The sequence below is a fragment of the Clavelina lepadiformis genome, chromosome 5, assembly GCF_947623445.1.
Source record: "Clavelina lepadiformis chromosome 5, kaClaLepa1.1, whole genome shotgun sequence".
Taxonomy (NCBI): domain Eukaryota; kingdom Metazoa; phylum Chordata; class Ascidiacea; order Aplousobranchia; family Clavelinidae; genus Clavelina; species Clavelina lepadiformis.
Window position 1 is genome coordinate 10,233,338 of NC_135244.1, and position 69,057 is coordinate 10,302,394.

Consider the following 69,057-nt stretch of genomic DNA (forward strand, 5'->3'; position numbering starts at 1 on the left):
GGCTCTTACGTTGTTAAAAAGTTATTCCCCGTGTAAATTATTTGATAGAAAATCGCGAAGGTGAAACTTGTACTGTATATTTATTCTAAGATTTTACAGTTTTATTGAGTCTCTGACGTCTCAGCTCCCAGTTCAAGCTGTATATTTATTTATCTAAGCTTCTTGGTGATTCAAGATAACATACACCATAATTTGTTAAATTTAAAAGCTTTTTGCCGAGTAAGATCAAAAGTGTTATTTATCAACGACACGTTGCAAAAAAGTCTTTATTCCCAACTGGATGGAAAAAAATAGTCAATAAGCTGTAAATGTATATTAAAAGCTTGGAACAAGAGTGACAATAAGCTGAAATAAGTTTAAAAAATGTCGGGAAGTTAAAAGAATTTTCATATCCTAAGTTAGATGTTTTTATCTTTTTGCAACTGCTTGCCGGATATCAACTCAAGCTGCTTTACCGGATTATGACCCGTTTTTGGACGAAGAACTTGCCAGAGAAACTTTCTTTCGTGCGAGCGACACACACGCCGCACCGGAGTTAAGAACTTGAAGAAATCATTTAAGGTACATTAGTAATTTCTCGATTTCGGTCTGCGCTTTTCTGCAAACCTCATCTGGCTGGAAGTGATGTGGCAGTTACGCAGTATTCTTCACATGGCTTACAATATATTTTTTTATTGTGTATAATGTCTGTTATTTGTCGCTATACAGTTATATCTCAATGTTTTATATTGCGACTGCATTTTTATTCAGCTTTCATTCATTTGGTCACGGTTTTTTTTGTCAAGCGCATGAGCTGCTTTCAGTTCAACTTTACCTTGACTCCTGAGTATAAGTTAAATTGAGTTAATTGAGCAATTACCGTAGGGACACAAACGCTCCAGTAGCACATGTGCACCTATGATGTATCTTTGCCGAGGATAAGCAACACCTGCAGCTAGTCATCTACGTGGGACGGCGTATTCAGTCCGAATGCGGTGTAAACACTACGCTACAATTATCGTACATCCGCACCTATACACATACATTTAAGTAAAATGCCATACGTCACTTGTGTTAACGTCACACTGTAATATTGTAATCGTTGCCACCATAATTAGAGACAAATTTGCGATACATTTTGGCGATAATTGCTAACTATATACTTAATATATATGTAATCTTTGGCAACTCTTCTTTGGTTTAATTAGCTTTTCGTGTCGAAGCGGTTGTCCCTCATTTCAAAGTAACAGGTAACATACGTCATAGTTCTTATGAAAAATACTTTGCTGCAACAATTTACACAAAAACGGTGGTAGTATTCGAAACACCTTACAACTCACGAATGCAGTATATGTGTTAGGGCGGCTGTATTTGAAGTATAACTATACGTAATTTGTTGTTTTATGTAGTCACAGGCCTACAGCATTTTGGACGTGTCGCGATGTGAAACTTGTAACCTGATGTATAATGAACCATGAAACAAAATCTTCAATGGCCACTGAGTTACTGTATATTTGGAAAAAATAATCCTGCTACACATAAGCTGGCATGGTAAAAATAAAATGTTTGCAATATTCTGATATATTTGGAAAATTTTGAAGGTTTTGGTCATGCTGTAGTTAGATGTGATGTAAGTTATATGTATAGGCTCTATAGAATAGTATAAAATAAATTTTAAAAATTGTCGCAATTGTGTGGTTAAGATTTTTATTAGCCGACATGGTTTAGACCAGGGATGTCCAACCTGCGGCCCGCGGGCTACATTGCGGCCCGCCTGAGATTTTTGTGCGGCCCGCTAGTCATTTTCACTCCGAATACTTTGATGACTGATATTGCTAAAGTAGTTAATTTCATCGATTTTTCTTGAAACTTAATATTTTCTGCGGCCCATTGAATTATTTCAAGTGACAATGCGGCCCAGTATAATAAGAGGTTGGACATCCCTGGTTTAGACTATATTTCGATGTAATAAGATTAACAGAGCTGTTTGCAACCAGGTGTCTTGATTCGTGTAGGCATGATCATGGGTTTATATCAAATTATATGGACAGTTTCAAAATCAGTGTTATATCATTTTGAAGTTTTTTTACATAAACACTGTTCTTGCTTGTTAAAATTTTAGATTTTTGCATATGTACAACGTAAGCAATAATTTCAACGAATTTTACGTGCAAGTATAGGCCTATAGGTCTATATGCATTAACGTTTAATACAATATATATAATTTGAAGGACATTGAGTTTTTCGAAGTTAAATTAAAGGTTTTGTCAGCTATACAAAGATTAACCCTATTCAAATCGGGCTGGCGATGTTACCATTTTAACTTTGTGTGGCCGACACTGCACATAAATTTTCAATCGTTGATTACTCGAAAACTATGCGTCGTAGACTGATCGGATTTTTACAGGTTAGTAGCAAAAACATCTGGCTTCCTGTAGACATCATAATAGTAAAACTAAAGAAAGAGCATTTATAATGTATATTATGTATTTCTATAAGTGATACATTTCTAGAAGTTTTTCTTGTTACGCCGCGCCCCCGCTGTGCGGAAAACCAAGTGACCGCGAGAAGAGAAGACAAGAGAATAGTTAGTCTAGTAACTAGACTCTAGTTAGTGGTGCGTAAATAAGTAAACGATAACGATGCGCTTCAATGCGGAGAGAGAGCAAAATTATGAAAATATGACGATGTTTCAAAAATTACAAAATCCAACTTTATAAAACAAAAATGGACAGATAGCTGAACATTTTTAGGAAAAGTCACCAAATTTAAAGTTTCTACAGCAAACAATGCAGCTATACGCCACGTTTTGCTGTGACTGTGTGCGGGAGAAGCCAAACCTAGTGTAAACTGTAAATAGGGTTAAGCTATAAACGATTTTCGTGTTGAAAGTGCTTATTATAAATTAATTATCTCCGAATTAAATTGCGTAATGCATTGCCAAAATGTGCTTTTAATTACCGTAATGTACGGTAATGAATACAAAGCGAGAAGTTAAAGCATTAGCATACGTGATAATTGAGGCTGCCTAAACTAAAGGAAGTGAAACACATTCAGAAGCAGAAGCATTGCTATATAAAAAATAACTGTTAATTCTCATTTTTCGGGCAAAATTATTTTCTGCCTGCGCCTATTGACTCATCAACTTTTAGACAAACAAATTTTTTAAGTAATCTAATTCCTGATTCTTCCTTAACTTTCACTACCCTATAACTATAAGCGAGTGCAAAGTGCAATTTACGTCAAAAAAACACCTACGTATATCCTTTCCTTCGCTTCCGCCCACCTGCATAAGGCACGTCTATCTTCCGCAAAGTAAACAACTACTTTTTGATCCATTGAGGGAGTTCGGTGACCGCAAGGTTCACTTAGGGTTAAGGAAAGTAAACGTCACTATAAAGTAAGGAACAATAATCATCGTAGAAGAGCAACAATAAAAGCAGGTTGCCAGTTGGCTTTTGTTGTTGAAGCCGATCAACAAACTCAGCGGAGAAATTGTTAAAAATCAGTCGGGAGAAAATCTCATATGGAGAAAAACAGTAGGCCATGTTGGTTGAGCTAACCGAAAGGCTTGTTTAGTTTTTCTGTGTAACTCACTCTAGACGACACCGATTTGCGCATGACTGAAATCAAAGAACTGTTGTCTGTTTTTAATAACGTGGCTTGTGGCAAAGTTGGACGTTATGAAAATAAATTTAATTGCAACAGGGTCAGAAAAAATTCAGAAGAACTTGTTGTAGTCAGATTTAGAGGTGTCTGCGTTTTAAGTGCTTTTAATAAAAAAGTTTTTGGCAGCGAGAATATAAATTTTTAAAAAATGACTTCACTGGATACTGTTCAAGTTACAAGCGAACCAACATTGATTGCCACAACGGGCACGTATAATAAAACGTAAGTAAAATATTTGTTCTCTATAAGATATAAATTTTTATTTTAACGACAACAAATTTGACCAAGAATATGCGTAGGTAATCTGTTTGCAGAACACCGGAAAGCCTAAATAGCTAGGAAATATGTTTACTGAAAATGTAGATTTATGATTTTAATCGATTGTATATAAATTATTAACATTATTGTTTTGTGCCTTTCCGATATATTTAGTTCATATTGTAAAAAATCTATCGCATTGATATCATTACCGTGTCCCATATATATACTGTACATAGGATTTACACAAAAACTTGTTTTTTTTTATAAACGAGTATGGCTAGAATAACTATATATATTACATATGTGTATTTCGTTTCTTGTTCATAACGCAGTGCTTTGTAGACTATAACATTGATCAACATTTTCCGTTATTAATATTTTTTTCTATAGTCAAACAATATTTACGCAAAGGTTGAGATCCACATCCACAGTATTATGAAATTTTAAGACTTTCATCAATACAAATTGGAGTGAAAAGCAACCCCGCCTCAACGATGTTTGCACCTTTCGTATTCTTGTTTACTGCTTTGGTATCTCGCCAATGACGTATACGTAGATTTAACTCGTGGGATGTTTGGCATCTTAATAGGGCAATAGGGCTGTTGCGTTTTGTGAGTAAGCGTTTAGGTTTGCGTAAAAATAGATAACATACAAAAATTTTGAACAAAGCAAGGTAAACTGTTATTGATGGTTTTCAAATGAGCAAACATCCAGTTCATCGACCGACGTTGGCGTCATAGTACGAATTCCGATTTCTTGCGCTACTTCTAACTTTCTTTGACGTAGGCTAAATACTCATACGCACGATATATACTGAAACTATGAAAATTAACTAAATAATACCCAAAGATAGCAGCATATACGGACATCCGGCAATTATTGTAAAACACATGATGCGGAAAATCTTATGATTTTATTGTTTTCAGGAGTGCTATGACATACGTGTTTCCATTCACCGATGCGTGGGTGATTGCATCCACGTGCATACTGGCAGTATTTTTTGTGTTCGGTCTTACGGCTAACGCCATCACGATGGCAGTAATACACACATCACCACGTCTGAAGTAAGTTTATGCGTGCAATGCGTAGCGACAAATTTGTTGTGTTACTTTTACGAATTTGCTATTTTTTTGGTTGAATAACATCAAGCATTGGATTTATTTTAGAACTTATTCTACACAAGCACGAGTTTATTAACGTCATGTTAATGTTGTTTAACTTCTCGTTACTACTGTTTGTTATATAAGTGAGTTGTGCTCACTAGGTTTAGTTGAGAATTTTTACATGTTTTATCATGCTGTGTTTCAGAAATCGGTATTACACCTTCCTGTTCAGCATGTGCATATCAGATATCGTGTCTGCTTTTGACAGCATACTTTTCTTGTATCGAAGAACTTGGGGTTTTCTTTATTTTGCTTGGCCAGAATTCTTCTGCAGAGTAAGAATCCTAATTCGTACAAGAATATAATGAAGAGTGCCGAAAAGGCGTGTTTATAATTATATGGGAAGGTCTTTTTGAGACAATTACCGTTCGTATTACAAGGTCAATTGGCTAACCGAATTAATTTTCCCAGAGAAGAAATGTGTTTCTGTATTGCTTTACAATCTGTAATTACACAGTACAAGAAATGTTAACTCGAATTTTTCTTTGATGCCATCGAAGGAAGTAGGCGTTAATTCGTATTTAAAGAAGACAAAGTACAGTGTACTTAATTTATAATTGATGTTTTCGCATGGGAAGTTTGGGATTAAACCAAGCCACATCAGTAGCTCTATAACTACCAGCCAAATTGGATAATTAAAAGTGGATGTCACAATGTCTGTTTGGTTAATGAATGGCGCATGGTATATAAACAATAAGTTATAACTATAAGCTATACATGCATATGCATATGCACTGTGCAGTATATACGATTTGCTCAATTTGATAATCTTTTTCTTTCATTAGTTGTACTGGGGACTCGATCTTTGGACAACCTTTGCCACTGCTCTTCACATTCTGTCTTTCGCAATTCTTCGTTTGATTGGAGTCAGATGGCCCACAAAATTTCAAAGAATTTCTTCTTTGCACATGAAGGTGTTTATGAAATTTGAAATTTAATTTAAATACTCACATTGTAAAAAATCAATACGAATTGAATCACCGGAAAATGTATCGAAACTGCTTGTTTATACTTGCAGTTTTGTAGTTTTACAGTTTTATTAAAAAATTTATTAACTTCTGTTTAATTCTCTGCAGCTTTGGATAGGAACAATTTGGACCATAACATTTTTGATCGGTTTTATTCCCCATTTTCTGTTTAACACAGTGAAAGTTATTGACCGTGAAAATGATCCGTCTGCTGCCCGTTGGGCGTCGTGCAGTCTTTCCAATTATTGGTTTGCAATTTGGCAGATATACGTACAAATTGCGTATGCCTTCATGATTTATTTGCCAGCTGCTGGTATCTTAAGTATCTCCATAACCATCGCGGTTCTACTACGAAAACACCGTATTCCCGGCGAAACCGTGCACATGAAGACAACAATCTCGTCGGTAACGGATGCAACGACCTCTAATGCTGCTTCTACAAGCTGGACACCAGTCAAGCCGGCTGCCAAGGTTGTTAAAGCAAATGCCAGGATGACTGCTGCCGAAAGACGGTGGAACAAAGACAAACAAGCCATTTACCAACTCTTTCTCATTGTAACATCCTTTCTTATTGGATACGTTCCACTGACTGGTATGTATGAAAAAACGTATTAAATTGGAATATAGTTAAATGTAGAATTACTTATTATAGCTATTTATAATTATTATTATTAACATCATGCATTTTATACTTTCATACAGCGTTCCATTTTTACACTGGATTTACTATTGACCAAAGCAACGCAGAAATTAACGCTTTTGACTGGCGTTTTGCGATTGTTCAGTACATAATGTTACGATTTTCCGAATGTCTTAATCCTATATTTTATAACTTGGCATCAAAGTAAGTATTTTTGCTCTGAAAATGTGTGTTTAAGTAAAATACTTGAAGACTGTTCTCAATTACAATTTCTACCCATAGTGAGGTAAAATAGTTAAAGATATGAAGTTTTCCTTACAAACACAATATCAATTTTTTGCAGAAAAATGAGAAGCGAGACGTTCAAAATGATTAAAAAAGCATTTCGTACATCTCACACTATGGAAACTCATCGCACTAGCAAAGGCACGTCAAGTGGTGTATAGATATTGATATAAAGAAATGCACATATGCTCATACAAAATGGTTATGAGATAGTCACAGTTCAAACAGGGGATCAATTTATGATGCACTTAAGCACGGCACAAAAACGTTTTGTTCTTCACTTTTTGGCAGTAGAGTATATGTTTTGTATTAAATAGAACACCGTTTTTGGATTAAAACATCGTAGTATTTTGCAGCTTACATCTATTTCAGTTTTAACGATTTCACGCACTAAATTATTTTCGTGTTATCGCTTATTTAAATTTTGAAATGTCGGAAACAGTCTTGCAGCGTTTTCCTATGCTAATTCTTTTATACTTTGTTATTAGTTGTCTACTTGCTGTGAAACCCATACACTTGTCCCTTAACAGTACAGTATTTCACAAAATTTTATGACTGCCGCATAGTTGGTTAGATATTATGACAAATAAGACCATTTTTAAATTTTAAGTTGTGTTCGTATTTTATTTGCACACCAACTTACTGTTATTTGTGCAGACTGTATTAGCGCATTTAGGCTCGAATAAGTAGTCTTTGTTGTATTTATTATTACATTCCATTCACTGTTTTATTATTACGAACCAATAAAACAGCCTACATGGTTGCTATCACAAAACAGTATGCTTTACACCTCCAAGCTACAGCAATGTTAGCTCAACGTTTCAGCTCATAAGCTCGTCAGCATATAACTTGTTAAAAATAAGTAAGTTTATGCATAAAACTGTTACATTTGGAATGGCGAAAGAATGCTATGTGCCCATTTCGATGTATTTCTTAATTATGAATCAATTTCTCAGCCTTAGCTAGCCCGCACAATTAAAAAACTTTTGACTTCGTAGGTTAGCTTCCACCTTGCACATTTGTCAGAATAACACTATACAGTATCTGACACTGTCATCATGAATATCAAAACAAACACAAATAAAAAAATGATGCATGGCAGTACCACTGCTTGTAACCAGATCTAAACGCGTATAAGCATTGGCCCTGCGACTCTTTGTGCTCTAAGTCAGTTGTGGGGAAATCGACTTCTTTTCCGGTGCTGGTTGTCCATTTTTCTGCAACGACATAAAACCAAGCAGTTTAATAAAACGCATTCACCACTTACAAACATTTTTAGCATAACCTAATTTCCATAACTTGTAAAGGGCAACTACACCTGAAGCAGAACTATCAGGAAATTATGGATAAAAATCATTTAGCTAAATACTGAACACTAGAACCGTTTATCTCAAAATGGAACTATAGTTGATAAAACTTGCTTCTTATATTTATTACGGATTTGAATGTTTTGCTAAATTTATATAAAATATTTAGTAACAATGGTTTAGAGTTTTATTTTGGCTGTAACTAAGCTACATACGAGTATACGTAATGTGCGCTGGGTCAACTGGATCTTTAATAACAACAGATGAAGCAAATTTGAATATCTTGTGACAAAAGCAAGAAAATTTTCTGGATTTATAGGCTGCAAATTTTTGCTTTTTATGTTTGTCGAGGAAAGGCATCGTACAACATACACATTTACGAATACGTCCAAGAACAACAAAAGAACAACCTTTCACAAGTCTGTATATACTGTACTTAATGACGTCAGACATGAACGAATCAATGTCTACACAGGGTCAACGGCATGAATAAAATCACTTTCTGAACTTTGATAGTTTTATGTGTCTTTTGAAAATGGTTCTCCATATAGGTCATTCAGAGTGCTGAATAAATACCATGTAATAGGCACTGCAAAATTGAATTATTTTTAAGTCAGTTTGTGTTTTACAGCAGAAGCGAGTGACACAATACTGTTTCTAATTACTGCAGTAAACTCAACTTACCCAAGGTTTTGTCGAAATGCGCATCAACGTAAAATGGTTCTTGGGAAAATGCTTCAAGGACTTTTGGCAGAGTATCCCGATCTGGAATCGGAGCTAGCTGCCCTCCCTGCAATGTTATAAACAATATCTTTCGAAGCATAACAAAAATGCAAACTAAATTTTATCACAAGTTCGCTTTTTTATCTTTTACTGAAATTTGAAAAGTCGACTATTTTATTTATACTATGTAACAACCATGAATGAAGTTTTAAGTGCTTGGCTACCTACGTGACGTTCTTGTCAAGCAGTGGTATAAACTAAACTTGTCTTCAAGCAGGCGTGACGTGATCGATCGTGATCACAAAAATGTGGAGCTGCGCCATCGATTTGACGTCACTTTTGACCAAACTGATTATTATTTATCAAATGAAGTCTACGTTTCAGACCATACGAAAAAAAAAGTGTAGAACGTTTTATTGGAAGTTCGATCAGTTTCGTTTTGCTAAAATTTTCTGTTAAAATAAAATAACGGGAGTAATATCGCGCATTTTATAGCCACTAACCAATGACATAACGAACAGGTTCCAGGTGATGTAATCACTAAACCCAGGATTATTTTATTTTAAAATGTCGCAAAGAGGTCGGGTAATCTTTTTTAATTAAACTATTTATACTTAAAAGTCATATAGCATACGACGCCGCTTGTTTGGTCGCAACTTACAATATTTCTAAACAATATCTCAATTAATTGGCTAAGAGCGAGTAGTTCGAATTCGAATTCGCATTTCTTAACTTACCTCCAACATGCATTTGCTCAGAGCTTCCGTGTAATTAGATTTGTCTCTATGTAAGACATAGCATAATGATCCATTCGTTAATCCATTTTGAGGACACCCTTTCTTCCAAGATTGATTTAACTTGGTTTTCGCCCAATTCACAGTCACACGCATTTGTTTTAAACGTTCTTGTAAGCTCACTTGCTGCTCATTATTTGCACCTACAGACTTCTTCAAACGATCTAGTTAAATGTTTACTTTATTTAATTAAAAGCTTTGAATATGGATAAACTTGTTTTTTTATACCGTTAAAGTTAGTGAAATAAAAGACAACCTATCTGTTTTTCGAGGTTGTGTTTCAAGCGAATAATTGTTGCTGACGACTCTTCACTTACATGTGCGCCCTCTGATACAATATCCTGAGTATTTTTATTAAGATTTCCAATCTGTTTAAAACAGTTTAAACCCATTGAAGTTATTTCAAGACACACTGAAAAAAAAAATAAATCAAGCAGTCTAGCATGATTTTAATCAGCATCCTGCAAGGCCATAAAAGCACCACTTGGTTTACTTACCATCACCAGCACAACGACATTTAGTATTAGAGATAAGCATGCAATTGAGCATGAAGCAGCAGTTATAATCTGCCAGATACGTGTTTTGTCCATTAATATAATTTGGTGCGATTTCTTAGTTTCACTCTTCGACCCTCCTGTAACAGAAACCATCTCTAATCAAGTTATGGAAATTGTTGTATTATTTTAACTGAAAACTCTTTAGTCATGAGCTTCTCTCTGTCTGTTGACGGACGATCCGTGTTATGGAATTTCAGTAAGCAATAGCAGCAGGAGTTCCTGGATCTATCAACTGGTGTATTTCAGTGTGATCTTAGATGTACACTTTTCGCCTACAACGGCATCATCAGTAGCTATAGGAGTAAATACACAAACAAGAAGTATAGATGACTACAAGCATAAAAATATACAGCTATACATACATTAAAATCCGTAATTTCTAAAACTGCTAAAAGACCAAATTTGAACAGAACAAATAGCTTTCTAATGTGACAAACGGCAACTAACTAGGCATAAATCAGTTGACAGATCCGCGAACTTCTTCTGCTGTTACACTTACACAAGCTAGTTTTATAATAAAGTACCACAAAAAGTACAATGCTCATAAAACTATACGAATAACTTTGACATACTGTATGACTGCAAAACATTTGAAGTGGTGGTCACACGGAACAATATAATGAAACCTCGAATGGTACTTTATAACAAAGGAAATCAATAAATTTTTTATCATCTGACAAAATTGGTTTATAAGTGTCCTTAATGACTTCATCAACGCACTATCACAGAAAACGAATAATAATTATATATATATATATCAATTAACAGTAAACAAGTGAATTATTGAAATGGTGATATCGATTTGGTTGGTGGTTCCGGACATACAACAAAAATGTGCTATGATGTTGCATACTATGGGCCATCGTGACAACAGGCAGCACACAATTAAACGCAATAGTACATATAAGCATAAATTGTTCATAATAGCGGTTCCTAAATCGGTGGGAAATAATTAATATATGCAATTTCGTTGTAAACAAAAAAAATACACACGAAAACATTTTGTGTAAATAAAGATATAATTTAGGCTACAGTTTACCATTTTATGCAAATTTTGCAGTGCAGTGATTGTCCAATCGCTAAATTCACACAAGGAGTGAAAGAAATGTAGCCAGCTTACACCTCAAATTACCTTAAGAGCATTATATATTACTGAGCTGCGTAGACTTGACATTTGTGGTACGTTTCAGAAATGTAGGGGAAAAACGAGTCACTGCAACAGCATCAAATTATCATCAGCAAAATTGACTATAAGCCCCATATATGGTAGACATATATTGTGTTTTAAGTCTTGAACAATTTTAAGGTGTCACAGTTTACAAATTCGTTCTAAATGTTTCAACATGATCCTAATTTGTTGCTAAAGTTCAAATTCTGTGCTGATGCATTTCTAATTATTACTGTGGTGTTTATGCGAATGTGTGTATCACTGGTAAGTTTAGTAAATTTCTTGAAAAGACTTCGTGGGTTACATCTGCAATTTGTTGGTCAGGACACTGGTATCATCATCTTTTATTATTGATACGACTATCTCTGCGGAAAAAACACGTAATTAGTTTACTTTCAAGCTCGCATTTGCGCTACGTTCATTGTGTTATATGTTATTATGTTTGACGTGTATGGTTACAACAAGTTGATTAAATTCAAGAGTTTAGTTGGTTACGTTTAACTATGTTTAGAAGTGTGGCTTACTTGAGCTCTTGCCAGAAAATATAGGGTTTGGTGGTTGGCTTTTAATGGGTAATCATATGAAAAAGGTTAAGAACCGCTGGCCTATAACCATAAAAGGAGCCTATAAAAATGTTTTTTCCTGATCTGATGGTTGTTGCATTATCTCAGGATCACGATTAAGACTGAGTCATTTTAAGGGGTCATGACCCAATTCAAAGAGATAGGCTTTTCAATGCAAAGTACATTAAATCAAGACGCTACTGTCGCAAAACCACATCATAAACCTCCCCTGAATTTTGGCTTGCAACGAGATCTAGGTTATGACTGTCTACAGTCTTAATTTGGACAGAATTCTTGTACTCAATTTTCTATAACAACTACCTAAACTTTACAGCAAGTTCTGAGCTTTAACTACTCCCAAATACCAAAAATTCAAAATTACAACTTAGCCTAAACCTGCAACTAGCTATCGCCAAAACAATAACAAACTAGTACACATTGACGTCACATGCGCATTGGACCGGAAAATTTCTTACTTTTTTTTATATGACGCTTTGAATGCAACATCGTCACAATTGCCGTTTTGCCGGCTCAAAAGTGTCTTTCTATTAGGAAGTTGATCGAAGAGGCTGGACCGCTGGAACATCGTAGGCCTACATTTTTTGGCTTTAGGTGATATTTTTTCCATAAAATTTGATGAGATTTTCAAAACGTTCTAAAAGATTGGTTTCTCTTATTTTAAATTTTGGAAACATTGTGATGAAAATAAACATTCCACACCACCGGTCTCGGAATGCAAGTACGAAGGTGTGTAGCTACATGATGATTCAAAAAACAAATCTCAGTCATAAAATATTTCTATAGGAAAAACTCTTATATTGAACAATTTACATTATTTATACCAACATTCATCAAAGCAAGAAAACAGAAAAAGATTAATTACATTAATGGAGTTTGATCACTTGTTGTTTGAAAATTTCCAGTTTGCTAATTTCCAGTTTAAATGTTTGCATTTACTATTTTCCTGCTTGTGTTTGTTAACTTCCATTTTCATTTGTACTGGAATTTTACAGTGCTCTACACAGAATTTTTCCTTGTATAAAAATATATAATTTAGTATCGTTTCCATTTTAAAATGTTCACATTGGTTAATTTCTGTTTTGTCATTTTTAGCGACGGCGTCAAGAGGGAAATGGGGGCTTCAATTCACCTCAAATTATCTATAGTCCCCTATTTCCCCATGTTTTACCCAGTAAATAAAACATGCCAAAAAATCACTCGGTATTGGACTTTGAAAGGTTTGTTTTTAGTTCTAAATAAATTACTTGGAGGTTTTTAAGCTTATAAGCGTTTGTTTCTGTTGTGGCGAAATAATTAAGAAATTATTCGGTGACAGTGAACAGTATTTATTAGCTTCTGTCAGCACTGTTTTCACGTGTGTAGATAATCCTTACGGTGAAAGTATGGGAAAGAATACCTGGGAGGCAGACGATCGAGTGAATAAGAATTATAATAGACGGTTTTTCTAAATTGCTTTGATCTTTTGTATTGCAATAAATTTTCCATCTTTAATCAGAAAATCCTTTGAAAAATTAATTCAAAATAATACGTGTGAAAACACAACTCGGCAGTGGAAGTGGTATGTTTTTTGTTGGGATCAAGTCATGCGGTGTAAAACTATAATCCATTGCGATGCAAAAGTTACGGATTAACCTAAACATATTTCTTTTTATAAATTAATTAACAACAAAAACAAATCAGAAATAAACTTATTGTGGATCCAAGAATGAAAACATAAAAGAAAGTTCTTGTAAAATATGTGCCTTCTAAGCTATGGCTCCACCAGTAGTAATTCAAAATTATCACTACGTTTTTCAGTAACGATTTAAAGATTCGTACTGGTGGATACTGGTTACTAAATTTATTGATATTTAGCGATAATTATGGTGATGAATTATTATTAATTATTGAAAATTTATCAAAACTTTTTCATAGATTATAACCAAAATTGTCAATGAAATTACTACTGGGAGAACAAATTCAAAAATGACAATAATAGTTTATCACGTGACATAGGATTATTATTTGGTTTAAAAGATCATTTTCCATTTTAAGACAAGGTAGGCCTATATGGTTCTACTGACTGGTAGTCTAACTACAGTAGCATGGACAAAACTAGGCAGTGTAGCTTAGAAGAAGACGATAAACTAAATAACCCTCACTCCAGATGTGACTTAGCAATATGTAATAAAAAGTTAAGAGAGCAACCAACCATCGTCATACTACAAACCCCAGTACAAATCATTCACATTCACCTATCGGTAATTAATTCACCACTGCCGACTTTTTCCAAGCCAAATTCATCTCGCACCATCAAAAACCTTTTACGTTTCAAGCAGAACTTTTCATGCTGAATCATGCTACGCATTTTGCGTCACAATGGGGAGGATAGATTATTTTCGTTGGACAGAATATTTCCTGACACCGCCACTGGGCACATTTCGATCTTTTTGTTTTGATGTTTGGAATTAACCTACTTGGATTAAAACAAGTGTCTGTATAAATTATTGCAATTTGTTTATTTTTGATTCAGATATTTCCAGCTAGCTAATTTTTTGTGTAGATTTTTTCATTTTTTTTATCATCCAATAACAATTTGTTTAAATCTGCACTGAAATTTTACGCTTCCTTCTATTGTTCATTTTAAAACCCTATACCATTTAAAAAGTTTTGGTCACTAGGTAAACTGATGGTGGTTGTTGTTAGAGTGCATGTGACGTAACCAAGTAACAACAAAGCTAAAAAATTGCTGTAGCCCCAGCCCTCAGATTTTGTTGGAACAGTACCGCGTACGGGTAAGCTTGAAAGTCTTATTGTTCTCGATCGAATGTGTTATGAGCTAAGCCGCTAAGAGGCTATTCTAGGTCGTTGAAAGCGTTATAACTGGGATTTCAAACGGTCGTCTTGTAATCCTAATCTTTCGTTTTCTGTATTTAAGCTGGAATTGTTTTTGTTACAGGTTATCAGTAGAGTTACCCGCAATTATAATGTAGGCTAACATTCAAAAATATTTACCAGTAGGCGGATAGGAAAGCAAAGAGTGTACCAAAATTATGCATTGTCGTGCTGTGTTATTGTTAAACCAAGAGTTGGTGCACTTAGCAGCTCAACCTTTATGGGGAGTTTCTGTGCATAAAGTTCCAAATCACCCACTTCTTTGTTTTGCCAACCTATCTGGTAAGGAATTTTTGTTTTATTGCTTTCTAGCCTAGCTATAAATTTAGATCTTTAGCCCAGGATGGAAGGTGTGCTGTTTTTGGGTGAGAAATCCCACACGCAATCAACCTAAAACGAAGCCATTAAAAGCAAACTTTCCAATCTGGTTTTTAGCTTAGTTTTTTTAATTTTTAGCCACATAAAAACAACCTTCAACACACGCTTTTAGTTTTTGAGCTAAAGAATTACTAAGCTAAATCATTTTGTAGTGAATGGTGTCAATAGCAGTACGTAGTAAAACTCAATAAATTTCAACCTTAAAGGGTTTCCAAAAATGAATCAACTTTTCCAGTTTAGACCTACTTTTGAGTTATCCAGAATTGGTAGAATTTCATGAAAATTTCGATTCTGGCACTGCCTCGTATCATTTTTCAAACCCTTTTACGTTATGTAACTTTGAATTTGACACCTTGTAATTCTTCTTAAAATGGCTTTAAACTTGTATTCACAGCCCAACAAAAAAAAATTTTTTTTGAGGTGCCAGCGATGTTTCAACGGATTTAGGGTAATTTGAGGTCCCTGATTCCGAATTTGGCATTGGTTTTGCTGAATTGGTTCTAGTTTTCGAGATATGGTTATTTTCTTTATTTCAGCATTTTTCACTATTTCTGGCATTAGTGACAGTGTTTTAGCTATCACGTCATCGTTTGTGTTTAGGTTGAAACCTCAGAATAGACTCAATTGTGATTCTCATTAAATAGACCTGCCTTATTTGTCGATGTACTGATAAAAATGCGTTAATTTCTCATGATTTCTTGAAATATTTAATGTACTGAAGGAAAGAATCGCTGACCTTGATCAAGTTTGCTTCTTTCGAGTTGCAGGTGAATAAAACGTTACTCTTCTTAAAACTAGTTAGTAAGGCGACCGGTTAAGCACTGCAAAAGCATTCCCTTACCTGCGTTTACATCAGTACCAGATTTGCAAGAAACAGATATTGAGGAATAGCATGAAATGAAACATTTACGAAGAAAGCTCTTTCACTCCCGAACAGTTCACACAAAAGGAGCTTAATGATCTTATCAGAGACTTTAACTTATCAAAAGAAGCATCTGAGGTTTTAGCTTCCAGACTGAAGGAGAAGAACTGTCTAAAGGCGGATGCAAAGATAACAGCTTACCGGACTGGAGAAGAGGAACTCTTTCCCTTCTTCAGTCAAGATGCAGACCTTGAATATTGAAATGATATAACTGGACTTCTCCTCAAAATGAAAGTTCTAGACTACAAACAAGAAGACTGGCGATTGTTTATAGACAGCTCTACCTGAAGTTTAAAATGCATTCTGTTGCATAATGGCAACTGCTATTCATCTCTGCCAATTGGTCATTCAACAAAACTGAAAGAAGAGTATGAAAATGTGAAATTAGTTTTACGGAAGATCTGCTATGCCGAGCACCAGTGGTCAATTTGTGTTGACTTAAAGATGGTGAACTTTTTGCTTGGACAGCAAAGTGGATACACTAAGTATCCCTGCTTTATGTGCTTGTGGGACAGCAGGGCAAAGACCCAGCACAGGGTAAAAAAGGCATGGTTCACAAGAGATAATGTGGAAGTAGGCAAAGCAAATGTGATTAAAGAACCTTTGTTTCAAAGAAAGAAGATCATTTTACCACCTCTCTATGTCAGGCTGGGGCTCATGAAACAATTTGTAAAGGCTTTATATAAAGATGGTGATTGTTTTAAATATTTTTGTAGATGTTTTCCAAAACTGACAACCGAAAATTTGAAAGCAGGCATTTTTGATGGGCCTCAAATTCGCAAATTAATCAATGACTCAAATTTGGAACAAGCATGAACAATGTGGAATTCCAAGCTTGGTCTTGTTTTGTGTCTGTGGTGAAGAACTTTTTTGGAAACCACAAGGCAGAAAACTATGCAGAGCTGATAGAAAATATGCTCGAGACCTACCAACAGGTAGGGGCAAATATGAGCATTTAAGTGCACTATCTCCACAGCCATTTGGAAAAATTTCCTGACAAATTGGGTGATTTTTCTGAAGAACAAGGGGAGAGATTTCATCAGGACATAAAGGTGATGGAAGAATGATACCAGGGAAGATGGGAGAAAAACTTGATGGCAGACTAATGTTGGTGTTTTCAGCACGATTGTACTGACGTCCGCCATAAAAGAAAGTCATACAAAAAGCGATTCACCATCAATTATATATAAAAACAGACTTATTATGCACTGATTGATTTAGTATTGTGATATTTATGCATTTGACTATATTACTGACTATTGTCCAAGTGTATTACAGTTGGCTGAGACCTGAAACCTAGTATTGCGTTATGTGTGACATGAGTGGAATTTCCGAAAGTGAAAAATCTAAATATCTCAAAAACTAGAACCAATTGAGAAAAATGATTGTCATTTTCGAAATCAGCGACCCCAAATTAGCCTAAAATCGTTGTCAAATCCTTGGCACAAAAAATCGTGTTGACCGGTGTTATCTATATCAGTATGTGGAATTTAACTATCGTGTACTGTATTACAATCAAAAAATAAATAAATATTCATAAAATTTAGTATTTATAAAGTAAAATTGTCAATTTATTCATCAGATATTTTTTGTAAAAAAACTTTAAAGGCAGTATATCAAAACGTATAATGTGTTTCCAATCTTTGTAGTGAATTACAGGGCTATTGTTTCTTCAACTGAAAACGGGTAAACTAGTCTTTGCTAATTAGATTTTAATTTAAAACAAGTTTATTTTTTGAAAAATTAGTGTATGGTATAAAAGCAATAGGCAGGAAACTTATGTGCTAAAGTGTAAGGTGATAAGCTAAGGAATACACACAGAACTCACTCTTGAAATTCAGTTGTCATAATTTCTAGTAAAAGACCAAAGGCAAAAGCTGGTGTCATGTAAATCCATTTTTACATCGCAGACTATCTTATGTCATAAGGGGTTTTCACAACTTTTCACAACAAACTTGCAAAACAATTTGCAATAAAGCTATAAAATAATAACTATATTTATAATTATTACTGATAGCTGCTGCAAAACATTTAACATTGACAGATTGGGTTTCGATATTATGTCAAATATCTAAAGCGAAGTGAGAAAAAAGCTAAATTTAGCTCCAAAAGAACTGATTTGGCAACATTGCATGATAAAATAAAATATTAATTACAAGTATTTGGTAGGTTTAAAACACAGCGTTTGGGAAAGTGGAATATTCCATGTCACATTGAAATTTACTGAACATTACAATGAAGAGGTTCCGGACGTCGTTTTCAATACCATTCCTTTTCATCCAAATGGTAATAACCTTTTGCACAATTTTGAATACTGCAAGTTGTCAGCCATTTGGCAAAAACTGTATTTATTCCTTTTAAGTTCATCCTATATCTGGAAAGTTGCAAGCAGACTTTCTGAATTCTCCTAGATTAAAACGAAATGGAAACATTACACTGGCAAACTTGTTTTTAAATATTCAGGTAAAACTTGTATTTATAATACACAAGAGATACGTTTGAAAAAAATATTGCAATTTAACAAGAAAGAGTAACTTTGTGATATTTGGTTTAATGAAAAAGTTTTAAATCTTTTACAGTATCTTCTTTCAAATCCAATACTGGAAAATACTGTTAACAATGAAGCAACTCAGCTTTTACAAAATGTTCCTCATGAGTATGAAAGAATAGTAAAGGAATGTGTATTGGAAAGTCAACATTTACATGGTATAGTAAACGTTAGTTGATGTTTAATTAATGCGATTTCAATTTTGACAATTCTAGTCGAAGAATTTACTTGGCACACCGCTTGACAGAAAATAACTGTGATGCGTATTTTTGATTTTCCATTTTGTGAAACAATTGTCAACTGTTTACGCAAACATATTTTTTGCCATTGTTTACATTACTTTATCTGTTCAATAGATGTTATTAATGGTACATTGCCGGAAGAATTGCTTGCATCTTACTCTGCCACACCAAATCGTGAATTAGAAATTATTTCTCAAAATCCTAAATCCATTGCAACAGAAACAGTAGCTGTGCCTTTAAAAGCAAAACAAGTTTCCTTTGATATCTATCACAAGGCTTGGATGCAATTTGCGACTACAAAACCAGTTTCTCGATGTATGCACAATGTTTCCATAAAATCAGTTATAAAAACCAATTAGTTTATGTATCTATTTCATATTGATATTTTTTTTCATTGTTTTGTTGAATGATAAATTAAGTTATTTTTATGGAACTCACATTCATGTCATCTTGTGTATGTGGCATAGACGTAGAATCGCCAACCAATGATGATCAACTCGCAATACAAATGTGGAATCCTGATTATGCAAATATACGTTCTCATTCTTCCGCCTCCACAATCAGGGTGGCACAAAATCGCATCCGATCCCCACGTGCTGCAAATGCCAATCCTAAAACCAACCCGCTCCGTCAGAAAAAGCTTGAAAGAATATCTGCTATGAAACGTCTATATATGAATCGAAGTGGTGAAGGTCATTTTAAGGCATTCACAAAAACTTTATTGATTTCTACCATGTAGCCAGATCAGTTGTTGGTGGCTTATTTATTCTCAATGAAATGTGTGATTTTCATGCTTGTGTCACAAATTTTGCTTTCAATTGCAGACCCTGGTACAACTGCACCTGCAACGTCCATGACAGATGTCATTCGACCCCTTACAAATGCTCGAAATGCCACAGCAGTTTCAGAGGCTTGGGAAAGGGAAGCTGATGAATTAGTTGCATGGACGGGTACTCTTAACGAAAATGCGATGTGATACGACCTTAATATTGTTTTATGATGTTTATACAATTTTGGTTTCATTTTACTTAAGTATTACTTTCTGAATCTACTTAAAATCAGTCAATCGCTTGAGGTTCCAGATATTTATTGTACCAATAATCATACTCTTTGTTTTATTATTTGGTAGACTGTTGGAATTCAGGGTGATGTTACGTAAGACAAACTGCCAATTAAGTTTGCCTTTTCAGATAGAAAAAGCATAGAGCTGTGATTGTGTATCTTGTACATACTTAAAATGTGAGGGAACATTAATTTGTTGCAGTTCACTTTTTTAAAGAGGGTAACTTTTGAATTCTGTGTCAGGGAGGATCCTGAAGGCAAACCAATCAGTTTTATATCTATCTTTGATGCTAAAAAACAGTTTGGAAATGGCCCTCACATTTTTGGAATGCACATTCTGTATCTAATAATAACAAGATGCAATAACTAAATATTGGTTATGCCTACAAAGCAGTGCTCTGCCGCCTTTTTCACATGTGACACACTTACCATCTTTTAAAGTTTGGTGGCACATGTCAACTAAAAATAAAATTTCACTTGTGATGTGGCAAAATACTATCGCAAAGCAACCACAGAAACTAGACATTAAATTTATTTCTCTAATAACTTGTTGTACTGCAACACGCAAATTAAAATTTGGATGTACTATTTGAATAGCTTTCTCGCTTTTCATACTTGTACGGTACAAATCGACAGTTGCGGAATTTTTTTTTTTAAAGTATGAAATAGAGTCGCAAGCTTTTACCTTGATATGGTTGCAGAGCACTGTTAAAACAAAATCTTTCCAATTCTGTATTTATTTATTTCCAATATTGTATTCAATGCTTGGTATTCCAGTTTTTTTTTAGATTGAAATCTTGACAATATGTACATTGAGGTTATTCAACATGTAAGACATTTTCAATTTATTTCATTGCATATATGTAAATCAAATAGTTGCACAAATTAATTTCACAGTGTTTTCTACAAAGCATACTAAATGATTACTGATCCGATTTACTACTGAACTCATACCACTACAAGAACTTCAGCCATGGACCTAACTTGCAGTATCAGTCATAGGCAGCATGATATAATATAAGTAAAAAAATCATAGAATACTACAAATATGTACGCAGTGTCATCTATTGATGTTAAATTTATGTAAAAAGTTCCATTCAGAACAATGTGGTATTCAGTTGCTGAAGTGCTAAAGATGACATCTTGTTCCGCTTAATTCTGTCACTTTCGAAGATGCATGCACCTGTTTTTCTACAATGTAGTCTCTGCTGTTTCCTTCCATCTCTTGCAAGTAATATCTGTAGTTGACCATTAAGCCAAATGATTGCTGAAATCCTTTAACGCTTGGATCAGCCAACCAATTTATCCTCCACACAACAGCTCCATTGCGAAGGTGAAAATTTGCAACAGGATCAAATGCATAACCACGGTATTTAACATGGTGCAAATAATGGGCACACAATCGCATTAACGGTGACCTTAAGACATTGCATGTCGCATCATCTTTCATCCAAATCTTATCTTGCAATACACTCTGCAGATGCTCCATGGATTCTTGGTCTCCATCAACATTAAAAAATTGCTTTAAACTGGTCATCTCTTCATGAGTTAAAAGTGCAGTTTCATCTTTGAGTGCTTGAGAAATCTGACCCATTAACCAATGATAAAATCGAGGTATGGGGGACAAACTTGAAAACTGACTTAAATTTGGAAGAGCTTTGCACAGTTCTTGAACAACAGCACGAATGATGTGAACCCCAAATTCTATCCCCTGCAAAATTTAGTTGTAAAGCGAATTGATATGCTGACTGATACTCATTGGTAGGATTCAACATTTTTAAACAGCAGCTTTACAAAGCTACTTTATAGTAGCAATGGCAAATAAGTATCAAATCATAGAGATACTACCACAATCAACTAGCTCATTCACTTTAGCAACGGTTTGCACAAAAAGACTGAATTCCACCACTGCTGATACCTAAACACACTTTTAATGGTTATGAAGTTCAATACACACACCTGTAATCCTGGTTGGGTTGACGTTATAGAATAAAATATAGCTGTGGTTTTGCTAGTTATCGCTTCACAGCTTTCAGGAGGTTTTCTAGAGTAATCCACGATATCCGTAATTTCCCTGGTGATGTCATCAGTAAGCGCAACATGAAGAAGTATAAGAGGTTCCCTAGGCATGCTACTATGATAAAATGAAAAACATCTGCGATTAACGCCTAAGCGATGTTTTAAATCAACCCAATTGCGCACTTGATGAACAGCTTCTTGTTTGGCAACCTAGAACAATGCAATAAGCAATGAATAAAAAAGTATGCAAATACTGACAATTACACAATTTGTAATTTTAAACACACCTTTTCTAAAATGTCTGCAGACGATTCCCATGTAACCCGTGTAAGGTTAAGCAGTCCAACAGAAAACCACAAAGACAAAGTTGATTTTAAGTGACCTGACAAATCTCTGTCAACAATATCTTAGATAAAGCTTACTCCAATCAACATTTTTAGATCAGATGACTCCAGAAACACTAAACATTCAGCAATAAGATAAACAGAATTTAAATTGGCATATGTAGTGATTGTACCTCAGTTTTCTTCCTTCTTCACTACTACAAGTTGGTTGGATGGCAAATTTAATTGTATCGCCACGCAAATCGGTCAAAAATTTTACACCACCATCTAACCTTCCAATCAGGACAAATAAATGATTGTAGAGTGGCTGGAGCTGAAATCTCAGTCTTTCTTCTGCTTGTAATAAAGTTGTATCTTTTCTCTACAAAGATAAACAAAACAGCCCCTAACAGTATGTGACTATTGATATATATATATAAAAACAACCTTTCAGTCTACAATCAGAAATCATATTTTTGTGTCGTAAACTTGCTGAGTCACATGATTGTGAAAGCTTTCAGTGCATTAAGAGATCAAATTTTTGGAAAACAAAGGAAACTTCAAAAAATGTTTAAAAATATTATGATAGTTCAGGTCTTTTTCTTATGAAAGTTGAAAAGTGGACAATACAAGGAAAGTTATGCAGATTATCAACACTATAACGTGGTTTATTATGACATATTACCAGAACGGTATCGATAAATTCAAAAAAATAACACTGGCAGTTTAACCGAAATTTTTGTTAATTAGTATTATGACATACATTCCATAATGACCTAAATCAAAAACAACACACAATGATTAAAAAAGCGAGTGAGTACTACAAAATTATAATTCTTGATAACTAACAATTTATGGAATTTGCACATATGGCAAATCACAACATAATTAGGAACAAATGCCATTAATGTCTTCCCCAAGGACACTACAATTGTATAGCGCCATTCGGAATTGAACCAGAGAAAAACGAGCCCCATTTATTGTGAAGCCAGCACTCAAGCCATTCAGCTACCAAGGCAATATTTATAGTCCAAGTATGGAGCAAACAACTGCATTTATATGCGGAATTTTTTTTCTTTTCTGGGGTCTTTAGTTCCGGCAAGAAAGTTACACCACTTTCATCCGTGCTCACACCTAAATATGGTACCATAAAAATTGATTCCACAATTAACATCACCATTGGATTGTTAGTATTTACTCGGAAGAATGACAAATGTTGCGACTAACAAACATGTTAGTTTTTATGCAAAATAAACATAACGTAGTAGCTTTGAACGTAGTGTTGCCCATAACTCAAAATTTAATTACATAATTAACCTGCTATGTGACCGTAACTAATTACATAATTTTTCGTGTTACTGCACGCATTGTGTTATGGTATTATTGTGATTAAGAATGCACAATACAGAATAATTAACTATTCTAGAATAGTCTATTCCGGACCCCGAATTTCAAATCGTATTCTAGCATAGCACAAAAGTTAAAATATTTAAGAACCAGTAGTGCTTTTGTTTTATTTTTGCAATAAGCTAATTATTATGGTTCAAACAAGATGACAATTGTCAAATTAACATGAGGCACGGTTTAATTCATAACGATTAGCGCATAGTATTGAAATGTGAAATAACAATCAACAACATTTCCTGCACGTGTCAATGAAAACCTTCAATCATAGAATGAAACTGGTTCCTAAGATTCGGAAAAAATACGAATATTGGATTTGAATCTTTTGAGATTCAGTTCTTTAGGATTCGTTATTCTAGAATGTGCATCCCTAACTGTGATATCATTGTTGTTTCTTGATAAAAGCATTTTTATATCTCAAGTAATTGATTAATATTGAGTTTCAGTTTTGCAAAATTTGCATTTCTTTTCGATGGTAGTCACTAGAACTTTCCCAGAAATAATCATCTTTTATAATAGCAAAAGGTGCTCAGTTAGTCACTGAAATCTTATATAAACCAATGTTTCCAAACCTATGCGAGTGAGCTTCGTCTAGGCAGATTACAATAAAAGAATAAGAAATAATTCTTTCAAAACCTACAAACAGATAAAATTTCCTAGATACGAACAATAACTAAGAAACGACTATGATGTATGGTATTATGACGTAAGAAGTGCAAAATTACATAATAAATCAAAGGTAAAAAACTAACAGTTAAAGGCAAACAAATATATAACACATTAAGTAGAGTATTTCCAGAAGTCTGATTTAAAATTAAATAAATGGGCATTCTCCCAATCTATTATGTGTTCTTTTTCCAAGGCATTTGTACTTCAAGAACTCTTTTCATATCGTATTGTCTTGGGTGTTTGTGGGTTAACAACGGATTTATTAGCGTACACCTTGCAGTCAATCAGACCAAGTTTCACAAAGTGCATCAATAAAAATGGGTTATAATTTTACAATGTGTCTATATACAGCGTTCACATATGAAGTAAAAACAAAAATATACCTAAAGGTAGCAAAAATATTCAAAATTCCTCACTCAGTTTTAACCCCAAAGGTCTTGTTTAACATTAACAAAGGATTTGTATGTATTCAGTTCACATATATGTATACAAGCTAATTAATTTGTAAATGGACTTTTAGGCAAGTAAAAACATAAGCTGCAACCTTACCTCAGCCTTAATGTTGAGCATAAATGATTCACATGACTGTGCCACTTTTTGATGCTGCACACCATATTCGTTAGACAAATGTAACAGAACCATCTTTCTCTTCTCTGCATCGAGATTTTGGTAATGATCACAAAAACCCTGGATTGTTGCAGTAGATACTAAGATACTTTGATGAGAATTTTTATCAAAAACCATTGCATTGTCAATGCATTTTTGAAGCAGTACTTTGGTTTTGTCTACGTTTACATATTTAGAATGGTGCATAGTTAAACCAAGAGTGCGCCTTGGATTACGGATCAACGACAGGTCTTTCATGAAAGGCGTCTCATCACTCCAATTTTTTCTTGGACGTAGATTATAGGATATACGACATAGAAAGCAGTTTTTAACTGAAAAAACCTTACTAATATGTTGCAGTAGCATCTAAAATAAATAAATGTTTAGTGGACTATGTCTGATAGCGGTCTAAGTCGGCTATGGCTAAACCACCCTTGTGATTTAAAGGAATGTGTTAACTATATTTTGGGGGCACACATTTCTAAATATAGATTCTAGACTAATGAAAAGTCTACACTATCAAATGACATTCGATTTGATCTGAGGCATGCCGCAAATGTACCGTCACACACTGACAGGTATAACTTTTTCTTCGCCAAGGAAATATTCGCAATGTGATCATTGATCTCGATTAACACTTTACAACAGCAGTTCTTAATCTTTTTTATACTGCGCCTCCTTCGAGCGATGGTTCTCCACTTCAAGCCCCCCCCTACACTTATAAATAAATACAAACAAACAGCAATGTTGCAATTGCATTTTATTTATTGATCACGTATCAGTAAGAAACTCAACATGCGCGCTTCTTAGCAACTAGGCCTAGCTCTTTTAATGCAAGGTTTAATCCCAGACAGCGGACACCGTAACTCTCCGACTTCCTGCGTGTTTCTGCACTTGGCTTAGTGAAAAATAAATATGTTGTAAAGCACGTTAGGGCCCCCCCCCCCCCCCTGCGAAGACGTGCTCCTCCAGATAACCCCTGCCTAACAGAGTGTTTTCAGAAATCAGTGAATGTGATGGATTTGTTTCCCCATAGATATTGCATTACAGGTAAACAGGCTTAAGCAAATTTTAACCAAACGCAATATGGACTCCGTGTTTATAACATGCCTGCTAACTAAAACATCAATATACTAAATGTAAAAAACTTTTAACCAAATAGGTAATTTTTTGCCCAAATTTCAGATTCAATAAAACATAGATAATAATACATATAGATGCACAGTATATGTATTATAAATTATAATAACTTTGAATAAAATTTTACAAGATATCTATTACCCTATTTTCTTTGTCTGCATGATGATATTTCACTTCGATCACGTGATATTGATAAACAAAAGACAGCTGGCACAAAAAAGAAAACAAATTTGGAGTCAAAGTTGAACAACCTGATTTCTGAGTAAGCTCGCATTTGCACGCCTTTTGCTATTATGGGTTTATGGACCTCAGCTCCCAATAAGAAGTTAGATTGTTGAAAATTCTGAAGTGGTTGATTAGCAGATATAAGTAGGCCTATTGTACAATGCTACATGATGGGAAAAAGGGGATAAAAATAAATAACTACAGGTAATCAGCGTACAGAGAAAAAAATAATGGCAACAATGAGTCTGTTGTGATTTGGTTTTTTAAACAAAGGAGGTGCATAGTGGTAGACCACATGGCAGCCAGACTGCAGAGTTTGGCACAGGCGCACTCAATACTGTTTTTCATGAGCTTCAGTGCCACACTAAAGGTGCGTTATTTTGCACTTAATGACTTGGACAGAACTTCTGTGCACTCAATTTTCTATTGATTTAAAGATTGAATAAGTTAAACTGTGTAATTGTGCACTTCCGTTGCATCTGAGTATTTTTGCATACCATACTTGTCATTTTTTGTTGTTTGGCGCACTCAAGATCTTGCTGAAGACGGCCATATTCTGCAGTCTGGAAAGGCAAGATATTATGTTTTAGTCTTTAGTAAATTTTCAAAAGGAAGGGAGTGTCATTCTCGAAAGCCTATTTGTTTAATGGGAGATTCAGCTGCTGTATTAGATTAGCAATGCTTCTTGAATTTTCGGATAATTTTGGAATGGGATATGGTCTTCTTTGCATGTTTTGATTGCTGATTTGTTGTATGCTTTTTTATTAATGTGTGTTCCGTAACTCTGGTACCAAAATGTCAAACAGTAAAGTAAACATTATTAAGTTCTATGTCGTATGTCTTTTTGAGGCTGTTTTATCATGTGCAAGGATAGCTATTAATCAAAAACATTTTCCGCAGTGTTTTGGCCTCCAAGTTTTCAGTTTTTTTTAGAGCAAATTTTCCAAGCTCGGTTAAGGAAGCAAACAATTAAACCCTTTGTCCATGTTATGGGTGCATTTGACTGAAAGTTTAATGCAACACCAGTGTGTGATTTCATTTTATATACCCAAGAATCAAACAGAGTATCTGCGATTTTAATCTCGACGTCAAGGAATGATAAGCTGCCATTTATTTCTTCCATGGTGAATGTAAGGTTAGGATGTAGTTGGTTGAGTCGATCAAAAAACTGATTAACATTTTCTGATTGGATAAAGTGATAAATGTGTCATCGATGTAGCAGAAATGTGTTTTAGTTTTGAATGTTAAATTTTATTCAGGTAAACGATTTTCAACATGGGCTAAAAAGAAAGTTATTCATTTGATATATACTAAAAATTAAATGAACCGTAAAAGGATGATAATTGATTAACCTAGGAGAAATCCCTCACGAAGCAGTCAGCATTGACATTGAAAATATGTTGCCTAGTTCTTATTTTACAGCAGTTTGAATCCTACGCACTGGACTTGTTCTATATGACGTCTAAATACGTGGTCGGCAAAGATACCACGCAAACTTTTACACATTGCGCAACACATACTATGCTAAACACGCAATGTGACCTCATGTCTAACAAAATGTGTGTGATTCAAAGCATTGTAAAATAAAAACTAGGCAACCTTTGTTCGATATTTTTTCTTTAAAGTGTAAAGGAATTCATATTATGGTGCCCACCTGTGCAAAATCTTTGCATGCCGATGCCCAGAGCGTTCACAATTTGAAAAATAATCAAAGTGGGTCGACAATTTCCATTGTTAAGTATAAGCAATAGATATAGGGTATATCAATAACTGGAATACATGAATGGTATGAGCAACATTTATTACTTTTCCTAGCAACTTCCTAAACAATGTGTTAAGATTATTCCAGCTAAACATAAAGACATCAAAATTATAGAATGCTTAACATAAAAAGTCGCTTGGTGCAAGCCGAACAAGTTGCCAACCCTGTTAAACATATTGAAGATTTACAAAGAATTGCTGGAAGGCAAGGAGAAGAAAAAGTGGTAGGATTGTTCACAACCATAGGAGGTGTACATGAATCAGACATCTTTCAAGCTCTACGTGTGCCTGATGAGTTTCAAACCAGACGATTTGAAATTGATCTTGTTGTTCTGTGTGGATATGGCTTATACTGTGTAGAAATAAAAAATTGGGGAGGTCAGCTCAAAGTTTGCAAAGATCCAACATACTGGGAGCAAAGAAAAGTCCTAGATTCATCAAAGTCTCGTTCCACACAGATTCAGTATTTCAATCCAGTGTCAGAAACAAAGAAAAAAGCCGAAGTATTACGCAATCATCTTATGCGAGCTGGCATATATCTCAGTGAAAATAATGTTTTTACACGTGTTGTTTTAACTAACCAATCATGTGATATTGACAACAGGATACAATCAGACTCGTGTGTTGTAACACCACACAAAATTGAAGATTTTTGTTCTTCCTTTAATCGCACTTTGAGTGATATGCTTACTGATCCTTTCATTCCTTATTTTGTTCGTGGCCAGTTGTCTTACTCGCAAATGAACCAAACAAGAGCTGCATTGAATCAAATTGGTACATGGGACATCCTTTTTTTAAACGGAGGAAAGCAACTTTTTGGTGACCTGAAAGGCTGCACTGAGCTGAGCTTTAATCGCAAAGATATAGAAGAAATGAATTTTTCTCATAATAGAAATGCAATTCGTGCATCATTATTGGCTGTGTTGGGCTATGTCCCAACTGTAACAGTGAGAATGTTTGCAAGAGGTGGTGCTGGGTGGTTTACACGTGCAACAACTGCATCAATAACAGTTCCTTATAACCTTGACATAAGTTTCCGAATCGCTGGGGAAACAACAGATGCCAAAATTCCAGCAAATGATATTGACAAGATAATGTTAAGCAATTGAAATCACTTGATTACTTTCTCAAAAATGGAACGAAAATGGTATTTAAAATAGTTGGATCCTATCTGTCCATTTACGCTAAAATTGGATGATTAACCAAGATTAACATATTAATTGGATTAGGATGTATATATATATATACAGAAAACAAACAAACACAATGATTAACCAAGAAAATAATGTCCTGTTGCAATTTGTTCAGTTGAATTTGATGATACCGTCTATTACACCATTAAGCTGATTTGCTTGGATAATAGCTTTTCACGACGCCAAGTGCATTAACAATAAACTTGAAATACTGTTTTTTGTCGTTTGTAACTGTACTTTCATTTCTGTGTGGTGCTCATCTTCAGTACTTGCCTCGCATTCTTTCATCAAGTCTATACCAAACTGCCACGTTTAAATATTAAATGTTGTTTATTATCAGTTGAAAGTTTTGCAAAGACGTAATGCGCATTTTTATTGATGAAGTTTTTTACCAAAAATTGTATATATCACTGTGTTGACACATTGTTTCGTCCTGGTTGATTTAAATACTGTACTGCAATGAAATGGTGTTTTGGTCCACATTTTTGTACACATTTTAAAGAAAAACATTCATTAAAACAAACAAAAACTGGCTGCATGACCATTATTTAATTTAACTATTTAAAAAGCCAAATGAAAAATAGTTGGCAAGAAAATGTTGTTTGTCTCTGCAGCATTCGTTAAACCTTTTACATTGCTTGGGGATGTCAACAACAGTGAGTTAATGTGACCATCTTGTGCAGTTCACTTTTTAAACAATCAATGTCAGTAAGGGGCAGGTAATTGCTTTATATCATCCATACACTGTTTATAAACATCTTCATATGCAGAATGAGATTTAACCATAATGCAACATGTTGGCCGCTTTGATCCACTGGCTGCACCCAGATCCTGCATGTAAATGTTGATATTTTCTGTTATTCCACGTACACAGAGAAAACACAGTATTTTTAACTAAATCAGTTTATCAGTTGTTTGCTGTCAATGACCCATTGATAAAATAGGGTTAAAAATGACATTTGATGTGTCAGGGCAATGCAACTATTTCAGACAATGAAACAAATGTTCAATTTGAACGCTTTTAAAACATACAAATGTTTATACCGAGCAGATCTCCAAGATTATATAACATATGTTAATGTATGTCATTCAAAGCCTTAAAATGTCAAGTTAAGAAATGAAATACATTCAAGTGCTTAATATTTTCAGATTTCTGTATATAAACCCCAATTTGTTTTTCTACTTTGTAACATTGTTCTAAACTGACCTCATTGCAATTTGGCAATTACCCACTTTAGCATGACTGGTTTCCCAAAACAGAAGCATGTCTTACCTGTTTTGCAGGAATATAACAATAAGGCACATCGGTATCTTCACACATAATAGGAATGTGACACATGACTTCAATTGGGCGTGTGTCTCCTGCAAACACTACAAATCCCTTCTCTCCTTTTTTTAGAAACTTTTGTACCTACGTCAAAACATGGTGTAAACTGTGAATAGTTGTGCTCATGTTCTAGCACAAATAAATATAATTTAATAAATACATTTCAGCTAAATATATCAGAGATTGAAATTAGTTGGGCAGGATATGAGCTTTGTTATACACAATACTACCAGCACAGGTACAACCTAAAGTTACTGTTAACACAACTTCGCCAAATCGCAATACTAGAACATTTTCAGGTAACTCAGATAATTTCATCAATTTAATAGGGCGTATGTTATAGTCTACTAGACCTTCGCTACTCAAATTGTGACGCCATTTGGTTATATACATTTTTGCACGAGGCCTTGACTCTATGTCTATAAGTTTAGCTGCATAGCAGTGTATGATAGTCTAGAACCGTGGTTCCCAACGCATGGGTCACGACCCAAAGTTGGGTCGCCAGATTATTTTTTTGGGTCGCTTGTTTTTCAAACATATTGTATCTTGGGCGAAAAATTACAATAAAAAAATTGAAAACTTGAAAAGATCACAAAATTTCAAAATATAAATCCAAGTAATGAAGCGTTTCATGTCGAGATATCAGAAAGCTGTTTTGCGTGACGTTTGAGTAATTTCACATCATTTGAATTTTGTCGTACAAAGAGCTCCCGCAGTGAAAGGGTTTTGAGCGCGTCGTGTGAACACTGAAGACCGCAGACTTATTTCACGAAGGTAGACTCATTTGGAAGATAGTTGATAGCCAAGTTGCATGCAATTTTGGCTTGCTAGCGTCAGTAGCTCGCTATAAACCTTTGCAGCATGTTCGTAGTATAAAAACTTTTGCCAGTTATTGTTTGCATTAGGTATCGCAGAGTGAACTATATTTTTGTTAATTTTTAAGTTTACGAATGGCAAAACGATCATACAATCATGGATTCGGATTATCAAGCTCTGCTGCTGCACACGGAAGTACGATGGTTGTCACGAGGTCGTGTCCTAAAGCGAGTATGTTGTTTGCGCGAGGAGATTGCTATCTTCCTGAAGCAACAGAACAATGTAGGATTAGCCGAGAAGTTTTTGCAAGAAGATTTCAACGCAAAAGTTGCTTACCTTGCCGATATATTTGACTCTCTGAATTCTCTAAATTTATCTATGCAAGGCAATTATTTTACGGTGATTGATCACGCCGCCAAAGTTTCTGCTTACCACAAAAAACTCATACTCTGGAAAAGTTATGTCACTAGAGATGAGTACGATATGTTTCCTGAGCTAACGCAATATATTTGTGGCAAGGAAGTTGATATCAAGCAAACTATAATTGGACACTTGGAACAACTTGCCCAAAAGTTTGTGCACTACTATGGTGAATCTCTAACACCTAATAGCCAAAATGATTGGATAATTGATCCATTTGCTGGAAAGGACCTGCTTCAACTTCCCATCGATGTAGCAGAACAGTTTATGGACATGACGACAGAAGCAGCAAATCGTATTTCTTTTGCGTCCTTCAAAGACAAATACCCAAAAAATCCTTCAAAGACAAATACCCAATACCACCCTTGCCCTAAAGCAAGGGTCGGCAACCTACGGCGATCCGGCCCGCCATGCGAAATCGTTTGGCCCGAGACATATTAATTAGTTATCACAAGAATACGGTCTGCCGTTTCTTATTGAATTTCAAACTGCAGTGTTAGCACTGTTTGAAAAAATTGTGGTATTGTTAAAAGCAAGCAGCATCAAGTGTCACATTAATGCTGTGTTGTTGAAGTGTGAATACATATATTTTGCTCTTTTTGTGATTGGTATGATTGAGATTGCAGCAATGTATCGTAATATACATAAGTGAGTGTGAATTATAGTATTAATGAAAATTCCGGCCCGCCAATGAGTTGTACACTCGACATTTGGCCCATGACTAGCAAAAGATTGCCAACCCCTGCCCTAAAGCATCAACAAGTAAAGCATAATGAAGCCTTCTTGGATCTGATTGTTATATCCTCAGATCTGACACGTCCCATCTCCACTACTGATTATGAAAAAAATCACTAATCTCCGACTCATGCTTATATATATGTCATTACTTTTGCAGCCATAAATCAGGAATAATAAAGAATGACACATATCGTGATGTATGCATACATCAGAATGAGCTCGGGTTCCAAATAGCGACTGTCAGAACAGCGACTATCAATAGAGCGACCACACGACAGCGATTCATTTAAAACAGCGACTGTCAATAGAGCGACTACACGACAGCGATTCATTTAAAACAGCGACCTCACTTCTTTTATTAAATCCAAGGCTTACGCGCACACGCACTTCCATCCCCCACACCTCTCTACACACGTATGCACGCAGAAACAGGCAAATACTGCGTAGTGAAAGATTGAAACCAAAAGGGACTTTAAAACAACATTTTATTTGGACTATCCATAGTCACATGAAGTCACATGATTTAAAAAGCAATAAAATAAAATAAAAATGCAATAAAAATCAAGACACGTTTATTTCTAAATTGCGAGCAAGGGCTCGAAGGAACTGCCGCAGATCATACTGGCCTCGATTTTGCTGTACAACAGTGATTCGTGTGTTCATTGTCACGTATCTTTTCATTCGCTGAGTCAGGTCTCTGCCTTGTAGTAGCTGGGTTCGGTTTGCCCGTTGAAGGGCTTCCTCCCGTCTTAAAGCTTCGATGAATCGAAAGATGGAAGGATGATGAGTTTCCGTTGATCCCTGAAACGCATTGTGCCAACTCTCTAGCTGGTTGTTGGTTCGTGGCAGTCCCGCATCTTGTCTGGCTTTCACACTCCACATATGACCGGGAAACAATGGCTGTCGTCTGTCTCCCCGTCTGTTTCTTCGGCCCACGTAGTTGTCTTCGAAGTAATTTACGAGAGGCATTACTTCTGCTGGGTAGTCTGCCACCAATTCATCAAAGGCATCGCTCACTTCATCCACTGGTAGAAAGGCAAGAGCAAGGAGCATTTTCAGTGCCATCCGAATATTGTCGTCTTGCACATATAACCGTTGCAGTCCGTTTTCCTGAATCTTTCTCCAGATGTGCGTTTGAGGAAATGCTTCAATGAGCGCAGCTTTGGAAGCTAGTTCAAAGTCGATCTGCACACTTCTTGGAGCGAGTCCAGGTTTCAGTGATTTGATTTCAGTCCACATTTGAGAGTATGTTACTTGTTGCTTATTTAGGAGTAGAACAAAAATGCAGGGAAGCACATTGTTTCGTATCATAGCATGCACAGTGTATACTTGATAAAAAAGGGATGGTGACACTTTGAATGTACCATCACACATCCAGTGTTCGGAATCGTGTAAGGTTTGAAGAAACTGATCTGCGGGTGATAAATTTCAATAAGCTTCAATAAGCTTTTGTATTGTCCCATCACAATAGGCAATTAAGCAATTGTTCAAGCCTATTTCAAAAAGCAATGATAAACAACAAAAAAATTTGGAAAAATGGAAAGCCTAGTTAAGTCGCTATCATAACAGTCGCTGTTTTAATGCGGTCGGCATTTAGACAATCGCTGTTTGGAATGTCGCTCACTTGATTACGTCGCTATTATGAAGTCGCCATTATGACAGTCGCTGTTTTGACAGTCGCTATCCTGCCTGGATGCCATCAGAATGTATGGTAGCATCCTTTTGTTGGATGCAACACAAAAATATTGACACTGAACTAGAAGTGTTGTGTTAATCAATACTTCAGTTTGGAAAGATGTGCTACTTAAGTAACAAGTATTACGTTGATCATTGATGTACTTGGCTTTTCATATTTGCTGTGAATAAAGGTGTATAATATATATACAACACAACTGAAAGTATGTAACAAGCAAACCTCTTTTACTCCTCTGCGTAAATTTTTCTGTTTTGAAGCTTTTTTTATGCATTTGTATAGCCGTTTGGTCAACTTTTTTGAAGCTAATGGTTTAGAAATTGGATTCAAATATAACAGTAACTCTTCATATGTTTTTCCATCTTCACGGACAGAATTGTCAAGAACAGAATCACTTTTTACTTTTCCCATAATCTTGTCATTAATATCACACTATTTCAACAAAACGAATCTATTAAAATAACAGTGAATAAAATTTTAGAGCACTTGTTTTTTAACAAGATGGATCGTGCTTTTTATGACAGCACTTCTCAACAAGGTAGTTTTCACAAAATAATGGTTTTTTATAGTTCAAAAACAATGACTACAACCCAAGTTAACTTAATCCAATGCTTTTAATAACTGCAGTTAATTGTGAGATTAAGATATCAAAAATGAGAGAAAATAAATAGTTTCAAACTTTCCTAATTTTTTCTGGTGAATTGTACATAAATAAATATAACGCATATTGGCATTATTCTCTCATAAATGAAAACTTAATATGGATTCATTTTACTGAAGTTTATTAATCTAAGCCTATCATTATACAGAAAAATGATCCTGGAATGGATTTCTCTATTGGTGCGGATCTATTATAAATGGATCTACTTACTAAACTCTGTAGTGGCCTGGGAGGCATTTTTAATACCATTATATCATTCGTGGGAAAGTGTTCGCCAGTTATTTATTGAAGTCTTGTTTATTGATAAAACTGCAATTGTCGTTTAATATTTGGAAACTTGCTCTAAATAACTTTATGTGAAAACGCCGTTTAGTACGTTACCAGGTGATTTCATAACATCCTAGTTTTAACTGAATGTAATCTCCTTTGCCAACGCTTTATTTTTATCGTTCGCACATTCTGAAATGTTCGTGTATTTTATGTCGGATATTTTCGCTCACACCGCTCCACGCTGTTATAAGCTCAAACTTCTGCGCGAGTAGCCGCTCAGACAGAGATACAGAATCGTACGAACGTATTACGTTAGTCGTGTTAATTGTAATTCTTTAGACTTGTTTTAAATGGTGAATGCTAAGTTTGTGATTGTGTGTAATATTCGGAACCTGTACAGTTCCTACAATAAAGAACCGTTTCTGATAAACTGTATCTGTAATATCGTAAGAGCTTTCGACTAACAAGACGTTAAAGAATTCTAACCGCACGCAACCACGGAGTCAGATCATTAATTCGGCAGGTAAACTAAGTCCAAATAACATAAGTTAAGACTGATAAACTGTGCAACAACCTTTGCAACTCCATTAGCTGTTTGCCAAAAATAATAATCTGTCAATAAAGAAGGTTAGCGTGACACTTCAATTACAGTGGTCACCCCAATAGAGGTGAGTATGAAAGCACAGGTTTAGAAGGTTTGATTAATACAGTCAAATCCGGTTAATTGCATTCTGGATAATTGCATAATTCGTTTTATCGCATAAAGAGCGCAAATCCCGAACCATAGTCTATCATTTGTAAAGATAATACTTCGTTTTATCGCATAGCGGTTTATTGCATAATCCGCTTAATTGAATAAAAATGAAGGTGATTTATTCGATTATTCAAAGGTTTTTAAAAGATAAAATTGAAAACAAAGCGCACTGGGAGCGCACACGCAATGCGTAAGCCTTGCGACTTGTACTGCGCTTTGTTACAAAACAATCAAACAGAAAATGCCAAATTTAAGCATTAACACGTCAATACGCAGACATTAACATTCGCACTGTTTTAGTTTCATTTAAGCGTTGCGTTAAGATGATACCGTAATATGTGAAGAAGTTTTACGAAACAAACAAGTTGAAAAAGACGACATCAATGAAGAAAGCTCTGCTGACGCAATCGCTGTGACAACACCAAAAAATAAAGAAGTTCTGCATGCACTTCATACAATTTGCCAACGACTACAGTTTGAAGTGGCGGACATGGCCACATTTGTTCATTTAGAAACACAAATGCAAGAAAGCATGCAAAATGTAATTAAACAAACAACAATCACGCAGTATTTTTTTAGATTAAACAATAAACGTTAGTGTTTTGCGTGTTGACGTTTTTACACGTGACCAGCTTCGCATGTCAAGTAAGACAATAAGTGGACTTTGCACTTTCGCATAAACGCATAATTCGTTTAATTGCAAAAAAAGGCTTGGCAAATTGACTATGCAATTAACCGGATTCGACTGTACCAGAGATTGGTCCTAGCACAATGACCTGCCCAGCAAAACATCCTCTTCATAGAATAGGTATATATGTTGGATTACCACCAAAAACATAAATCAGTGATTTTTTGCATTACGCTGCGTATGTGTACTTCACACATAAGTAGAAGAACTGATTTTTGGGAATTTAAGAAGAGTAACATTTAGCTAGATAAAAATATTTCCATAACAATATAGACTTATTCAATAAACTGGGAATGGATTAAAAGAGTAGTTTAGATCCTCTTCGGCAATTTGGTAAAGCTGGATAAAACAAACGGAAAACGAGGAAGAATCTAATCTGTTCTCAAACATCACAGCTTTTTTGTTTTGTCTTTGCGTAGGGACAAAACAAGCTTGACATAAGGTGGCATTATAAGTTGTAATTGGCAAAATTACTGACAAATGAAATGATAAATAAACTGCCTTAAGGAAATGACACAGAATTACATTTGGCACGCTCACTGGTTTTATCCTTTTGTGTACAGAAATAAAGTGCCAAGCGAAACCTAATTGCTCCAGCTGGAAAGTATGGTAGGCCTACACTGTAAAAAATCTTTTCTAATTATAAGTCAGTGAGACAATTGAGACTAACTATAAGCCATACTTTTCGTTGGAAGACTAACTATTAGTCTCAATTGTCTCACTGACTTATAATTAGAAAAGATTTTTTACAGTGTAGTCTTGGACGAAAACTTGTTTGTGTAACATGCAAATATTGGCATGATGGTGTGGACTGAAGCCTCAAGCCTTTGTTTATTTATTAGAAACTAGTGTTCAAACAAACAATTTTTGTTTATTTATTATAAATTGGCATCATGAGTAAAATATTCGATGCGTATGTTGATGAATCTCGTGCTTGCAGCTACCACAAGGCTAATTAGAAAGTACGGCAGTTTTTGATGGGAAATCGTGCTTGCAAAGAGGCAAATTTTGATGTACACTGAAGCAAGATTCTTTTCTTTATTTGTCATAACTTATAAATTGGCGTTCAAACAACCAGCTTTTTCTGTTTGTTTAGTATAAATCGGTGTGAAAATTAAAAATTCCTGCGTTCAACACTTTCCACTACAGCTAATTCTAATTACCGTTTACTGTATTCACCTTTTCCTACTTCAGAAAAAACGCAAGCAGGTACAATAAGTGTCTACTTCACCAGCCAACGGTTATCAAAGTAGGAAAACATCAATTCCATAACCAGCTAGCAATTTTCTGAAAAGAACCTTTATCCAAATTCGGTAATCGCCCCATCAGGCTAGTCCTAGACCCTTCCAACCATGCCATATGGTAGGTATATTGCAAGCTGTAACAAAAATTTAAAATTCTGACTAGCCTATGTCTCGTATTTCTATACAAGCTTAACTTTCGAGCCTTCTTAAGAAGTCAGAACTTTCAGTTATTGTGTTTTCAGTTTACCTTATGCGCCAGCGCCATGCACAGATCCTTGATTTGTAAATAATTATTGATAAAGCAATTACCGAATCACGCTTTTCAGTCTAATCTAGACTAGCCTATATGATTAAATTTCTATGATGTTTGGCAATGATGGCCATGTGTGAATCATAAACATCTTATACAAAAGATAGTATAGGAAGATAGGTGGATATCGGGCATTGTGCCGTGGACAGTTTGCAGCCGGGCGGCAAAGCAATAGTTTTACCCATTGAAAACGATCGAATTGATATTTTTACTGTAGCCTGCATAAGAAGCACACCTTGTGTGTCACTGTTTATCATCTATGTTTGGCTACAAGCTACAGCTATCACAATTTCGCGATTTTGAACGTGTAGGTTAGGTTGGTGGAGTCAGTCCAGAAAAAAAAACATCATGCTACAGTGACAGTATGGCAGATATTAATTCGTTGCAGTATTAATTGTGTCAAATATTACATAACAACCATATTCGCCATAAAGACCGCGTACACTGGTGGCTATTGTTACAATATGAACGAGGACGTTTGATGGTTGATAACTTGTTTTACTTTTGCTCCGATGATATGAGTTCTCAAACGGCGCGGCTATGCTGTTGGTTGCTTAAATTCTGTCTATACATATTACTAAATGATAAAGTTCCCATTTTTATTTATTATCAGACACAAAAGCTTTTACCTTCGGGCAAAGCTTACTGAATGTTACACTGCGCTTGGTAACAAGTGAAAAAGGGTAAAGGAAAGATTGCAACCATTACAACATTATAAGGTATATGGTAGGCTACAACAGTTCGAGCAAGGTAATTTATCTGAACGCCATTAAGTAGAAATTAACTTTGGTCAACAACTGAATTGCAAAATCCCAAAATAAAATTTCAGCGTTTCCAAAACAACTCGTGACTCGTGACGTAACCGTCACAACAGCATGTTTGACTGAATTTCTATACGTTATGGTCTTCTATTGTTGTAGCACCATTGTAATTTTCACCCTGTGCGTTTAAAGTTGTGTAACCTTGACCGCCAAAAAGTCGTCAGGGCTTAACGATACAATACGACTGTGAAAGGGCATTTATGCTATCACAAATATATTATTTTGGTAAACGTACAAGATAAGTCGGCAAAGATACAATGACTAACTGGTTGTGGTTGAGTTAACCATAGCCAAATTTACCAAGAATTATTCAGAGAAGAAAAGTTCACTAAAGCTGCGACTATTAAGTAGGCGTATAGAGGTAATCAACTAATCAATGCCTATCAAGATGAAAAATCTTCCAGCTAATAATCAAACTAAATGGAAACAAGAACTTCATCACTTCTCATCTTCATGCGGTTAGCCGGAAATTATTGAAGTCAATTACAATTGCACAATTGAAACGTCTTCAAACTTTCCTAATTAAAATAACTTTGCAAACCATTGTTACAATTGAGGCGATTTTCACCCGATTCGTCTGCTTTCCGCCCATTGAAATGGGTGGAAATGCGGTAATATTTTCCCATTCGAATGGCAGGAAGTATGCCTTTCTTTTCCTAGAGTAAGAAATATACATTTGGAATGGGGACATGTTTACTTCGGCAGAAATATGGTTTGTGGGAAACCCTATTGCTGAAAGCAGGTCCATTTTAATGGGCGGAAAAATAGACGAATGGGGTTCAGACTACATACTTGTGCCGAAGTAAAATTCTCCCCATTCCAAAGGCATATATCTTACTCTAGGATAAGAAAGGCATACTTCCGAGCATTACAATGGGAAAAAATCCCGTACTCTGGACTATTTTAATGGGCGGAAAGTAGACGAATGGGGTGCGATTTTTGTGTTTTGGTTAGCTCCAAAACTGCACTTCTTGCGATAGCAATCCTCAATCTTTGCTCTACATCTTTTTATTTTGCAAGAACGTAGAATTATTTTGAGACGATACTGTACCTCGTTTTGGATTAGCGCCAGTCTAAGAATTCTTATGGTAATTATCAACAAAGAAAGGCTAGTTGACATAGTACAGAAGGGAAATAATATCAACATGATTAATCAATTGTTTATTGCTATGTGTACGTTTTCATAGTTATAAATTCAGAGTTTAGAAGTGCCGTCTGCACGTGAATGAATTTATTGCATTGATAAGACAAGTACGCCAATCTGAGCGGGTTACCGCATGTGAGGCGGATAGAAGTATTGGCCTAGACTGCACCATACGAAGTAGAATTCTCTGTGAAGACTGGTCATACCATTTTTCCCAGTTACAGCAAATATACGATTTCTCCGGTTTTCTTTATCGACCGCTACAAAGTAACGCTTTCTCTTTGAGTAGCCTACATCATAATTGAACTGTGTAATGCATATGCCATATCACATCAAATAGAATAGCACAGACTTAAGCTTCTAGAATTCTGAACTGTTTTTAGTGGACCGAGAGACTCGAGACTTTTGTAAACCTGCTGTAATAAAATTAAGTCCTAATTTTGACGTAAAAGAAATTATTGTACTGGAGCTTTCTATGAATGTGATCTTGTTTTGGTAGAAGCAGAGATGGGAAGACTCGAGTTACTTTACGAGTATCAGAGAGCCCTTTATTATAGCCTATCGATCAAAAATGAAAAATAAATCGTATTATAAATGGTGACTTGTTCATGACTTGGCATGTGTTAAGACTTGCTGGACTTGACTTGATAAATGTTACTAACTCGACTTGACTTGACTTGGAAATGTAATTAAATGACTCGACTTGACTTGGACGTGCACTGTTAGTGTCCAGTGGAGTAGCCAGCTCAACATTTTTGGGGGGCCTATTTTTTGACTTCAAGCGATTAATAATACTTTGTTTGGGGCACCACCTATCCGAGTAAATACCGACGAAAAATGCTTATTTGTCAAAATAATTTAATAATTTAATAATTTAAAAGTTAAGTCGCAAGTTTTTACCAATATAAAATCCACTTCTCCGAACAATTTTTTTCTTTTAAACATAATAAATATTTACAACGCCATTAGCAAATAGTACGTCGATTAAAAGTCCATTCGTCGCTTCCCGCCAGCTGGGTTGGTTACAACTCGATTAATTTTCTCCTCATTAATCCTTTCAAGATGGCAATGAAGCACGCACGAGTCTGAGAGGCGATCGGAAGTCATCGCTGAGCGTAACCATGTCTTGACTCGTTTCATGCACGAAAAAGACCTCTCAGCCTCAACAGTTGTTGAGGGTAACGCCATAATGATTTGGATTGCATTGCGCACGCTTGAGTAATCTTGAACGCTCAAAAGAAGCTCCTGCAAACATTCGCTGTTGGCTTCAAAGCTCAAAGAAGATCTCCACAGACTTACTTCGCTTTTGAGCTTATCCAAAAAATACAAGCCCTCAATCTCATTTATCTTCATTGGTTTGTTTGGAGGAAGGATTGATAACAAAAAATGAAGGGTTGTCATTAATCGGTTGAAGTTAATCGTTCTCGAATAGAGCAATTTTGACCGTCGACGTATGAAAGATATACCTATAACGCTGAAAATACTGTGAGCCCGATTCAGCACAGACGTTTTCACAATAAACCTGTACCTCCACTACTTTCAGCTCTTTTACACCAGCTATTTCACAAGCTTCTTGATAAATGTTTGACACAATGGTGTAATCGATGCGTTCTTGATCCAGAACGCTTTGAAGAGAAGAAATGAGGCTCTTCACAGTTGGCACACTGATTCATAGGTGCTCTGTGACGTAACAGTGTATTGAAACTGAGCGGGCGTAATAAAGACCGACCTAATAACTGATTGTCTGTTCTTAAATGCGAGAAATATATTTATTGATAGTGCAAATCTTGGAAATTGGGGGATGGGGAAGGTCCCTTTGCCCGCATCCTTGCTACGTCTATGCTTCCATCACTACCAATCTACCATTAAGACTTGTTTCCATCACTGGGTTCAAACTGATAAATGAATTTAATGCAATAAACACGATATGGATATTTGTTATATGGAATGAGAGGGGTCATGCAAGACAGAGATGAGGCACCAGCGCAACCACCAAAAATAAAACACTACAACAACAGAATATTGACATTATTTAGTATATTAAGAATAGCATAGCCATGAAAAATCGACGATCAATGAATTGAAAAAGAGCTAAAGAAAAATGGTATTAAAAGGTTGTAAAGAACCAAGAAATCACAATTCTTTCATAAGCGTGTCAATACACACAGGAAACGCCTGAAAACCGCACTGAAAAGACTGTGGTGCTCAGAATAGCGTACATTGTGAAGTAATAATTTGTCGTACAAACACCGCCGTGAGTTAGGTTTCCCTAGAAGCAAATAAGTTATTAAGTAACCTAACAGGCAACCAACGAACCTTATTTTTTGAATAAGCAATGAGTTGGTAAAAAAATAGCAGGTATGCAAAGTGCAAACCAATTCTACCCTTTTTGAAACTATTTTTAGTCTATTTTTATTTTATTTTTATTTAAAATTATGAGAATATGACAATATCTCAAAAATTACAAACTCCAACTTTATAAAACAAACATGGACAGATAGCTGAACATTTTTTAGGAAAAGTCACCAAATTTCAAGTTTCTACAGCAAACAATGCAACTGTACGCCACGTTTTTCTGTGACTGTGTGCGGGAGAAGCCAAGCCTAGTGTAACTGTAAATAGGGTTATCATCAGTCGCCATTTTGAAATATATGTAAATAATTTTTTAAACGCTCAGTCAGAATCGAGAATACAACTCTATAAAAGTTCCGCATTGCAGAAAAAATGTTACAGCCGTTTCCAAGGAATTGCTCGTTGTTTTTTTTAAGTCATTTGAGTACGATATCCATCACACATAAGCTTATATAGTGATTGCGATATAAGCTATAACTAAGAATTGAGAAAATATTTTTGTTGCATGGATTAAGCTACATAGAAATGAGTGTGATCCATTATTTGTGAATTAGAAATTTAGTCAAATAGACACAAATTTCTGACTTAATAATCCTAAATTTAGGCGGAATTTAATGCAATGTTGTACGCGATCCTATAGACTATAGAGTATAGAGTTTAGACTCTTGAGGCTGCGTAAATCCAAAATTTTCCCACAAAAGCATATGCCTTTGGACCCTTTAGAATTAAATTGCTAGATGACAAACTACCAGTAATTTTGAAAATAAGATGCTTTTTGAAAGCTAGTTTGTAAGATATTACTGGGATTCTTACTAAATTAACTCAAACACATTTCCCGAGCGATGCGTGTCTTTTTATGTGTTACTGTATCTCCACCGCTATTTGTGTTATATATAACATACATACATAACAAAGTATACTTTGTCAGCCGGCGCATAGCCTACATATTGGTGAACAGATAAATATTTAACCTCTACGATTTCAAGAAATTCAAATTCAGAATTGAAACATACCGATATATTTAATAGATGTGTGTATTGTAGTGTATAAATAAAGATGCCTAAATACAGAGCGCATGTGGTGTGTGAATAAATATGGTTGGCTATTATGTTAACCCTATACCTATATTTTCGCAAAAAATTAGATTGGGTACACTTTGAAAAAATGATGTAGCCGCTAGCCAGACAATTGTACCAGTATACGCCTTCAAGTTACGAATATATTCGTTCATAAAGTCAGTGAACTATGTCTGTCGCATTGCTACTTCTCATCAGACTCGTTTTGTGATATAACGTAACGAAATTTGTAAATTTCATTTCAAACGTTTTACAGGACCTAATTATAAAATAAATATCATAATTAATTGTTTTGTTAGCCTACTTCAACATGGATCCATTTAGTTACATTAGTCGTGCGGCATCTGTTTTTTTTCTGGGAAAACATATGGAGAGTAACTATTTACTCGGAGAATATAGATCTCGCAGCCCGTTGTTAAAGGTAGGCGGTTAGGTAAGAAGAATGGGCATGCAAAAAGTTGGTTTTTGTTGTTTATAGGGTCTAATCGGTATTCGATTTAGATTAGAAAGTTGATTTAGGTAACTGTGTTGTAACATTTAAATTGTAGATTAACAAGGAACTGTGAAAAATTGCTTTGAATGTAAAAATTTTTTCGCTAAAATAGTGGCAGCCAAAGATATGTGGCATTCATGGTTGAGGTTTTGAGCAGGTTTGTGTGGTGAGTTATTCGGATTTCCTTTCAACAGTTGTAGTCTAAAACTACAACCGTTTCAAGTGTGCTCAGACGAGGATAATGTCGGTAAGCAAAAGATCACTGTGACGCAGTTACGCATACTTGTGAATACTAACATAAAGTGTGTTTGCCATGAGAGAAGTTAAACAGTTCTTAAAAGCGTCTCCTCTATACCGGGGTATAGCAAAAGTGACTATTTCACCACATGTAGGTCACGTAACCTGTTGGAGATATAGGCGGTAATGTTAGGAGAATGGGTATGCAAAAATATATTTAAGCTTTATAAGGGGTTTAATTGAAGTTAGATTTAGATTAGGTTTGGGTTACTATGATATAACATTTAAGCGAGGTTAACAAGAAACTGGGAAAACCAGCTTCGAACGCACGTTTTTCTTCTGGTGAAACAGTGGCAGCCTTTACAATATAGTATCCGAGTCCAAGACACTGTTCAGATAGTAGAAAAGAGCATTAAGAGAAAACATCTGTGTTATGCAGAAACGTCACAATTGGAATTACTATCCAGACTTAATTATCGCATGCCTCATTGAATTACAGAAGTAGTCTAAGAGTTGCAAAGAAAGTATTGGTGTACCCTATAAATTTTTAAGAATCATTTGGCTTTTCTTGTCCGTAATGTTGCCGGAGCAGGCTATCAGGAAAAGAATGGCTATACAATTCAAATGTATAAGTCCATGGTCAAACTTTTAACTTAAAGTTTTAGTTCTTGTAGCCTACCTATTGATGACTAAAGCAATTTTAGTTGTTCATGGACTTTGACATTGCAGATACTAAACTATATAAGGAAACTTAACGCCTTTTAAAATGGGATGGCATATTGTGCAAAAATTGGTTGAAGGGACAGGTCAACACTCAACTCTCACTGGAAAATATTGGATAACGTCTTTTTTTGTCTTACGTTTTCTTATAGTGATTTCATTAGCAAGTATGTGTCGAAGATTACTAAATAACGTTGTTAAGCAATTGCTTAAACATATAACCCTGCAGTACCGTTAAACTAACTTATTGATTAAGTTTAATTAGTTTAACTGTTTTAAATAGTTTAAGCTGTCCGTAGCGTTTGACACAGGCCAATATGGACTTTTTTAATGCTTTTGCTGTACATAGAATTAGCATTTTGATTACACATGAAATTACAAATGCCAAAAATTATTTATTTTGTCGATGCTCTATTCTGATTCTAACTTTGTATACATGATAGAACATAGAACATTTTACAATATCAACGATATTATACTCAATATACCACTATGATGAAATGTTTGCTTGTTCTAATATAGAAAGACAGAACCAGGTATACAATTGCTGTAATATTTCTGGGTCCATTAATGCACATTTTTATCGGCAGAATCGACTTGGAGTGATGCACAAGGCAACTTTGTGTGCAACACGGAATCGCCTGGTTGTAAAAACGTTTGTTTCAACGAATTCAGCCCAATTGCACCGGTAAACTACGCTCACTTGAATTTAATCCTGTTGTTGGGAAAAAACGCTTGTACAATTTCCTCATGATGTTTTGTCTATGTAGTTATGATTTATGTAGTTTATTTTAGTTTTGTAAAGAATTTGTTTTTCGATTTGGTAACAACAAGCTGTTGTTATAGACCAGGTATTGGGCATTCCAACTGCTAGCAGTTTCGATCATGACGATTGTTTTCAATGTATATACAACTCATAAACTGGCTTTAATAACTAAAGCAATTCGAAAGAAGCGTAAATGGAAGTCTGAGCAAAAGCAAAAGGTATATAAGCTAACATTTATTGCAGATAGCTTATTTAGTAAACTTCGGTCAGTTTTCCGACAACGCTTTAATCCAGGGGCGGGCGACTTCTTCGGTCGGCGGGCCTGATATGAGAAAATGAAGTACTTGGCGGGCCGGATTCCTGAATAGATTGGAACGCAGCTTTGTCTTATTAATGTTCATGGTCGAAAATGTTTGCTCACAAATGTATGTAGACCCGAACAGAACAAGTAGATTCATGGCCATCTGTCTCAGGTTGGCAAACTTGGACTTATTAAGTGACGCAATACAGGGATTAGACCGGAAACTGTCTGCGGGCCGCTCAAAATCCCGTCGCGGGCCGGATCCGGCCCGCGGGCCGTATGTTGCCCGCCCCTGCTTTAATCATACAATAGACAAAATCAAAAAATGAAATATGTTTTAGACAAAGTTTAAATTTTCTTATGAAGTATCCCTAATGTTTTGCTTTCATAAAGGCCATGCAATTAAAAGAACTAGCTAACAAATCAGAAAATGCCGTTGGTAAAAATGAAGGTAAGTTTGATAATTGCATAGGTATGTCATTCCGTATAATATAGGACGAAAACAAATATTGGCAGACCTGCTGTATATCTAAGAAAGTAAATAAATCGTGAAAGACATTTTGTTTGACCTGGCGCGGACGAGTTTCATCGCGTCAGAATGACTAACTTTTTGTGTTTGGTTGTCTGGACCTTTTAAGAAATGTTATCCTGTTTATTGATATAGCGCAGTAATGAAATGGTTCATTTGTAACCACTATGAATTTTGAATGACTTACATTTAATACTAAAAGTAACCAGTAAATTAATGAAAGATTTATACTTGTATATTTATGTAAAAGTCACTAACATCTTTCCAAAATCTTTCGGTGTATATGAAAGATGTTATAAGCATTTACTCTCGGTCCGGTATTCGTTTAAATTGGTTTTCGATGTGTTTTAAGTGAAACCTAACGAGCCAAAGAAAGATGAAGATAAGGATGATGAAGTTGTAGCAACGAAATTGCAAGAAGACCATCCTTCAAAACTGTTTTTGGCCTATTTTTTTATGGTAAGTTAAAACGGCTCAAAAGATATATCTGATACCTTTTAACGTTTAAAACAAGTTTCATGTTGTATACAATGTTGGGGCTTCTCAATATTAATAAAAATAATTTTTGGCTTCAAGATCTAGGGTTTTGCTTGTGATATCATGGTGGTTCTTGCAAAAGAAATTTGTACTAAAATGGCAAATTGTGGCCCGCATTCATCCTTAAGTGATCAATCCTCTGCAAACTTTGGTTGCCAGTATAATTGAAATGTTCACGCTTAATAACTGAATATTAAATATATTCTGTAATAATGCAATTTGTAGGTACTTTTTCGACTTTTAGTAGAAATTGCATTCATGGTGGGCCAATACAACCTTTACACATTCAAATTTGTGGTGCCAGAACTTTGGAAATGCCAACATTGGCCATGCCCAAATGTTGTCGACTGTTTTGTATCGAGGTACGTGCCTAGAAGCTAGAAAGCTTTAATTAGGTTATTCAACCTTTTGCTACATTTGTAACGGACGAAAAGCTGAGGTAGATTTAGCTGACATTGCATCTTCGCCAAAAGTTATCCAGAGATTCTATTCTGACATAAAAAAGAATCCATCTTTTTTGTTGCTTTTTGATGATTGACATTTTTTCAATTAATTTTTACAGACCAAAAGAGAAAACAATCATGCTCTGTACCTTCTATGCAACCGGATGCATAATGATTATGCTCAACATAATTGAACTTTATCACATCGGGGGCAACTTCAGCAAAGCATGGAAGACGAGACATCAAGATGTCACCAAAGAAGTGTTTGGTGACGAAGCAGTGCCAGTATTTGATGGGGCTGCAGGTGGGGTCCGTGCTTGGGGCCCAGGAGCAGAAGGAGTCTATGAAGCGGCTCCTACTGGTTATCCGGATGCAGTTGGTATTCCAATGTTATATACCAGATATACAAACCCACGTGGAAGAAAGTCTGGGCTACGTCGTAACCGTTACAACGATGAATATATGTATACGTAGATCTTATGTGCATTCTGAATCACATATCTGTTGGTTTTTTCAAATCAAAATAGTGGGAAAATAATTTTGCAATAACTTTATATATTTTAATAATTTCGAATAAGTAACGATGTCAGGTTTAGAAGGTCAAATTATTTTGCTTCTAGCGCCGCATGCTCTAAACCAGTGGTTCTCAACCCTTTTTTATTTGCAGATTCGCAAATCTCTCCATATCCCTTTATCATTTGTCTTACGTCAAGTTTGTCTAATGCGGTGCTTCTCAATCCTTTTCAGTAATGACCCTATAACTTTAAGCGTAATATGCCCTAGCGACATAATTTATCATACCATAATATAGAACAATTACACGTTTAACATTTAAAATGCAACGTTCTTGCTCTCAGATTTCGATATTTCAATGCAATTCGACAAAACTGCACAGAAAAATATGAAACTTCATACGTTATACTTTAAAGCTCACATTCACATGAACAATAAGAAAATTTATTATTTGAGGCATAGGTTATGTTATCGCAACGTGTATTATCGTCAAATTTCAATGTAGGAGATTGGATGCGACAGTAGCCTAAGTTTCATCCACCTCAGCATTTTGTTGACGCTATGGTTGTATAACAACATATGGTCCCTTATTAAGCATAGGCATAGGCCTATAATACGATGTATATATATTACAAAAGAAGTTAATTTGTGACATAGCTGCTTTTTATCTTTTCGTAGGATGTGTTTAGAGCTATGAAATGACCAAGAGATTGAGAAGCGCTGATCTGATTTATCTATTTTCGGTATGGGTTTTCAACATACAATTACTAAACATAATTGTTTTGAACAAAGTAGAAAAGAAATTAGGTTAGCTCACTTATAGACATCTATAGCATAAGTTTTGGCAAAAAAGGCGTGGGATATAGGTGTACCTACAGTGACCAATATCGAAAGCGGTTAATACCCACCACAAAACGCAAATAATGGTAGTTGACTAAGTCAAAAAACTGAAAATTGGCAACTATATCAAACTCATAAAAAAATCGTGCATTGCAAATTCGATCAAAGAAGAAAACAGCACTTTTGTGAAGAATGTTTTTATACGGCATACGCTCAGAACCATTAACATATATAGCAATATAAGCATAAATACCCCAAGTTGAGAACCATTGTTAACTCATGTTGCGGTTGCAAAATAATTAAATCAAAATCCGTACATTATACAGTAGGCTATACGCTAATTTGTTTAGTACTGTAGTAGCCCATACACCTTACTAAGGAATTATTGCTTGTGCTGCAAATCACATATAACGCTTTGTTTGTATATATAACGTTTTTTCTTATATCACATATAAGGAAATTGCAATTGACACTGACCAAAATTGCAATGACGAAATATTAATATGTACGCGTAATTGCGCAGAACACCTTACAGGCCTACATCTCGCTATCCTGGTACACCACAAGAAGTGATAAGTAATTTAAATGGTTGCTATTTTTTTATGAAGACACAATATGAAGGTTCATGTTGATGAAAAAGGTTGTGCACTTTTACTTGACTGCAGCGTTGTCACACCATGTTTTTATAGGGCAATCAAAATACACTGCTTACGAGAAAAGGATGTTTGGTTTTGTTGGACTTTTAAAAGATTTGTATTTAAAAAGCCTTTGATTTGATTTGAAGAGGTTTAACGGTATTTCTTCGAATCTTATCAGCACATCAAAAACTGAAAAAGAAAATATTTTTACCTACTGTATATAGGTTATCAGAAAAAATATATATTGATTTTCGTGAAGATATGACAAATTCAGTTTCATGTGTCACAGACCAAAGTGTTTGCTTGAAGACACACACACCTCGTGCGGTCGTACCCAACTGAAGGAGAAGGTCAACAGCCCCACAGCGTATGCCTACGTGATTAAACCGTCAGTTTGATGAATCAGCTTATATTGTAGACAAATGGTTTAAAAATCTCACAATCTAATTTTACTTTCACAGACTTTTCTTCGCTGATTAGAACCCATATATAGGATCAGCTGTAAAAAGCAAGACACCAAGCCTTGTCACATAAATCAAGGCGTGGCATGTATTCTAGAAAAACAATTCTTTTGGCATGTTAAGTTGGTTTTTTTGATGAAAACTTCATCAATTATTAACGGTTAACCGTAGCGACATGAGCTAATGAGATGAAAAAAGTAGGCCTATAGTCCGGGTTACCATTTCGTGCTTATTTCTAAGATTTGTGCTTATTTTCAAGTACAATGTCTTAAAAAATACTAATCATAGTAACTAATTTGCTTATTTCTGAGAAACGTGCTTATTTTTACTTTCGTGCTTGTTTCTGTCTTATTTTTAGGGCAGAGGTTCCTACTTTGGGCACGTCGTCCTTTTTAGTATACCACTTTGTACCAATAAGATACCAAAATTAAAAACAAGTAAATAGTATGCTATCTCTTTTTTTGTATTCTTTTTTCGTTTCCTAGTCGTTCTTATTTTTGAGTCCAGATCGATGGCAACCCTGCTTATAATAGCCTACTTACAAAAATATCAATTAACTTGGTAACTTATAAATAGCAATATTGTAAGTTACATAACCACATCACACATTTATAAACGTGATCACGTGAAGTGACCGTGAACAAATTCACCGGCGACAACTGGTAGTGGACAACTGACCGGCAACAAATTGGCCGGCGATCAAATTAACCGTGACGTAAATTGGCCGGCGATGAAATTAACCGTCGATAAATTGGCCGGCGATCAAATTAACCGGCGACAAATTGGCCGTCAAAAGGTCAAAATTCTAATTCACTATCTAGTCGCTATCTAGTCACTATCCAATTTAGTATGTGTATTGCAGTCAAGGTTGCCACTCGTAGAGTTTTTTGGCCCCTTGTAGGGTGTAGGGTGACCCTACGGGTTTTTCACCTTTATTCATAGATTTCCTATTGTTACATGCATTTTCCCGGTCTAGACGAGTTGTTTGATGAGATTATGAAACAATGCGTTGTAGCCTATCTCATGTAGTAACAATGGACTCATTGCAATAACAATGGACACTTTAGTTAAGTAAATTGTCAGATTGAAGCTGTACGTCAGGACTCCCCTAGTTTTAAGTCTTGTTTATGGTTATACTAATAATTGTAAATTGCAAAAAGAGTTGGAGATCAACTTAAACACAATAATTCAGCACTTGCACGGTCAATTTACCTCCCGGTCAATTTTCATTCCGGTAAGTCTGTTCCCGGTTAGTTTATTCGCGGTCAATTTACATCACGGTCAGTTTGTTCGCGGTCAATTTACGTCACGTTTAGTTGTCCCCGGTGAGTTTGTTCGCGGTCATTTTCCCGCGGTCATATGTCATGGAACCTTTATAAACTGTATATTATACATTTAACTACAAAAAAGGTATGTGTCGGCCATACACAGCTTGAAAACTTAGCAAACGATTTGATTTTGTGAGCTAGACCAAAGCATAGGCTTACCATATTTTTGTGATTGAAAAGCGGGACGCTTCAGAACAACAAGCCCTATCAGACAAATTTGGTTCATATTTTACTAGAAGTATGAGACTATTTTGGATTCCTATCGTCAGGGACAACTGAAGTAGTAAGACAACAAGAAAAACTAAAATAATGGATTTTACTAGGAAACAAAACAATGTTTAAGCATTTGTAAATTTACATAATCGTCCAATCATACTTTTCTGTAGACAATACTTTCTTCAAAAAGTCTTTATTCGACTTTATTTTCTCATAAAAATCACAGCAGGAAAAGTCAGTTTTAATTTTGCAGGTGATAAGGGCTTTCACATTCAAATGGTTTTTGCAGAAGAAAATGCAAACAAGTACCGGATCCGTACGAAATAAGTTCTTTCAATAACCTAACTGCAAAAAGATCATCTCCTCCTCCTAGCCTACTATTACTGAACACTGAACAAGCGAATGCGCTAACAATCAACTCACCACTGGACCAATTATCCGCTACAATGATGTAACAATTACTTTCACATTTAACGCAACGAAACAAGAACACGCATCGAGTATTGCTTTTCAGCAAATTGGCTAAACAAACCAATCACATCATGCTAATATTCGTGTAGTGTAGGGCAATGCTCGCTCAGTAAATGCCAAAGCGGGACTTTTAGTTGACTGACCGGGACGCCGGGACAAAGCCTTTAAAAGCGGGACTGTCCCGGCTAAAACGGGACGTATGGTAAGCCTACCAAAGCATAACAAAAAACGTTTAGTAAAGTCGAAAATAACTGGTGCTGGCATGCTGACAAAAAGCATTACAAGAACCATAAGGCGATCGTCAAGCAGTTTAAAATGTGAGAGTTTTAAAGTTACTCAAAAAACGTACTCCCATCTGTGTGTTTGAAGAAACCAAGCAACCAAGAAGAACCTAAGTTTAATGTTTAATAGGGTTAATGTCAAACAGGCTAGATTTGCGCAAGCGCTTTCTACGAACTAAAGTATATAGCTGGTATAAGCTACGCTTTTACTTTTTTCGTTTTGCGTAGACTGCATTGTTTTACAGTATACAACGCATTATTGGTTCACTTTTTCTGATGTAGCAGCGGCAAATTACAGACAAAAAGCGTGTCAGGAAAACATTAGGCCTAATAATAACAAACATATCATGTATAGAATCTAGGTAAATTATGTAATAGGCAGAATTATAAGGAAATTGTGCTAACCTCGAATATGTATATTCTAAGTGGAATTAGTTATATCGGATTACCCAATAATTACGGATGAATATTTTCATTTACAAATAAATACATAAGTATATTTGTACGTAGGCTATAGCATGTAATAAACTTTATATGCAAATAAGTAATCACATACTAGGTAACCCGATTCAGTTCTAAAGAAGTAGGGCCTAAGGTATAATCGGAGAACTGTTAACTAACTCCAGGTTGGTAAATTGATACAGGTGTAAAGTTATGTTAAATCTTGAACTTAACTATATGGCTTAACACATACAACTTTTTAAAATCATAATACTGTTGACACCAATAACATAATACTGCGAACTTAGCAATTATTATTAAAAAATTTTTGTTAAAATGTTTTTAACTCATTTTAAACACTTCTCGTTAAAATGTTTCTCGTTTAATTCGTGATGGTATAAAATCAAGTTTTATGATTTTCAGAGGTTGAAGTATTTAAGATAATTTTTTTCGAGAAGACCAAATTCTCAATTATGGGCTGGCATGTTGTGCAGAAATTAGTGGATGGTACAGGAGTGCATTCTACACTCATCGGAAAATATTGGATTAATTCTTTCTTTCTGTTGCGTTTTCGTATGTTTTATTAAGAGTGTGTAAGTATACATATAGTACATATCATACAAGCAAAAATTGATATGTTGTTCAGCTTGAAAACTATTCACACACAAATTTTTTTTAGCCTAAGTTAATCATCCCGCCCGTGCGGATGTTATTCATTTATTTTTTATTTCAAGTATCTACTATGTAACTAGAGTAGTTACTTTTAATTTTTATACTTTTACCTGAAGTTGATAATTACCAGCCTATACAATTTAATGAAAATAGCTTTGCACACTTAGTCTACTCTAGTTCATAACATACTATATGCAGGTTTGCAAAATCGTAACTTTTAAATAACACAGTTATAACTAAACAGTTGTTATCTGGTTATTCAACAGAAGACACTTGGAGTGACTCCCAAAGCAACTTCGTTTGTAACACAAAATCACCTGGTTGTAAAAATGTTTGTTTTAACGCATTCAGTCCGATTGCACCAGTAAGTCCTTATAATAAGATCTATAAGTAGCCTGCAAAAATGGTTTCACATTTAGCTTAGCTTGCATATAATCAAACAGTTTAACTTGAGACTAATTATTGTATTTTTGTGTTGAAGACAAGATTTTGGGCCTTTCAGCTACTGGCAGTCTCCGTAATGACGATAATATTTAACGTATACACGACTCATAAATTGGCTTTGGTTACAAAAGCTATACGAAAGAAGCGAATCTGGAAGGAAAAGGTGATTTTCTTATAAGTCGGCCTCGTACCAACAGCAGTCTACTTGCTCTGCATGGCAATGCTAAAAATTCAATTTGCTGTGGTTCATATACATTTTAGATGCATACATAAATGAAAAATGCATTTGCTCCAAATTACGTTAGATAAAATGAATCGTAGGCTACTCCATGCTGTTGTTACTAGTGCTGCATTACTTAGGTTAATTGTAAACAGAAAGTTATTGGCTTATATTTTGAACTCAGCAGAAGGCAAAATTAAAAGAAGCAGGAAAGGCAAGTGGTGGTAACGAAAAAAGTAAAGGTAATTAATTACAAAATATTGTTACCTAACGCGACTGATAATGAGAATTTCGTACGGACAGGGTCTGGCCACTATATCAAATTAAACTTGAAGAGGCTGAAGTGGTTGTTTATTACAGCAGTGCCAATATTTCAGAAAATATTTTACTTTTTAAACCACCGTTTACAAATCTTGTAAATTGCAAAATTTGCAGGCAAAGAATATAAACAAAAGAAATCAAAAGATGATGAGGATGATAAAGTTGTTGCAACAAAATTACAAGAGGACCATCCTTCAAAGCTGTTTCTGGCATACTTTTCCATGGTAGGCTCTTATTGGTACGCCATTGACTAAATCATACAATCGCGACGAGTCAAGTAGGGCAAGTTTTTTTTACAGCTTCTCAAATAGGCTACTCAGAATTTATGTTGTACGGTGTTTTAATCTGGGTTCAGGAATTTTATATTGCAACTTATGTCTTTTTTATATGCAACTTTTATGAAGTATTGCGCAAAACTGTATTTGGATTACCGATTCGAACTGAATAGTGACCTAAAAGCAATTGTAGAAATGACCCGGCCAAACATCAGTCCGAAACTGTATACCAAATTGTTAAATTGCCAAGCAACTTTATGTACGGTGGGAAAAAATTTATAACATGCTACGTAAACAGTTGGCAAAAGATCGCCATTTCTCCCCAGATAATGTTTTGGAAATATTTAGCATTATATTTAAATAGATCGCTTGGGAAACCACTATCGTTTAAAGTGCTTTTGCACAAAGGCAACTTTTTACTGCAACTTTTGTTAAAAATAAATACAAATTTCTCATGATTTTAATACAACAAAATCTTGTCCGACAAGTAAGTTATAATTTCACAATAAAACAAATAAAAGGTTAATTCAATCAACAAAAATTTTAGGTTTTTTCCCGGTTACTCGTAGAAGTCGGATTTATGATTGGCCAATACAATCTTTATGCATTCAAATTTGTTGTCCCAGAGCTTTGGCAGTGCCGACATTGGCCCTGTCCGAACGCAGTTGATTGCTTTGTATCCAGGTAAAAGGATTTATGTTACAGTATATTTAGGGCATGAAGTGTGAAGTTTAACATCCATGCGACCAAACCTCATGATGTTAAATTACATGTTTATAAATATATTTATCACAGTCAGCAATATAACAAAGATTATTGCAGTTTTGATTGCACATTTAAGTAGTATTTTCCGATGTTCAGGCCAAAAGAGAAAACAATCATGCTTTGTATATTATATGCAACCGGATGCATAATGGTTTTACTCAATATAATTGAACTATACAATATTGGGGGCAACTTGAGTAAAGCATGGAAGACAAGACATCAAGATGTCACCAAAGAAGTGTTTGGTGATGAAATAGTTCCGATGTTTGATGGAGCTGCAGGTGGAGTCCGTACTTGGGGTCCAGCTGGAGTGTATGAAGTACCATCCAGAGGTTACCCAGATGTAGTTGGCATACCAAGAATGTATGTTGCAGGACAACCTGGTAGGAAACGTGGTCAAAAATCTGTTTATCATAAGCAGAAAAATGAAGAATATATATACACTTAAATGTATGTTGTAAATTTATTACCAACGTGAATTTAAATTGCTTATCGTAAAATTCTAGTGACAAAATTGGCCTTGGATTTAAAGCAACTAACTTGTTTGAATATCATTAATATAGTTAAAACTGAAGTTTAGCAAGGTAATCCAAGGTTGGAAATCTTAGAGTAACGCTAAGTGCAAACTGGCCGAATACATTATTACGATATACAGTAGTTTGTTTTATGGAATAAAACAGCAAAGATTTTACAGAAAATGACTCACAATATTATTATCTCGCGTACTATATGCAAAGCTCTGGTCAAAACATTCCACAATAATTTCTGATGCAATTGAAGTGTTTAATTTTGTAGTTTTTGTGCTTTTGGTTTTATGATTATGGTTTACTCATATTAATTTTTTCATGCAGGACAATTCCATTGTTTGGAATTTCGCTTTATGTTTATAGCTCTACTTCGCTAGTGAGCAAAAGCAATCTTAATTAATTTAGAATGTAACACTGAAAGCATTTTTCCAAGTTAAAATTGCTTTTAATATTAGTTTAATAAATGTGTGAAATAATTTCTTACTTGCTCTATGTTGTTAGTTGTCCAGAAAACATACCTATGCATGATATTTTTTGCAGTGCATCAGCGAATTAAATAGAGTGTTCAGATAGATCATCACAAGTTTTTGATACTTTAAAATTGAATAGTATTTTAAGCAGAGAATCAGCATATTTCTTAGTCTGAGCAAAATGTTTTTTCCAATTTTGTCAAGTAGATAAATATTCAGACAAAGCCTGAATCAACAATCAGTCATTCGCATTTTTTATACTAACTACTGTTGTACTACCTCAGGTAATAAATATTGAAAGCTGTACATACCATAGATTAAGAAGAGTTTGCTTTTGTTCTAAGAGATACTGCCCAATGCAAGTCATCTGGTTCACACATTGGATTAAGATGTAAGGCTCTACTAAAACTTTTGATAGCCTACAAGTAAAAGCATAAAAATTTATATGATGTATGACAAAAACATACTGTAAGACTAGGCTGTTGGATGTCAGTAGTGATTTCAAATCATTTATTGTATCAAATTAGTTATATCAAATTTCAACACATTGCGAACAATATGCAACAGCTATACCAGGGGTCTGGAACCTTTTTGGTTAAGGGAGCCATGAAAGCTACATATTTTTAATTGTATTTCCGTGAGAGCCATATAATATTTTTCAACACTTAATGCAACTAACGTGTGCATTTTTAAGCAAAACTAACAACTTTAGTCAACGGTAAATGTCTGAATTTACTCTTTAATAACATGCTTCTTACTGTTAACGCGACTTACAATTGCAGAAAAAGTTTTATTCGTAACAATCAGGCTAAGAAATGGAAGAGCTCTTAGATTTATCTGTGAACCAGATGCCATCATCAAAAGAGTTACATATGGCTTGTGAACCATAGGTTCCCGACCTCTGAGCTATACTGTATATAGACACAATATATAAACAATTGATTTCAAAAATGAGTCATAACTAAAAGAAAAATTTATAAGCAAATTTAAAACAAGTGAAAGTTTTCCCTGAAAAGCAAGAGATTGAAAAAAATCAACGATAAGTTAATTTAACTTGCAAATTAGTTGACATAGTTCTACTTTAAACTTATCAGCATTATTTAAATTCTAAATATTCTATTTTTTCACCCCAACCAAAGTTGGTCTTACCATGTCGACATCTTTTATATTAATTTGACTTCTTCCCAGCGTTTGCCAACCAATCCACCAGTGCTTTTTAGTTTGGATAGCTTTCTCAGCACACTGAACAGCTAGAAAATCCTAAGAAGTAAGTGACATGGTATATATATATATATATATATATATATATATTATAGTATGTAAAAGTGGATTAAAACAAAAAAATCATAAACTAAATATCTGGTGACAGTACCTTTTCCAGAATCATCAGAACTTGGGCTTTCATTTCATACAAAATTTCATCGTGTGGATTAAGGTTGATTGCTTCATTCCACCTTTAAACAAAAAGCAATGTCAACTTACGGATCACCAATAAGTTTGTTTGATCTAATCTAAACACATACATTTTCATTTGTAAATATAAGCTAATGATGTGCTGTGTAGTTCAGTGATGCTACGGTTTGTCAATTAAATTCCGAGTGCAATAATAAAACTTTAATACTGTATCATGCTATATTTCCTCTTAAACAAATTCCTATGCTGCCCATATATATATGTACATTATCCAGTAACTGATACCCATCAGGAACCAATAACTACATAAAATTTATAAAATTACTCAATTTACATTTTTTCAATTTATTGATTTATTTTGAAGCATTTGTATTTTCAATAAAACAGTAAGATATCAATGAACAAACACTTTATTTATTATCATTATCTTCACAATTTTATTTCATTACATTATTCATTATGTTTCGAAAATGACAAACTTTTAAGTAATAGTAAAGCAGAATACTTCCACATACTTTTTTAAGGCATCAGAATATTTTTCTTGACCTGCAAGCACTGAACCCTCCTCTTTCAAAGCAACACTTCTCAGCAACCTTTCTTTCTCAGAAAAACTAAGATTTCTGCATCAAACAGTTACAGGTACATTTCATCAATTTCATTTAAAGGATCTTTAAATTATTATCTGATGATTTGAATATGACAGTCGTGCTATATTTTATATTTTAACCAATTTTTAGACAATACTAGGTGTAGTACAAATTTGAACTGGTGGTGCTATGGTAAATAACACAATATTTACATAAAATTTTAATTTACTGATCCCACAAACATAGACACAGACCTTGCTTTACTTTTTGAACTGGAAGATGTTGCTGTATTTTCTTGAAAATCCAGATCAACTGGTTTAGTTCTCAGCTTCTTGTTTGATTTCCAAACAAAACTATGCTTTCCCGATTCAGAAAAAAAACTAGCCATTATCTTTGATATATATGATACATGAAAATACAAAAATGAGCACTATGCGGTTGGAACTTTTCTATGTGATGGTAAAACTCAGCACAGAAACAAACTTCATCTAAATTATATTTTATTAAACATTGCCCTAGACGTGGGAAAACTTACGCTAACATGTGAAAACATTCAAGAATAACTTTCTAAGTGTATAATGTCGGACTGTATACAACATTTGAATCGTTTCCTTGTTTGCCCAACTGAAAAGTATGGCAATTTTCGACAAGAAATTGTGTGTGTAAGGATGCAAACTTTGGTGTGCGCTGAAGTACATTCAGAAGTAAATTCTTTGTTTATTTATTATAAATTGGCGATCAAACAAATTGCTTTCCTTTTGTTATTATAAATCGGCGTGCAAATAAAAAAGTTTGATAGCACGTTAATAAACCTCGTCTGTGCAGGTGCCACACTTTCCACCATGGCTTGCTTGGCTTTAAGAAATAAAAGGAGACTGATTTGATCTTTTTTAGTGAAAAGTAAGAGAATGGTTGAAAAGCTGCGCTTAATCCAGTTGGCATTAAGTTGCAGCAACAAGCTTGAGATATCTCGGGGATGTAATTCTATCATGCATTCCGCTGTGGTGTCCTTAATAATGCCGTTAAGGTAAATGTAACCAAACTCTATCTGTTCATAACATTTTTCCTTTTATTTTTTGTGATAATCTTGCGTATGTTTTGTTATTTTTAACTTTTGATTTACTGTCTGGAAGTTAACTATGTTGTGGGTCTGGTGCCCATGCTAACCATCTTCAGAACTTACAGGATAATTGTATCAGTGCAACCATGCATGTTTCAAGCTTTTTGGCTTCGCCTCATTTTCCTGTTAATGATCGTCATGCCGATTGTTGAATGGATTGCATCATACTTTTCAATAAACAAAAAGATACGATGTGACGATTAGATTAACTATTTCAATGTAGATAGGACACCAGCCCAATCTTAAATATAGGCGGTTATGTTAGAAGAATGGATGCACAAAATGTTTATTTTAGCTATTTAGAGTTTAATAGACCCTTTTCACACTACGACCGCTATTTGTTTTGGGTGGCAAGATTTTTTTTCAATCGCCTGTACTTAATATTCATTCGTTCATTTTATTTTTCGCCGTAAATGTTGGGAAAGAAAAACTGTGCTCAAACAGGTGGCCGCGAACATATAAGTAATTATGATGATATTTACCACAAATAAGTCAAGAAAATGAGGCAAGGCTTCCAAGGTAAAAACATGCGTCAGCATCATGGCCACGAAACCCTTATCACAAAACACATAATTAAAACACGTTAAAATAGAACTAAGGTTAAGCTGGTAGTTTTTCAGAACATAAGCTTCTGTCACTGTCGAGATGGAACCAATCTGTCTTTCTGGATGGAATAAAAACCCCACTTAGAACAACACCGTCCAAAGGACTGGACTCTACCAGAAAGTTTACATCCAGTGCGCAGAATAAATGCACCAAAAATTGTGTCACGCCAACATTATACTTATAACATAGAATATAGAGCAATATTGCAATTCTGCGCCAGAAAGTTGACACAAAAACCAACTATCATACAAATAAAATCAGGCACATTTGTCCAGCACACAATGTTGGCTTCTGCACCAATTTTTTGGCACAGAATAGCCGTTTTGCCCTATATTCTATATTATAACTTATAATTATTACATCAGCGTGGCGCAAATTTTGGCATTTCATTTATTGGTACATTTATATGGCGTACTGAAAGCAAACTTTCCAGTAGGGTAAAAAATCCATTTCCCAAAGTTGGGTTTTCTTTGCCAGGGTGTGAAGGAGACACTAATTTCAATCTAAAGTCATCCTGTTTTTGTTTCTGAAAAACAATATTTACAACGCTGGAAAGAGTACTGGAATTTCATTTTACAGCAGCGGCTATTTAGCGTAATAATAGAAATTGTCAACCCACTTTGATTGTTTTCTAAACTAGCCTACAAGCAAACTGGGAGCCGGATTTTATAGATTTCGCTCAAATGGGTATAAATTCCTTCATAAAATAAAGAAAAAAATTTGAAAATATATTGTCTAGTTTTTATTTTACAGCGCTTTGAATCCTACGCACTGGACTTGTTCGATATGAAGTCGGGCTACATGGTCAGCATAACACGTAACACAAAATGTATAAGAGTTTGCTTGCTATCTGCTGCGCATGTGAATGTAATAATTGAGTTTGTCTTCACTTTTAGCTGATTATATTATACTTTGCTTGACACGCAAAACAAAATTAGGCTACTAATGCTCCGCAGATAACACGCAAACTCTTTCTATTTCTATTGTCTTATTGTTAACATATTTCTATTGTTAAGTATAGGCGAGCAAAAAATCTTGCACCCAAAAACACAGTGGCCGTAACTCTGAAAAGGTCTATTAAAGTTAGAGTTCAATTTGGAGGTAAATTTAGAGACCTCTTTGATGCAATGCATACGATGAAGATGAGCTTGGCGTGCATTACAAATATGCCAAACAACTTTTTCCGATTAAATAGTGACAGCCTACGATGAATAACATAGGCTATATACGACAGCAACAGTATGATTGAAAATGGCTAAGTTATAAGGTAATTCACTATGATCCATTAAGCCTATACATAGGCTATTTATCCAGTTTTGTAGAAACTCTACATAAAAGGCGATTAAAAGAACCTGGCTGTAGAGCATATTTAAAGACTTTCTCCAGCAGCTTCCTTGACCAGCGGAATGTACCATGGATACTTGATGTTGTCCTTGTCAGTTATTTGGACTTGCTATGTTGCTGACTGCACCTAAGCATGTGTTGCTACTTTCTTCTCACAACTAAATTTTAAATGCTGTAAAAAAAACGTTCGCCTTATGGGGATTACCCTATTTACCCTGACAAACTGTATGCCTTGTCGGCATATTTTCTCTTTCGTTTTCTGAGTGGTGGGTAAATGGCTATAAGTTTTCTTTGCTTTGTAAAAGCATGGACAAAGAACTATAAACTGTATTACTTGTGGTGACATTCCAATGTATTAACATTCCTTTGTTTACGCCTTGCCTCACGCCTTAATTGCTTCGCCGCCTTAAATAGAACTGTAGAACGTCATTTCAGTAGCAAACGCAGTGTCGGTGGGTCGGCTGCTTAATAGTATAAGTCACATATATAAATGTTATATAGCTGTCACGTTTCGCCTAACTGATTCTATTTGTTTTAGGTCTGTTCAATTCTGTTTTTAATAAAGCCTAAGTTGCTCGAATTTAGTGTTTGAGTTTCAAGGTTATGACAATTTATTAAAAACAGTATAAGACGAACAGATCATGGACAAGCTATTACTTCGACCGAAAGATCTCACGGTTAGCCCGGATACCGTCGACGCTCCTAAAGTTTTCAAGTATTGGTTACAGACGGTCGAAGACTACATTGCTACACTGGAAGAGCTACGCCCTACGCAATCGCCCGCTATAAACAAAACAAGAGTTGTTCGAAGCTGTCTTTCGCCCGAAGTTTTCTCCTACGTAGAAGAAGGTGATAGCTACGAGAGTATTGTAACTCTTCTGAAAGAGTTGTACGTCCGACCAAGAAATAATGTCTACGCTCGACATCTACTGGTCAATCGGCAGCAAAACCACGGGGAAAATGTCCTGGAGTACCTTCGTGCCCTTAAGATACTTGCTAAGGATTGTACTTTTGAAGCAGTCACAGCGAGTAAGTACCGCGACGAACTTATACGGGACTCTTTCATTAATGGCGTGAGTTCTTCGCTCGTACGTCAACGCCTGTTGGAGATAGATGATATCAACCTACAGCGAGCGGCCGATTTAGCCGATAACTTAGAGCGAGCTCAATTGCAATCGAGCTCAATGGGCTCTGTCAGTACCGGCCCTCGCCTGGTGGCTTCGGCCCAATCAACGTTGCCCGCTTTGACACCGAGAGAAAGCACACTACAAACTGGAGGATCACTAGCTGTTGCTCCGAAAGTGCGTGAATTGAGGACTCAGAAGACTTGCTTCTACTGTGGCGGTGCGCTACATAGTCGTAATTATTGTCCCGCCCGTGATCGAGAATGTCGTAATTGTGGAAAACGAGGCCATTTCTCAAATGTCTGCCGCAGTAATCGCTCTTTTCTACAAACTTCTAAGCAATCCAAGGAATCAAGTGAACTACCAGAACGGTATTCTGCCATCGCCGCTAAAACATCTGGGACCTCATTTCTGGCAGGTGCTCCCGGCTGCCTCCAACGTACAGTCGTCAACGCTGTCATTGAAGGCCGACTCGTTAAAGCCTTGTTAGACTCCGGCGCTTCAGAAAATTTTATCGATAGCTCTTTAGCTGAAAACATCAATTTAAAACCGGAAGGAAAAGTGAGTGACATAACCTTGGCTTCCACTGAACTGCAGTTGGAAACACAAGGTCATGTTAAAGCAGCCATTCAACTGCTTGGCCGGAGCTACTCTAACGTTGTGCTGGACGTCATGCATAACTCTTGTGCCGATATTATCTTGGGGCAGAAGTTTCTACAAAGACATGAGGCTGTTACTTTCGAATTTGGTGGAGCTGAAAATCCTCTTGTAGTGTCTGCTGCTTCGGAAAAGGTTTTCGCGGTAGCGGCAGCCGATGTTGACCCACCCAACTTGTTCGAATTTATGCAAAAGGATTACTACCCTGTCGCTTCTCGCACGCGTTCCTACTCGAGGGAAGACTCCGCCTTCATAAAAGCCGAAATTAAAAGATTAATTTCCCAAGACATCATTGAGCCGTCGAAATCGCATTGGAGAGCTCAATTACTCGTGGTGCGAAACCGAGAAAAATGTCGTTTGGTGGTCGACTACTCGCAAACTGTCAATCGCTTCACTTTGCTCGATGCTTATCCGCTTCCACGCATCGAGGACATTGTCAACAAGGTTGGAAAGGACAGATACTATAGCTCACTCGATCTACGGTCGGCCTACCACCAGGTACCGATTCGAGCGGAGGAACGCCCATTCACTGCGTTTGAAGCTTTGGGTTGCCTGTATCAGTACAAAAGACTTCCCTTTGGTGTTACAAACGGTGTGGCCGCTTTTCAAAGAGTGATTGACGATTTCATTCGACGTCATAAGCTAAAAAAGGTATTTGCATATTTGGACGACGTAACAGTTACTGGCACGACGATAGAAGAACACGATCAAAATTTAGAAGCTTTACTAAATGCCGCGAAGCTTACTGGATTAACTTTCAACGAAGAGAAGTCAAAACTGCGTCAGCAAACCATAAACCTGCTTGGGTACCAGACATCCCACAATCAAGTGAAGCCTGACCCCGAAAGACTCCGCCCGCTACTTGACATGCCTCAGTAGTATAGTGTTGCCACCCCAGGACTCGCCCCGCCACCGCCACCGCCAACCGGCGCCATCACGCCAACCCGCCAACCGGCGCCATCACGCCGGCAATCTGATTAGGTCATTCAAGTAATTAGGTCATATGAAAGAGAAAAGTGACGTCATAATTCCATAGCGCCACCACACGTAAAGAAAATGTTAGAAAAAAGTGTAAAAGTGACGTCATAGTTTTCGTTAGCACCAACGTGTGGTGTTTTAGATTTGTAGAGGAAAAAACATCTTGGGTTTGTGGATATTCGATATCAGTTACATCATAGTTTCAGTGTAAAGTATACAGAACGATGAACCGTATGCATTGCCACCTAGAATCATATGGAGAAAAGTCTAGAGTAAGAATGCGTTAATCGTATTTGTATACGCTAACATGACCTGGGTATGAATTTCAGCTTGGGTTGAAATAAGCCAGACTTTAGAAACAAAGCATTGGAAGGTATTACAACCAATCCATTTGATTCCAGATGTAAGAGAAGAATAAATAATAGTAAATTATAGCTGGCACCGAGATGTGAGTTGTCTTGACCCGATTATAAAGGCAAGTCCAATCCTGTCTGGTTGAAACAAGTGTGTTGGACAGGTCGAAAGGGTGGTATATTGCACAATCCAACCAATCCACTCACAGCTAGTTGTGAGATCACAGTCAGTTGTGAGAAAGAATAACGGAAAGCTAGCATCCAGATGTGATTTGTTTGTTTTGTTTTCGTGATGGGGTATATAATACTCGGTGTTTGAGAATTGAAATCATTACATCAATTCAGTTGTATATTTCAGTAATGCTAAACCAACACCTGAACCAACGTTGAGTAGTTCTCAAAATCCAGAAGCAAGCGATGAACGGTAAGTTTCTTTTAATATATATATATATATATATATATATATATATATATGTCATAACCACAATATGAACTTTGTGATATGTAGGGAAGAAATTTCGTGTGATGATCTTATCGAGATACAAAGAAAAATTGGAAATTGCAAGCGATGTCATTCTGAATTAGGTTTTATGGACGAAGAAAACTACTCTCAAAACGAGAACACACATGAATGTGAAAGGTATGTCACATGAGCAAGTGATGAACGATACGCTTCTTTTAAAATATATGTCATAACCACGATATGAACTGTGTGATATGTAGGGATGAAATTTCGTGTGATGATCTTATCGAGATACAAAGAAAAATTGGAAATTGCAAGCGATGTCATTCTGAATTAGGTTTTATGGACGAAGAAAACTACTCTCAAAACGAGAACACACATGAATGTGAAAGGTATGTCACATAAAAATTGTAGAGAAATTGTAGAAGTAGAGGAATTGTTTATATTAATACAATAAAGAAAAAATCATATCTTTTTTATAGTATCAAGAAGATTAAACTTCAACAAAAACACATTAGAAGGAATAGGAAACGCTGTGAATTTTGTGCGCGGACATTTACAAAGTGAGTACACAATAAACTTTATGGATGAAATATCATTTTCAATCTATACTGTATATTAGTTTAAGAGATTTGAAAAAACATATGAGACGCTCACACCGACCACGTGTAGTACCAAGACCCCAGATTCCGCGCGCTAGAACGATTGTGGTGGATGGCGATACAATCCCAGAGGATATTCCTGAAGATTACAGGTAAAAATAAAACATGATTGATATCAAATAACAATTCATGAAACGAGTTTATTTTATTTTTGAAGGCATATCTTTCAAAGCAATTGGCGAGCAATACGAACTCATTTTCATATCGGTAATACGGTTCAAGAGCGTTACACGTTTCGTATCCCCGACCAAAGCATGATCGATCAAGGTCTCGAATCATTATGGCCATACTTTCGTGAAAATATGTTCCAGAGACAACGACAAGCGTTCAAAATCCGGGTCGCATTTGGATTTATTTTACGACGTGAAGGAAATGAAGACGAGTCACCAGTACTATATCGTTACTTTCATCCGGATGATCACTCCAATTATTTGTATTTAGGCCCTGAAACCATGCGCGATCGAACCGAATTCGATCAATTCCTTATCGATATTCAACGGAAGAATATCAGAAAATGGTCGGATAGATTAAAATCGGAAAGTGCTTGGGTTGTGGAATCTGTCTGTAACGTTGAATTTTACATCAATCCACTTCGGTATATACCGATTGGTATACCAGAAGCATTACCTGAATTTATTATTTCAAATAAAGGTCTCTGTTCCCTATACCTCGGGAGACACGGACCCTTTCGAGATAACTTATGTTTCTTACGATGTGTGGCATTACATCAACAAAAGCTCCAAGGTATCACGAAAAAAAGAATGGATGTAGATCCTTCGAAAGTCAAATTAAGTAGAATATGTAAGGAATTATTTGGTACTCAAAATATTGATTCTTTTCCCGGTGTCACAATTCATGACTTGAATTTACTCGAAAAGAAACTCAAGACGAATATCAATGTGTATCAATTGGATGAGTGTTACGTGGCCACCATGATACGACGAGGTCTCAATCAATTTGAACATACACTGAATTTGAACCTATTTCGTCAACATTTTAGCTACATACACAACTTCAATATGTATGCTAATATTTTTCAATGTAAAAATACCTGTTGTCAGGTTTTCTTCCAGAACAGTCACGATTTGAGACGTCATCACTGCAAGACGTTGACCGAAGTCTTTCCCGGTAAAATTGCTCAACCACAGACAAATGTATTTGCAAAACTCGAAGATGAAGGTCTATCCTTTCAACCCGAGGATAAAGTCTTCCCTTATCGTGGTGTATTTGACTATGAATCATCGTTCTCAATCAGTTCACTCCCAAAATCTGGTCCGAGGACTACATTTTTGAATCGTCACGTTGCCATGGCGGTGGGGGTGCAAACCAACGTTCCAGGTTTTTCGGAATTTCAATGTTTTATAGGTGAACCGGAACAGATTGTCCAACAAAAGCTGGAATATCTCGAAAAAGCCTCTGCCCAAGCCTATGAACTGCTGAAACGGAAATTCTCATTCGTTTACGAGTTTCTGGAAGTTCGATTGATTGATCTCGAGGAAGACGAACGGAAAAAGCATCCATTGGGAAGGTTACTACTCGAATTCGATGGCTATCTAAAGTGTCTTCCGGTGTGTACGTTTAACGGTGGGAGGTATGATATCCCCTTAGTGATGAAACCATTCATAAAAGTACTCACATCCTATTCCAAGATACAGTTTGTCGTGAAAAAGGGAAATAATTATATGTGTATTGTGACGGAATCGTTAAAGTTTCTAGACATTACCAATTATCTTCCGGCTGGTACAAGTTACTCTGCATATCTCGATTCGTACAACTCTATGCAGAAGAAGGGTTTTTTTCCGTATGAATACATTACTTCACCAGAAGTCTTGAATGAAACAACCCTTCCTCCACGATCAGCATTTTACAGCTCACTCACCGAAAAGCATCTTTCGGAACAAGATTACCAACTATGTCAAAGAGTTTGGGTAGAAAATGGTATGACTACAATTCGAGATTTTCTCATCTGGTATGTTAGAAAGGATGTTGAGCCATTTTTGTCTACTCTACAAACCCAAATCAATTTTTATTGGACCTTATCCGTAGATATGCTTAAAGATAGTATATCTATTCCTTCCATTACTCTGAAGTATTTACTGTCAACCCTTGAAAGAGGTATATTCTTCAGTTTGATTGAGAAGCGTGATGCTGATTTACACCGTTTGATACGAGAGAATATCACAGGTGGGGCTTCTATCATCTTCACACGCTATCATGAGAAAGGCATCACCAGGATCAGGAATCAACAATACCAACAACAGGCGAAACTGTGTCAGACTGTACTAGGTCTAGATGTAAACGGGTTGTATCTACATGCTTTAGCTCAACCGATGCCTACAAGTACCTATATCCGGTACAAACGGGATGGGGATTCCGATCGCTTTATCCCAAAAATTGCAAATTTTTATGGTCGTATGAGTTATGAGTGGTTATCCTGGGAGGAAGTCACCCGTGGTTGTACGATTCGCCATATGTTCAACGGAACAGAAAAACGCATCGGAGATCGTGCATTACCCTCAGATGGTTGGTTAGCCTCGGAAAATACCATATTCAGTTTTTTCGGTAAGTGATTGGTCTATGTGTATAGCTTATGATTTCAACTTTATAAAATATTCTTTTCTCCAATAGGTTGCTACTGGCACGGATGTTGTTGTCAAGAACAAACAGATCTGATGAAAAAACGTAGTGAAGAGACAGAAAAAAATCTCTTGTATTTACGTGGTCTCGGTTTCACGGTGATCACGATGAGAGAATGCCACTGGAAACAGATTAGAAAGCAGGAAGACATCCAAGCGATTCTCAGAGATCGCATCCACTTGACACAAGCTTTCAGAAATCTCACGACATCCAAAGCCTTGAAGAAGGTGCGAGATGGAACTTTTTTCGGTTTAGTTCGGTGTGATATTGCAGTTCCTCCACGCCTACAGGAAGAGTTTGCCGATATTCCACCCATCTACAAGAACACGGAAATTTCTCTGGATGACGTCGGACCCTTCATGAAAACGTATGCAGAACAGAACGGAATGTTAAAGCAACCTAGAAGGTGTCTGATTACGAGTTATT

General features: G+C 35.6%; 10 protein-coding genes across 18 annotated transcripts in view; 6 read left to right on the forward strand and 4 right to left on the reverse strand.

Annotated features, from left to right (window-relative positions):
- Positions 1–3,459: 3,459 nt before the first annotated feature.
- LOC143460591 (growth hormone secretagogue receptor type 1-like) lies at positions 3,460–7,740 on the forward strand. Its single transcript, XM_076958170.1, has 7 exons — positions 3,460–3,870; positions 4,836–4,973; positions 5,218–5,347; positions 5,858–5,986; positions 6,149–6,632; positions 6,743–6,884; positions 7,024–7,740. Exons 1-7 carry the CDS (start codon positions 3,797–3,799, stop codon positions 7,124–7,126), a joined length of 1,200 nt encoding a protein of 399 aa, XP_076814285.1. The 5' UTR covers positions 3,460–3,796; the 3' UTR covers positions 7,127–7,740.
- Positions 7,653–12,474, reverse strand: LOC143460592 (uncharacterized). Of its 2 annotated transcripts, none has more exons than XM_076958171.1 (6): positions 12,039–12,474; positions 10,287–11,879; positions 10,046–10,157; positions 9,733–9,953; positions 8,957–9,062; positions 7,653–8,182 (listed from the first exon to the last, which is right to left on the reverse strand). In XM_076958171.1, exons 2-6 carry the CDS (start codon positions 10,437–10,439, stop codon positions 8,031–8,033), a joined length of 744 nt encoding a protein of 247 aa, XP_076814286.1. In that variant the 5' UTR covers positions 10,440–11,879; positions 12,039–12,474; the 3' UTR covers positions 7,653–8,030. The 2 variants fall into 2 exon arrangements, with proteins under 2 accessions (XP_076814286.1, XP_076814287.1); XM_076958172.1 differs by lacking the exon at positions 12,039–12,474 and having other exon boundaries at positions 10,287–10,423; positions 10,919–11,921.
- A 2,566-nt stretch (positions 12,475–15,040) lies between these two features.
- Positions 15,041–21,059, forward strand: LOC143460191 (ubiquitin-conjugating enzyme E2 U-like). Of its 2 annotated transcripts, none has more exons than XM_076957611.1 (7): positions 15,041–15,254; positions 18,442–18,558; positions 18,635–18,735; positions 18,852–18,978; positions 19,177–19,377; positions 19,530–19,765; positions 19,887–21,059. In XM_076957611.1, exons 1-7 carry the CDS (start codon positions 15,131–15,133, stop codon positions 19,917–19,919), a joined length of 939 nt encoding a protein of 312 aa, XP_076813726.1. In that variant the 5' UTR covers positions 15,041–15,130; the 3' UTR covers positions 19,920–21,059. The 2 variants fall into 2 exon arrangements, with proteins under 2 accessions (XP_076813726.1, XP_076813725.1); XM_076957610.1 differs by having other exon boundaries at positions 19,530–19,754.
- On the reverse strand, positions 20,955–26,048 carry LOC143460190 (malonyl-CoA decarboxylase, mitochondrial-like). Its single transcript, XM_076957609.1, has 5 exons — positions 25,089–26,048; positions 22,661–22,848; positions 22,431–22,536; positions 22,084–22,353; positions 20,955–21,835 (listed from the first exon to the last, which is right to left on the reverse strand). Exons 1-5 carry the CDS (start codon positions 25,509–25,511, stop codon positions 21,254–21,256), a joined length of 1,569 nt encoding a protein of 522 aa, XP_076813724.1. The 5' UTR covers positions 25,512–26,048; the 3' UTR covers positions 20,955–21,253.
- Positions 26,049–26,537: 489 nt separating this feature from the next.
- Positions 26,538–30,011, forward strand: LOC143459430 (uncharacterized). The gene has a single exon (XM_076956590.1). It carries the CDS (start codon positions 28,388–28,390, stop codon positions 29,378–29,380), a length of 993 nt encoding a protein of 330 aa, XP_076812705.1. The 5' UTR covers positions 26,538–28,387; the 3' UTR covers positions 29,381–30,011.
- Positions 29,772–34,908, reverse strand: LOC143459431 (H/ACA ribonucleoprotein complex subunit 2-like protein). The gene is made up of 3 exons (XM_076956591.1): positions 34,681–34,908; positions 30,738–30,875; positions 29,772–30,295 (listed from the first exon to the last, which is right to left on the reverse strand). Exons 1-3 carry the CDS (start codon positions 34,867–34,869, stop codon positions 30,170–30,172), a joined length of 453 nt encoding a protein of 150 aa, XP_076812706.1. The 5' UTR covers positions 34,870–34,908; the 3' UTR covers positions 29,772–30,169.
- Positions 34,909–45,217: 10,309 nt separating this feature from the next.
- LOC143460926 (gap junction beta-2 protein-like) lies at positions 45,218–49,876 on the forward strand. Its single transcript, XM_076958617.1, has 7 exons — positions 45,218–45,395; positions 45,819–45,916; positions 46,075–46,212; positions 46,689–46,746; positions 47,177–47,283; positions 47,587–47,723; positions 47,924–49,876. Exons 1-7 carry the CDS (start codon positions 45,275–45,277, stop codon positions 48,276–48,278), a joined length of 1,014 nt encoding a protein of 337 aa, XP_076814732.1. The 5' UTR covers positions 45,218–45,274; the 3' UTR covers positions 48,279–49,876.
- Positions 49,877–53,423: 3,547 nt separating this feature from the next.
- Positions 53,424–56,537, forward strand: LOC143459553 (gap junction beta-2 protein-like). The gene is made up of 7 exons (XM_076956765.1): positions 53,424–53,566; positions 53,932–54,029; positions 54,147–54,272; positions 54,514–54,571; positions 54,765–54,874; positions 55,473–55,609; positions 55,787–56,537. Exons 1-7 carry the CDS (start codon positions 53,467–53,469, stop codon positions 56,136–56,138), a joined length of 981 nt encoding a protein of 326 aa, XP_076812880.1. The 5' UTR covers positions 53,424–53,466; the 3' UTR covers positions 56,139–56,537.
- On the reverse strand, positions 55,935–62,087 carry LOC143460650 (tetratricopeptide repeat protein 33-like). Of its 3 annotated transcripts, XR_013117925.1 has the most exons (7): positions 58,942–62,087; positions 58,616–58,720; positions 58,060–58,141; positions 57,837–57,947; positions 56,999–57,106; positions 56,702–56,810; positions 55,935–56,070 (listed from the first exon to the last, which is right to left on the reverse strand). XR_013117925.1 is itself a non-coding variant. In XM_076958243.1 (6 exons), the coding sequence occupies exons 1-5, from the start codon at positions 59,073–59,075 to the stop codon at positions 57,005–57,007; spliced, it is 534 nt and encodes a 177-aa protein (XP_076814358.1). In that variant the 5' UTR covers positions 59,076–62,087; the 3' UTR covers positions 55,936–56,070; positions 56,999–57,004. The 3 variants fall into 3 exon arrangements, 2 of the variants coding, with proteins under 2 accessions (XP_076814358.1, XP_076814359.1); XM_076958243.1 differs by lacking the exon at positions 56,702–56,810 and having other exon boundaries at positions 55,936–56,070; XM_076958244.1 differs by lacking the exon at positions 56,702–56,810 and having other exon boundaries at positions 55,956–56,094.
- Positions 62,088–65,555: 3,468 nt separating this feature from the next.
- The window catches only part of LOC143461131 (uncharacterized), a 4,523-nt gene continuing 1,021 nt past the window's right edge, over positions 65,556–69,057 (forward strand). Inside the window, exons 1-6 of one of the 5 annotated variants that reach the window (XM_076958927.1) lie at positions 65,556–65,724; positions 65,815–65,895; positions 65,955–66,086; positions 66,152–68,556; positions 68,623–68,858; positions 68,922–69,057. The exon at positions 68,922–69,057 is cut by the window's right edge and continues 1,021 nt beyond it. In XM_076958927.1, coding sequence (XP_076815042.1) covers positions 65,573–65,724; positions 65,815–65,895; positions 65,955–66,086; positions 66,152–68,556; positions 68,623–68,858; positions 68,922–69,057 — 3,142 coding nt within the window. In that variant the 5' untranslated portion in view covers positions 65,556–65,572. Of the gene's footprint in view, positions 65,725–65,814; positions 65,896–65,954; positions 66,087–66,151; positions 68,557–68,622 lie in introns of all 5 variants that reach the window. The other 4 variants (XM_076958929.1, XM_076958925.1, XM_076958926.1 and 1 more) reach the window with 4 other exon arrangements.

Coding starts and splice junctions, on each gene's coding strand:
- LOC143460591 (XM_076958170.1), top strand. CDS start 3,797: ATGACTTCACTGGATACTGTTCAAGTTACAAGCGAACCAACATTGATT. Junction 5,348..5,857: donor GGCCAGAATTCTTCTGCAGA/GTAAGAATCCTA, acceptor TTCTTTCATTAG/TTGTACTGGGGACTCGATCT. Junction 6,885..7,023: donor TTTTATAACTTGGCATCAAA/GTAAGTATTTTT, acceptor AATTTTTTGCAG/AAAAATGAGAAGCGAGACGT.
- LOC143460592 (XM_076958171.1), bottom strand. CDS start 10,439: ATGGTTTCTGTTACAGGAGGGTCGAAGAGTGAAACTAAGAAATCGCAC. Junction 10,158..10,286: donor ATGTCGTTGTGCTGGTGATG/GTAAGTAAACCA, acceptor TGTTTTAAACAG/ATTGGAAATCTTAATAAAAA. Junction 9,954..10,045: donor CAACCTCGAAAAACAGATAG/GTTGTCTTTTAT, acceptor ACATTTAACTAG/ATCGTTTGAAGAAGTCTGTA.
- LOC143460191 (XM_076957610.1), top strand. CDS start 15,131: ATGCATTGTCGTGCTGTGTTATTGTTAAACCAAGAGTTGGTGCACTTA. Junction 18,736..18,851: donor ACTTGTTTTTAAATATTCAG/GTAAAACTTGTA, acceptor AATCTTTTACAG/TATCTTCTTTCAAATCCAAT. Junction 19,755..19,886: donor TATGAATCGAAGTGGTGAAG/GTCATTTTAAGG, acceptor TTTCAATTGCAG/ACCCTGGTACAACTGCACCT.
- LOC143460190 (XM_076957609.1), bottom strand. CDS start 25,511: ATGCTACTGCAACATATTAGTAAGGTTTTTTCAGTTAAAAACTGCTTT. Junction 22,354..22,430: donor CTGCAGACATTTTAGAAAAG/GTGTGTTTAAAA, acceptor GCATTGTTCTAG/GTTGCCAAACAAGAAGCTGT. Junction 21,836..22,083: donor CAACCCAACCAGGATTACAG/GTGTGTGTATTG, acceptor TAAATTTTGCAG/GGGATAGAATTTGGGGTTCA.
- LOC143459430 (XM_076956590.1), top strand. CDS start 28,388: ATGCTTAACATAAAAAGTCGCTTGGTGCAAGCCGAACAAGTTGCCAAC.
- LOC143459431 (XM_076956591.1), bottom strand. CDS start 34,869: ATGGGAAAAGTAAAAAGTGATTCTGTTCTTGACAATTCTGTCCGTGAA. Junction 30,876..34,680: donor TACGCAGAGGAGTAAAAGAG/GTTTGCTTGTTA, acceptor GTTTTGACGTAG/GTACAAAAGTTTCTAAAAAA. Junction 30,296..30,737: donor GTTATATTCCTGCAAAACAG/GTAAGACATGCT, acceptor ATTTACATGCAG/GATCTGGGTGCAGCCAGTGG.
- LOC143460926 (XM_076958617.1), top strand. CDS start 45,275: ATGGGATGGCATATTGTGCAAAAATTGGTTGAAGGGACAGGTCAACAC. Junction 46,747..47,176: donor TGCCGTTGGTAAAAATGAAG/GTAAGTTTGATA, acceptor ATGTGTTTTAAG/TGAAACCTAACGAGCCAAAG. Junction 47,284..47,586: donor TTTTGGCCTATTTTTTTATG/GTAAGTTAAAAC, acceptor TGCAATTTGTAG/GTACTTTTTCGACTTTTAGT.
- LOC143459553 (XM_076956765.1), top strand. CDS start 53,467: ATGGGCTGGCATGTTGTGCAGAAATTAGTGGATGGTACAGGAGTGCAT. Junction 53,567..53,931: donor TTTCTTTCTGTTGCGTTTTC/GTATGTTTTATT, acceptor GTTATTCAACAG/AAGACACTTGGAGTGACTCC. Junction 54,572..54,764: donor TGGTAACGAAAAAAGTAAAG/GTAATTAATTAC, acceptor CAAAATTTGCAG/GCAAAGAATATAAACAAAAG.
- LOC143460650 (XM_076958243.1), bottom strand. CDS start 59,075: ATGGCTAGTTTTTTTTCTGAATCGGGAAAGCATAGTTTTGTTTGGAAA. Junction 58,142..58,615: donor TATTCTGATGCCTTAAAAAA/GTATGTGGAAGT, acceptor TTTTGTTTAAAG/GTGGAATGAAGCAATCAACC. Junction 57,948..58,059: donor TTCTGATGATTCTGGAAAAG/GTACTGTCACCA, acceptor CTTACTTCTTAG/GATTTTCTAGCTGTTCAGTG.